General features: G+C 42.5%; 1 protein-coding gene across 1 annotated transcript; it reads left to right on the top strand.

Annotated features, from left to right (window-relative positions):
* Nucleotides 1–28,682: 28,682 nt before the first annotated feature.
* MXRA5 (matrix remodeling associated 5) lies at nt 28,683–64,376 on the top strand. Its single transcript, XM_074966258.1, has 8 exons — nt 28,683–29,139; nt 29,246–29,495; nt 33,943–34,158; nt 47,832–47,961; nt 48,196–48,586; nt 51,756–56,879; nt 57,749–58,649; nt 61,833–64,376. The coding sequence occupies exons 3-8, from the start codon at nt 33,953–33,955 to the stop codon at nt 63,739–63,741; spliced, it is 8,661 nt and encodes a 2,886-aa protein (XP_074822359.1). The 5' UTR covers nt 28,683–29,139; nt 29,246–29,495; nt 33,943–33,952; the 3' UTR covers nt 63,742–64,376.
* The last annotated feature ends 7,713 nt before the right edge of the window (nt 64,377–72,089 follow it).

The raw sequence follows: 72,089 nt of genomic DNA, 5'->3' as shown, positions 1-72,089 counted from the left end.
GGGGCAGATGGCGCGGCAGCATGCAGGGGGGCAGCAACCACCTGGGATTACGCTCTAGCGGCTAGGGATGGAGCTCCCCTGGAGCTGGTGGAGGGAACAGCTGGGGAGGAAGGGGCTGCGGCAGGGAGGGCAGCCCCACCAATGGGAGGTTTTATTTTCCGGGAGGAGCCTTTGCCCTTTTTATTCCCCCGGCCCTTTTTGCCAGTGGAAGGGGTGGCCCAGGCTAGTGGTGGCCAAGAGGGCATCCGCTGGGGTGAGCGGGGGCGGTGGCAAGGGAGGAACCATGGGGTCAGCAGGGGCAGGAACAGGGTCCTCCTCCATGATGGTGAGAGGCAGGAGGAGGCCCTAATATGGGGCTGGGGGCGCGATGGGCAGCCACTTCTCCCCACTAAGCAATGTGCAGGGGAGGAGGGTCCAGTAGGAAGGGCAGGGGAATGTGGGGGAAGGGGCTAACCACTCCTCCCTTTTAAGCAGTAGGCAGGGAAGGAGGGCACCCCTGGGGTGGGGGAGGGGGAAAAGCGAACACTCCTCCCCACTAGGCTGCGGGCATGGGAGGAGGGCATTAGCAATGGGGATGGAGGGGCAAGAGGGGAGTCACAGGCTCTGGGTAGGGATACAACTGCTCCGGCTGCACTAGGAAGCGGGGGAGCTACAATATCATTGGGGAGTCTGTGAACAGTGATGGGGGGCAACTGAAAGGGGGGGCACAAGTGCTTATGGAGGGGGCATAGGCACTTAGGTAAGAGGGACTGAGCTTGGGGTGGGCAAAAAAGGACAAGGGGAAAAAGGGACCAGGCAAAGCACAGGAGGGAGCTTCAGATCTAAGGGCGGGGCAGGCAACCAAACCAAATCTCAAAGTTTGGGGCAGGGCAGGTAGCAAACGTGGAAGGGCCGGGGCGGGAAAGGCAAAAGTAACAAAAGGGAAACTCCCAGGGGAACAAAGCAAGTAGCGGGCGGGACAGGCTGTGGGGGGGGGGGGGGCAAACTAGCACAGGAGGGCTGGGGGACACAGCAGGGAGGGGACCCCACCAGCCAAACACAGCTGGGGGGAGGGAAAGTCCAAGGTAGGGAGACACATGCACCTGTGTAGCTCGGTCCAGTGCCGCTCACTGCTGCAAATAGTCCCAGGTGGTGAATGGAGGGAAACAATCAGCCACATCGAGGGGTGAAGAGCAGGTCCAGTTGGTATGTGGGGTGGTGGAGTGGGCAACGATGATGGTGGTGGTAGTGGTGGGGGGGGGGGGGGGGAGCAGATAAACAAGGGGGAGGGCTCCACGCCTCTCCCCCATGCTCCCCACAACAGCAATAAAGGTCACCACCACCCCAGGAGCAGAGAGGTCAAAAGTCACTCAGTTTATAAATAAACCCCCTCCACAATGTCCCTCTGCAGGAGTCCTCCTCAGCAGCAGCGAGCAGCAATCAGCCAGCCAGGCAGGAGGGACCCATAGATGGTGGTGGGGTCCTGACTTCTCCCTCCAGAGGCTGGAGGGGGGGGGGTCAGGCTGACAAGCCCCCCAACTTAGCAAGAGCAGCAGTCATCCAGGAAGGGAGACTCCAGCCAGCAAAAGCAGCAGCCCAAGAAGGGAGAGAGCTCCAGCCAGCAGAGCAGTCCGAGCAGACTGACCCTCCCTCCTGGAGCAGGGTGGTTACCCATTCCAGCCCTGTGGGGCTTAAAAGCCAGCCCTGGTTCTCTCCCAGGGCTGAGGGCAAGAAAAGCTAGGTTGATTGGGGAAATGGCCGCAGCTGGGCCTAGCCCCAATCAGGCCGCAGCTGGGCCTATAAAGGGGCTGCTAGGTTGCATTTAGAGAGAGAAGGGCCTGGCTGCAGAGACCTGAGGGAATATCTAAATTGGAGCAGGCCTAAAGGGGAAAGGCCTTGGGAGCAGGGAAACCCCCAGGCTGCCAAGCCTAGGTTAGGGCCTATTAGGTACTGGAGTTGCAAGGGGGCAACCCATGGGTAGACAGAGGCAGCAGGTCCAAACCCTCTTGCCTGTGATGAGTGGCTGATACACTGCAGTCTGCCCTGGGGAGCAGGGCTAAGCGATGACTGGCAGTAGCCAAGACGGAGCTGAAATGGGGGTAGTGCGTGGAGTTTCCCCAGGGAGGGGAGACCCTCAGGGATTGTTGGGGTTTACTGTCAGGGGGCAGCACCCCAGTGGGGTTCTGGGAGGGACTGGGGCCGGCGGTAAGGCGGATCACCAGACGGCAGAGGGTGCTCCAGAGGCTGACGAGCTAATTCCCAAGGACAACCAGTAGGAGGCGCTGCCGGGTGAGTCCGGCTCCATTACAGAGAGTAACTCCCATTGACGTAAATAGGAGTTGCATCACACAACTGAAGGCTGAATTGGGCCCTTTGACTCAGATTTTCAGAAGTGCTGAGCACCTAGAACTTCAGCTAAAGTCAATGGAAGCTGTGGGTGCTGGGTGACTGAAAATCGGACTCTCTGCCTTTAGCCACCTTCACTATATTCAATACTATTATCCAAGGGTACTGATGCATAATATGGCAGAATGAGTATATTCTTGTTATGTTACATTGTTTTTTTTAAATTTATTTAATCACTAATTAATTTTTTAAAATACAATCTAGGTATCCATTCAGTGCTCTGGGAGCCTATTGCATAATTAAAAATTACAGCACAAACAAAAGGACTGCCCTTAAAAATATCCATCTTGGCCCACACCTTTCTCCTTATTTTTTCTTAAAATATCAGTTTGCACACTTTACAATGTATATCATTCTAATGATGCACCAACATCCAGTAACGTGTCCAAAAATTAATTCTTGCTGTTCTGTTGGATCAATGGGGGCAGAGCATAGAGCGCTGGCTGTAGCAGCATAAGTGTGGAATGATCACGTCATGCTGCTTTTTTTCAGAATTGCCACTGAACTGAAAATCATCCAACTCTGAAGATCTCTCTCACAGATGGATTAATTGTTTTTAAATAAATGTTTGAAGGAGCTTTGGGAGTTGGACTGTCGAATACATTCGCATGGATGGATTAGTGGCCAAATGTCAGGTGATGTGGCTGAAGGAGAGTAAGAAATAAATGCACATTTAGGACCTAAATTGTATGTAGGAGTTGTATGCACATTTAGGACCTAAGTTGTATGTAGGAGAGCAGTATGACTGCTCAGAGCTCCAGTATGAAACTGCAGAAAAACCTGAGAGTCTCTGGATTAAGTTTAGAAGTGTAAGCAACAAGGGTGATGTCGTGGTGGGAGTCTGCTGTAGACCACCATGAGGTGGACGAGGCTTTCTTCTGGCAACTAATGGAAGTTACTAGATCACAGGCCCTGGTTCTTATGGGAGACTTCAATCACCCTGATATCTGCTGAAAGAGCAATACAGCAGTGCACAGACAATTCAGGAAGGTTTTGGAAACTGTAGGGGACAATTTCCTGGTGCAAGTGCTGGAGTAACCAACTAGGGGCAGAGCTCTTCTTGACCTGCTGCTCACAAACTGGGAAGAATTAGTAGGGGAAGCAAAAGTGGATGGGAACCGGGGAGGCAGTGACCATGAGATGGTCGAGTTCAGGATCCTGACACAAAGAAGAAAGGAGAGCAGCAGAGTATGGACCCTGGACTTCAGAAAAGCAGACTTTGACTCCCTCAGGGAACTGATGGGCAGGATCCCCTGGGAGAATAATATGAGGCGGAAAGGAGTCCAGGAGAGCTAGCTGTATTTTAAAGAATCCTTATTGAGGATACAGGGACAAACCATCCCGATGTGTAGAAAGAATAGTAAATATGGCAGGCGACCCGCTTGGCTTAACAGTGAAATCCTTGCTGATCTTAAACACAAAAAAGAAGCTTACAAGAAGTGGAAGATTGGACAAATGACCAAGGAGGAGTATAAAAATATTGCTCAGGCATGGAGGAGTGAAATCAGGAAGGCCAAATAACATTTGGAGTTGCAGCTAGCAAGAGATGTTAAGAGTAACAAGAAGGGTTTCTTCAGGTATATTGGCAACAAGAAGAAAGCCAAGGAAAGTGTGGGCCCCTTACTGAATGAGGGAGGCAACCTAGTGACAGAGGATGTGGAAAAAGCTAAGGTACTCAATGCTTTTTGCCTCTGTCTTCACGAACAAGGTCAGCTCCAAGACTACTGTACTGGGCAGCACAGCATGGGGAGGAGGAGACCAGCCCTCTGTGAAGAAAGAAGTGGTTCGGGACTATTTAGAAAAGCTGGATGAGCACAAGTCCATGGGGCCAGATGCGCTGCATCCAAGAGTGCTAAAGGAGTTGGCGAATGTGATTGCAGAGCCATTGGCCATTATCTTGGAAAACTCATGGTGATCGAGGAGGTCCCGGATGACTGGAAAAAGGCTAATATAGTGTCCATCTTTAAAAAAGGGAAGGAGAAGGATCTGGGGAACTACAGGCCAGTCAGCCTCACCTCAGTCCCAGGAAAAATCATGGAGCAGGTCCTCAAGGAATCAATTCTGAAGCACTTAGAGTAGACGCAAGTGATCAGGAACAGTCAGCATGGATTCACCAAGGGCAAGTCATGCCTGACTAACCTAATTGCCTTCTATTATGAGATAACTGGCTCTGTGGATGAGGGGAAAGCAGTGGACGTGTACCAGTGGAGACATATCTGCAGTTTTTGTATGTATTGGTTCTGGCAGAGTCTGGTGCTGCTTTGAGTTGGTGTATCCTGGTCTGTGGGGAGCTTGTTTCTGATTAACTTGGTGAATGGTGGGCAAAAATAAGGGATGGTACTTGGTCCTTCTGTGAAGGCAAAGGACTGGACTCAATGACCTTTCAAGGTCCCTTCCAGTTCTATGAGATAGGTAGATCTCCATATTAAAAATATGGATTTAAATTTCTAATTTTAGGCACTTAAATTTGAAAAACAAAATGGCTAGTGTATATTTACATGTAATAGTGCAAATGTGTATCTCCTAACCATTCCTTTGTCTGAAAGTCAGTCTTGAAAATGCCATTGTTCCAAGGCAAAATCTTAGAAACTGGTATGTATATTGCTCATCAGAGGTTATATATTTGTCACAATCAATTGATTTTAAATTAGAAGTCATGTGTGTTGTATCTACATTAACAAATACCACTTTAAGTTGATTTTTATGGTAACATCAGTCTATTCATATAGTTGCCAATGTCCTTCTTGATAAGTTTAACTCTTCCTCCAGACCTCTTTTAATATTGCCCTTCTTGGTGGTGTTTTTTTATTTTTCTGTGTGTGTGCTTGTGCCCTCTACTGAACAGATAGTTGCTGTAGTGTTCACACAGCTTGTACTCCTTAGTTGATGAGCTGAAGAAAACTGATCATTAGAGATGATTTATAGAGATTATTCTTTAATTCAAGTGCTGTAGACCTATATTTTTGGAGCAGGAAGTCATGATTGCTATTTCTGTTTCATTTATGCTATTAGCTGGTAATGTTAGATGGTATTTACTTGGCCTATGGATCATTAAATACAATGTGTTTTAGCAAGAGCAGCAAAAATAACATTAACAAGAGAGGTAAAAATACTGAACTGATTGCTATAGAACAGATAATCTAAGCATATATAAAACCTTTCAACCACTTTTTTGTTACTGTACTGCAATTTGTCCTCAAGAATAACAGATGTGGATTATTTGCAACATCCTTTGCTAAAGAGGTAAACTAAGTTACTAATAGTTGTTTTCTTAAAATTTTGTGGCAATGCTAATGGTATCTTAATTATAACAAACATGAGACAAGGTGGGTGAGGTATCAAACTACAGCCCATATTTGATGGGGACCCTATCCTGAAATAAATCTTTCCTGACTCCCTCTTCTGGCCTTCAAACAACTTTTTCCCCACACCCACACCCAACCCTTCACCAAGTTAATCGGAAGCAAGCTCCCCACATACCAGGATGCACCAACTCAAAGCAGCACCAGACTCTGCCAGAACCAATATATACAAAACCTGCAGATATCTCCATTGGTACAATGATCAACACACCCCACAACATACCTTTCAAGATCCATAGATTCTACACATGCCTATCACAATATGTGGTGTGACTCATCCAGTGCACTAAATGCCCCAATAACTATGCAGGTGAAACAAGACAGCAATCACTACACTCTCAAATTAACTCACACAGGAAGATGATAAAAGACAAAAACACCCTATCAACTGTGGGTGAACACTTTTCACAGAGCGATCACTCAGTCCTCATCCTCAAAGGAAACCTGTACAACACTTTCAAAAAAGATGAGCCTGGAAGCTTAAACTCATAACTTTGCTAGACCATGCTAAAAGCATGGTCTTAATAAAGACACTGGATTTATGGCTTATTACAACAATCTGCAACCCCCTTTTTGTCCAATGATTATAGGGTGTTGATGGGCCACTTAACCTTGAATGGTCCCTTATAATATGTGCTAACTACTTATGCTAAACTACCTGTTCAACTTTGAATTTAACTGTGACACTCTGAGTACCTTCTCTAGACCTGAAGGAAAGCTCTATGTAAGCCTGAAAGCTTGTCTCACTCACCAACAGAAATTTGGTCCAATAAAAGATATTACCTCACCCATTTGGTCTTTCTAATATCCTTGACTGACATGACTACAACGCTGCATACATCATAACAAAGGTGGCATTTTTCAATTGAAGAGGAAAAGTAATTGCAATAAACAAACACATGAAAGAAATCAAATGGATGAAGGGAGAGAGAAGGAGGATATGGATGCACTGTACTTCAGAACAAACAATACTGACACTTGGCATGTAAGGAGCCTTATTTGCTTTCTCTTGGAATTGATTTGCAATGTGGCACAAAGCCATCAAACAATTGGATGCCACAAAGAATTTGTGCACTTCACAATACCTAGAACACTGATTTGATTTTAAGATACTTTTAGCAATGTATTCCCAAATAGAAATATTAGCTAACAAAGCCTCCTTTAAGCTATCCACACTGGATTTTCCAAAAGCAAATGCAGTGGATTCATTTTCATTTGATAGACTTTGGCTGTTAGGCACCAACACACTTTTCTTAGTAGAGAGACTGTTTGCTACCAACAATGGCCCATTAAGAGTCAATGTAAGGGATTCCCTTTTTTCCCTCATCCAGCACAATTATTGACTTCTCACAGTCTTTAAAGACTTCACTAAAATTCCTTCCTTTCTGCAGTACCATGAACTGCAACAGATTCTTTCTGATGTTTAGAACCAACTTTGGTATAAAAGACAAATTAACAAACTCCTTCTGATTTTCACTCAAATTCAGAACAACCTCCGGCCCATCAGGAAGATTTTCACACAACTTCCTTTTAGGCAAGCTTCTAGACTCCACAGTCAAAAGTTTAGAGGCATTCCCTTCCCCTTTGCAGCTCTTCTTGCAGACAACATGCAGGTTACCAGGCTCAACACACACAAGTTTCCACTCTTTCAGTGGGTAACACAGTCAAATCACCTTTATGCTTTCCTTGTGCCCTGGTCATGCTAGAAACCTAACCAGACACGGTTGTCATATCTTTACCCAGCAACACACTAGCAACAGGCAAAATAGAAGCACCAGAATCTCCTGGTCCCTGGGACCTATTTATGATATCACCTGGATGCAAGCTAGTTACAATGTCATTCTCCCTAGCAAATACAAATTTAGGGACACTTCCTTCCTGGGCTTCAGTTGTGTCCAGAATCAACTCTGAGACATCTGATAAATTTTTAACCATCATAGGTTGACAGGCTTCTTCTGTCTGCTCCACAAAGAACTAGAGAAACATTCTTCTTTAGCAAACACATTGCAATTCTCAACAGACAAACAATTTGAGATATCCTTTCTTTTGTCCCAGCACCCATGGCTGTCTACAGACAAATACTTGGAAAGTGGGACAGCTTCCTTAACAGGCAAGTTGCCAGTGCCACTCCCAACAGACAAACTGTTGCTTTCCACAGGCAGTGGCGGCTCATACTGAACTACCTTAAGCAAATCACTTTTATATTGTCTAGGCTCACTTTCATAAGCTTCGCTTGCCAACAATTCAGTATCCACACAAAATGTACCCTCTTCTTCCACAGTTAGGGTATTAACCTGACCATCAACTTTAATTTGCTCCAGAGAAACATTTTCCTGAGCAATGAGTTCTTTCTCTGCCTTATCTAACTCCAGATTCACTTCTGAGATATTAGACATTCAGAAATTTCTTCCACATATAAACTGCTTTTCTGGTCAGTCAAATACCTTCTTTCCTCAGACAAACATTTGGAGAAACCCTCCATAGGCAAGTCATTGCCTGTAATAGACACAGGCTTAGGATCATTTCTTTCCTGTGACTGGTTCATGATATTAACTTGACTGCACAAAACTTTAAGATAATTCCCTATAAAAAGATCTGAAGGAATTGTATTTTTCGCTCCCACAATCATGGTGCCATCAAATCCCTTCCACTAAGGGGGATTTTAGGCAAAGGCATTCTTACAAAATATTCAGATAATGCTACAACAGTTACACTTTCACTGGCAAATAATCTTTCTCCCTGACAAGTCTTGCTTCAACCAAAGTAATATCTGCTGCAGTGTCCCTCCATGCCATACACCTTATTCCATTAACTTCTGCATTGCTAATAAACTCTGTATTATTGTTCCCATATTTATGATGTAGATAACCTTCTTAAAGAATGTGTAGTATATACTGTACATATAATATGTGCACATATATGTGTGTATATATAGAATGTATGCAGTATTAATAATCAATCTCAACTTCTACAATGTTTTCTGTTTGTAGGAAAATATTTTACAGTGAACTCTGAATAGACATCTTCTTTCAGATGTTAATAAATGAGGCCCTGATCTAATTAGCTGTTCTGTATGCCAAGGCAGAGCCCTAATAACTTCAATAGGTCATCAAATATTAAAATATTTCATAAAAATAAGTGAGATAGAAGAACACATTGGATGGTTGTCTCCTGTGCCATTCTTTGGAAGTGTAAGTATTTTGCAAACATCCACACTACAGTCAAGTTTATTTTGTATTCTGCATAATTTTTATCTACTGCTCATGCCTTAACTTTTTTTTCTCTGAGCAAGAGGTCACTTCTGGTTCAAGTCTATACTCCATTATTGGGGCTACGCTTACAGTAATTGAGATTTATATATTTGTATATATGTATTGTTCATAAACCATAAAATATGTTGTTAATTTCTTTCTTTTGAAGCATATTTGTATTTGAGTATCTTAGAAAAGTATTCAACTAAAAAATATAATATAATTGACTCTCCTTGTGGCCCTGAACCTGACCCTCCGAAAACAGGCATTTCAATTTCAATAAGTACATGATCGGAACCATATTTAATTTACTTATGTTTTATCACACAATCTATATGCTTAAAGTAGACTAGACTCTAGTTACTGTCCATAAATTTGTTTAAGGAAGCATTTTAGGATGATGTGTTGCTCTCTTTTTAAATTTGTGCTAAAAGTTCTGATGTAAAATTGATCTTAATCACTTAAATGTAATGGAATAATAGTAATTTATATCTAACAAAATCCAGATTGCATACTGCACTGCTTTTCTTAAGAGTAGTCTTTCCTCACTACCAACCGAAAAAACCAAAGTGACCTAAAAGCCATGCAGAAGTGATAACATATGGGGTAAATATATCTTGGAAAAGCTGTATGTAATCTCACATTCCTCTGTATCCAGCTTAGATATTTTAACTCTCCAGCTAATGTTCAAAGAATGACTTCATAAACCTCTCAGATGATTCTTTTCTTTGAAAGTAATGGAGTTCTGTTCTTTTCCCTCTTGACATTTCTGCAAAGAAATTCTCCTTCTGAAACAAGTATTCTTTCTGTTCTGTCAAATTTCCCTATTCCTCTCACTGATATTTAAATCTGCTACAGAAAGTTTTACTTAATTATCACCTAACACCAGGAAATGCAGAGTCAGCTTATTTGCTTAAATGCTTCTGAGATGGAGCATTCTGTTTTGATATTATTACCTTTAGCTCTGATCTTGCATATAGATGCACCAGTGTGGACTCTTACAGCACGTGGTATCTCACTGCAGTCAATAGTATTCCAAGTGGTGTCAAAGTCTGCCGTGTCACATTTGTTTGCAGGACTGGGAGCTATGGGAGGAAGAATGCAAGATTTCAACTTCACATTGACTAAGGCAGGTGGAGGGCTCTTCATCAGCCACCTGAAAGCAGTCATGAAGCAGCTGGCTGGTATGTGTCAAAAACTGATTAAATCCCTTTACTGACCTGAACAAGAACAGGTTGGTAAATACTGACACTCTCAAATGCCACATGGATTCATGCTATGGTTTTCATAAAATTAATGAGTATGGATTATTTATCCCTTTTGAAATGTGACTGCATTGACAAAAAGAACAAATTATTTATAACACAGCTGTACCATTAGTCATTTTTTTCTTTTCAAATAAAATGTGCTATAAAGTAGTTTCTATGAAAAAAAACACCCAGAAAGCTTTCCTCCTGCCCCCTCTTGAGATTTCATGTAATTTCTAGAGGCACTAATTCTGTCAAAGTACAAAAATTAGTTAAGGTGAAACTGGCTGGCTGGCCTGAATCCATCCAACCAAGACTATTAGAAGACTGTCATAAACTGCTGAGTTTAATCGGTTGAGTACATTACTCATATATGTAAGTACTGTAGTCTTAAATAACTGTAATCATAGTGGAATAAATCCACAGTTAGAGTGTCAGCAGACAGATACATCACAAAACATGGATCTGTTGATACACTAGAATTTATCTAGCATATCTGATCTGTGCTCCTTCTTGACAGAACAAGGTGACACAAAGCAGAATCCCAAAGCTATTTTGACTGCTAATCAAATTGTACTGGAAGTACAGAGACCATGGGTGAAATCATAGACTTACTGAAGTCTATGGCAAAACTCTTTGATTTCGGTGGGGCCCGGATTCTATCCCAAAAATATTTAGAGCTCTGAACATTTGCAACAAAATTGAAAACGCTCAAGCCCCATATCCTCTAAACAATAACAGCAAGCAGTGATATTGGGTATGTGTGTACCTTTAAAATGTTGTGCTTCTAGGGATTATCTGGTAAAGATTGTTTGGCCTTCAGTAGCCATATGAAGCACAACATCACAATGAAATTTGGTGTTCCCCAGAAACATCTCTACCAGTGAGGGCTCAGATAGCAACAGCAGTGGGCCCAAGTGCCACTATTAAATGACGAAAGGTTGGAGGTGGGGAAAATTTCAGTGAACTTTTCCAAATCACAAAAGGGTTCTGGTTTCATAGAAGGACAGAGGAAGGTTTAGGTTGTTTTTTGGTTTAATTCACTTAACTTGGTTGAACCACAGCCCATAAATAGGAAGTTTTAGTCTTAAGTCATAACTAAGGCCCAGTAGTAGGGGACACAACTTCACATTGTTAGCCAGTGAGTTAAAGAAATTCTACATAAAGTTACTAGCAGTTGCAAACAGCAGTTGAGAATGGTGGTGCCTGCCATCTGTGTAAAGTAAAACATTCCTATCCTAATGTTATGATACAAAGGCTACATTGGCATGCATACTACTGGGCTCTGTATATGCTTGTGCATGTACCCCAAACCCATGCCAAGTGTCAAAATATGCTGTGCTGGACACAAATGTACCCAAGTATACCCGCGTTCACACTGCCTTGTTCTTGTATGCAAGGTTAGCGCTAATATTTCAGGGGCGGTAACGTGGGAGACACTCTAGGATCTGCCTTGCTGTATGTTGATGGGACTGTAAACACTTCACACATCTGTCAGTGGTGGAAGACATGGAGCAAGTGACTGACAGTGTGGTTCTGCTCTTGCTCATTCATGGAGGACAAATATATGTGTGTTGCAGTACTCAGCTGGTGAGAATCTTAGGTGAATGGGCTCAGACCTTTCTGAGCCAAGGAAGGGTGACTGGGGTGGTGACTGATTCACTGTTGCCCATGACACAGACACGCAGGAGACTGCCAGTGTTGTGACTGTGTGTCCACTGCTTCTGGGTCAGAAGAACCAGCACAGTGTGATGGGATCACAGCATCTTGGAAACCTGGGATGATAAGTGGTTACCAAACTTCAGAATGAGGAAGCAGATGTTCCTGGAGCTCTAGAGGAGCTGGCCCCAACCCTGCAATGGAAAAATCCTCAATTCCAGACGCTCCTACAGGTGCAGAGGTGGTGGCTATTGACCTCTGGAAGCTGGCAGTGCCAGACTGCTATGGGTCAGGAGCAAATCACTCTGGGGTGGGGAAGCCCACTGTCGGGGTCATGGTGGTGCAGGTTTGTGAAGCTATCAACACTCTTATCTACTCACAGGTGGTCGCCATTACGAAAATTCCAGAAATGGTGGCTGGGTTCCATAGAATGGGTTTTCTAAACTGTGCAGGGACCACTGCTGGCATACTCATTTCCATACTTTTCCCACAGAAAGAAGTGAGTGAGTACATTGAACAAAAAGCTTACTATTCACTCATCCTTCAATGCCTAGTGGACTACAAAGGCAGGTTCATGAACACTAACATTGGACACAGAGGAAGGGTTCATGTTGCCAGGGTGCTGAAGAGATTAGAACTGTACTTGAAGAGGGAGGAAGGGACATTATTCCCCAGAAATGATATCATTCTGTACAGTGTCTCCATGCCGACAGTTTTCTGGGGAACCCCACCTACCTGATGCTACCCTGACTAATGAAAACCTCCTCCAACCTCAATGACTCAGCAAAATGGGAATATATCTTCAAACTAAGCAGCTGCAGGATGGATTTGAAAATTTTGGCCCAATTATTTAACTGTGAGTAGATATTTCACCATATATGATTTATCATCTGTTTGATGAAACTGGCAATATTTGAGAAGAGGGGTGTGTGTGTGTGTGTGAGAGAGAGAGAGCGAACCTTCACTGTATACCACCTGGATTTTGTGGAGTTAGTCAGATTATGTTATTTCAACATAGTTTGGAGGGGGGTGGGTGTGTTTCAATCTCTATTTTCCCCCCTATAAGAATGAAAAATCAGTGTGGGTATGTGATGGGGCAGACGGGGCCCACACTGACAATAAGAGGGTAATATGAGCCTCTGGACCCAACTGGCCTTGCCCCGCTACACCTGCTGCCAATGTCAGGCATAGAGAGGGGAGTTAAAAGGAGGAGACTGAGCTCAGTTCAGGGCTTCCCAGGAATGAGAGTAGAGCTCTACTGCTTCTTATGTGAGAGAAGCCTGGTTGTGGTCCAGAGATTGAGCTGGCTTACTGGCTGGACGAGCCTCGTGTTAGAAGGGATGACCAAATCCTGGGGGATCAACTGAAGTGTGGATTGTGTGAAGAAAAGCCCTGAATAGAAGGGTGAATCCCAATGAAGGTTCATCATATGACCCTGTTTTGAATTTTTTTGGGGGGGGGTGGGTGGAGGTTGCTCCTGATTTCTTTTGGATCATAGCACCCTGAAAAGGGTAGGATTGAAGATTCCATCCAGGACACTGCTACCTTGGACCTCACAGAGACAATGACCTACCAGCTGGGTGAGTCGTGGCCTGATGGGCCAGAGGGGGGTGGCACCGAGAGAATCCAGTCACAATGTGGGATAGAAGAACTAGTGCTCTAAAATATTTTTGAATCCTTAGAGGATAGTGATGGGAAATTGCAACTCTGCAACCAGACGACCCAACTGTGGAACACCACAAGTTTCTCATCTCTCCCTGGTCCTATTCAATATTCTTATGGAAGCATTAGAAAAAATGATAAGAGTCAACAATATGCAAATGACACAGAACTTTATCATTCTTTCAATACTTCCTCTTATCCCAATGCCTGGCTGAGATCAGCACATGAGTGAGAAAAAGCTGGCTGAAGTTAAACCCTAACACATTGGGAAGCAGAAGGAAACATTTTGAAGAATTTACCACTACAGTGTTCACAAGTCATCAAAACTGGCAGCTGCTTAGGTGTTCTTCTGTACTCTTGGTTGCTGCTGCTGGGTTCTCACACATCACTTTTTACAAATGCCATATTACCATAGCTGCATGGCATGCTGCTGCTGACCTAGCTATAATATTCCTTTGTCACCTGCCATACAGATTATGGCCACTGGAGTTTTGCTGGCTTTGAAAACATCAGACCTTAGAAAATTGCAGCTGGTACAAAGTGCAATGGCACGCCTCCTCAGCAAAATTACTGCAAGGAAGCACATCAGACCTGTCCTCCACTTGCTATACTGGTTTCCTATAGCTCTTCTCCATAAGGCTAGATCTTCACTGGAAATGGTTTGGTGGTAGAGCTAAATGGTATAGATATATAGTTTTGTCAATATACCTATCTACATTAGGGCTTTTGCTGATACAGAAATGTCACTCCCCGGCTCAACACTGCTGTACAAGGAAAAGTTTCTAGTGTAGGCGTGGCCTGGGTTTAAGGTCACAATCCTTATTTTTAAGGTGCTGAATGGTCTAGGCTCAGAATATATAAAAAATTGCCACAGGATCCTTGAGCTCAATCGATTTCAACCGCTCCACTTCTCAGGAAGAATGTGAGTGTCTGTTGCAAGAGTGAAGCTCGTATGACAGAGCTTTCTTGAGGGCTGGCCTAAGACTCTAGAACTAATTCCTGCAAGAACTGAGAAGCAGGGATCCTAGAAATCCATTTGCCACAGAAAAATACAGAATTTGCATTATTACAGAGAATCTTTAGTTTTAACATTTTGTGAAAATATAAAAATATACACCGTAGAACCCCGTTTATCCAAGCCTCCATTATCCAGTTCTCCATATCAACTGAATTGGGGCTGTCAGCCTGAGCCCTACCGCCTGGGGCTGACACTCTCCAGATTATCCAAAGAGCCCTGGTCCCAATTAGATCAGATAAACAGGGTTCCACTGTACAGCAATAAAACATGGTATTCAACTGATCCCTGTATATATTGGTAATAGTGGAAAATTGTGGATTTTTATGTTTTTTCTTTATCAGATAACTTTGTTTTATTTTATCATGGAAAACTAGGATCCCTGCTGAGAAGTACTTCAAACCCGAACACTTTCCAATCCAAATGTGAAGTGTATTTCTTTGATTGAGCCTTCCCTAATGACTACTTCCTAACACATTCGCTTACTCATACAAGAGAGACAAACATCCTCAAGTGCAGTTTGTGTCACTACAGAAAGACACACAGAGTAAGCCACTCTTGAGAGACCCTGGTCTTCTTGGGTTTTATTTATTTATTTATTGTAATTTTGAAAGATGTTCAGATACCATGATGAGGAGTGAAGCACAAGAACCTAACTAGAACAGAGAGAAGGACTGGATCTCTTGTGGCCTTTGGTGGGTGTAGACAAAAGAGTTAATACCAGCACTTTTATTTGTCCCGTTTGAGCCCTGTGCAAATACCCCCAGTACTGTAAGGAATGCAGCTCTCTGCCATGCTTTTAGTGTTGGCATTACCTCTTGCCAGAGAGACATGAGCCAGAACTCAGGTACTGACAGGTAAAATACCTTTCAGATTACTTTAAAAATGCACAACTGGCTCTAATCAGGATTTATATAGGACTGTCTGCTGTTTGGGAGACAGTAGCTCCTTCCTGATGTGTCTCACAGCTATGAAGGTAGAACAATGTCACTAACGGTCATTGTCCAAGGCAAGACTCTAACCTTCAGTGGTTCCCTGTCGTGCCAAAAATCTTGCCCTTTCAGATGATGCTAGGTAAGGAGGAGCAGGCCTTCATAACCAACAGCTTGTATTAGAAGTCACTTTATAAACAGGTTCCTACCTTCCCTTTGTAATTGACTTTCTCACCAGAGAGCCATGACAAATGGAGGCAAGGTGGCAGTCTCATTTTGCAACACTCACCAGGCCCAGTCTTGACAAGTGATGAAATGTATTAATAATGCCAGAAAACACAATCTTTGCTCCATGTGCCACTTAACACATACCGGGAAGAAGCAACTGACAAGCCAACTGACCCTCACCTTTCCACTGATCCACTCTTGCTTAACTACATGAATAAAAAAGGCTGACTACAATTAAACATATGGACCTTCTCAGACACTTAGGGTTAATTTAAACCTACTGGCAGGGGGCCAATGCAAAGCCTTCTGTATTATGCAAGCTCCATACTACATGGAGGAGCATGGACAGAGAAGCTGTCCAGTGGAACTTCCACCCTTTCTGAATGCCAGGGAAGAGGTGATTCCATGCAGGCTTCAAACAAGCAGACATTGGAAGGGAATGTTGGGGCTGGGTCACTATACCTGCAAGGAGCTTAAAAGGCAGAAACCAATATTCCACCCCATAGTTTGGAATCAGGAGCCATGGATGGGCTGCATCATAACCCTGTAGTTCGGTCACATGTTTAGGGTGGATTGTGTTACCCCTAAAATCCCTGTGTAGTTCTCTAAAGAAAACAAGTTTACTTTGTCTTCATGCATGGAAGGCTGGATTTCACCCTCAGAGCAAAGCAGATTTGGAGTAGCTATGCTCCTACTACTCAGAGAGGAGTGAAGCAATAGCTTAGATGTTTTAGGGCTTTTGGGTTAAACACTAAAGCTGTTAATCCACATTACATCTTATTTTCCCCCAAATTTTCCTTTGCTAGATGAAGACATTGTTAAGTTTTACATGCTAAAACCAGCAATAAAACTCCTTGGGTACATGTATAACTTACAAGAGAAAAAATTATTTTCACTGAAAATTCTAATGAAATAATAAGAAATATTCCTAGACTGTGACCGTATATGCCAAGTTATATCCTGTGAAGAAAGATCTCCTGTACTGCGTAATGCAAATGCAGGAGCAAGAGATACAACAACTTCTGGTGCCACGAAAACATCAAAAAGCCATATTGAGTCCTGCCCACAGTCACCTGTTTGGAGGACACCTAGGGGTAGAGAAAACCCAGGCACGGATCCTGCGGAGGTTCTTCTGGCCAGGAGTACATGAATATGTCCGGCGATACTGCACCTCTTGTCCGGAGTGTCAGTTACATAGCCCTCGCCCACACTTGCGGGCTCCTTTGATACCTCTTCCGATAATAGAGGTTCCTTTCGAATGGATAGCCATGGATCTGGTAGGGCCCCGAGAGAAGACAGCTCTGGGCCAACAACATGTGCTTGTTATACTGTACTATGCAACCCGGTACCCAGAAGCTGTTCCCCTATGCAACACCGCTTCCAAGACAATAGCTAAGGAACTAGTACAGATCTTTGCCCTGGCTGGGCTACCCAAGGAGATATTGACTGATCAAGGACACCTTTAGTGTCCAAGTTGATGAAAGATCTCTGTTCATTGCTCCAGGTACAAGCCCTACGGACCTGTGTATACCACCCACAAACAGATGGCCTTGTGGAAAGATTCAATAGGACCCTCAAGGCCATGATCAGGCAAGTGGTGAGCCGGGATGGGAAAGATTGGGATACCCTATTGCCTTACCTCATGTTTGCCATCCGGGAGGTTCCGCAAGCCTCCACGGGTTTCTCTCCATTCGAACTACTATATGGGCGCCACCCTCGGGGCATATTGGATATAGCCAGAGAAGTCTGGGAAGAGGAGCCAAAGCCCGGAAGGAATATAGTTGAGCATGTACTGCAGATGAGAGATTGGATAGCCCGAGTTACGCCCATTGTATGGGAACACTTGGAGAGAGCACAGGATACCCAACGAACCCATTATAACCACCAAGCGAAGCTTCGACATTTCCAACCAGGGGATTGGGTGACGGTACTGGTGCCCACAGCAGAAAGCAAACTGTTGGCTGAGTGGCAGGGACCCTACGAAGTAATCGAAGCCATGGGAGAGGTGAACTATAAGGTGCGGCAGCCAGGCCGCTGGAAATCGGAGCAAATTTACCACATCTATCTTCTAAAACCTTGGCAGGAGACCCTTCCCCAGGAGGATAACTTACACAAGCAAGTGAGGATATCATCCGACTTGACACCGATCCAAAAGATCGAGGCAGCCGACATGATTAATCGCAACCGAGATGTGTTCTCTACAAAACCAGGGCGGATGACTGAGACCTATCACCATATCCGCACGATCCCTGGAGCCAAGGTAACATTGAGACCCTACTGAATCCCAGCAGCCAAAAGAGAAGAAATCAAGGCTGAAGTAAAGAAAATGTTAGAATTAGGGGTTATTGAAGAATCTTACAGTCAGTGGTCCAGTCCAATTGTTATAGTGCCTAAACCTGACGGTACCATGAGATTCTGTAATGAATTTCGCCAACTGAATGAAATATCCCAGTTTGATGCATACCCCATACCACGCATCAACAAACTCGTTGACCGACTGGGTAATACCCAATTCTTGACTACACTGGATCTGACAAAAGGGTACTGGCAGATTCCTCTGACCAAAGAAGCTAAAGAAAAGACAGTATTCTCCACCCCAGATGGGCTATTCCAGTACACCGTCTTCCCTTTTGGGCTACATGGGGCCCCAGCCACATTCCAGCACCTCATGGATAAGCTGCTGCGTCTCCATACAAGTTATGCAGCTGCATACCTAGATGATGTCGTCATCATCATCCACACGCCAGACTGGGGAACCCACTTGGAGAAAGTTGAGGCAGTACTGCGCACCTTAGGGCGGGCTTGCCTCACTGCTAATCCTGCTAAATGCACCATAGGGCTAGCAGAGGCTAGGTACCTGGGATATATTGTGGGAAGGGGCATAGTGAAGCCCCAAATGAATAAGCTAGAGGCAATTCAAAACTGGCCCTGGCTGACCCGAAAGAAGCAGGTCCATGCATTCCTAGGTGTGGTAGGCTACTACCGACATTTTATTCCCCACTTCGCCACTAGCGCAAGTCCCCTAACGGACCTGGTGAAGGCCCGAGGTCCAGACATGGTAAAGTGGACCAACGCAGCAGTGGGGACATTTACAGACCTTCGGACGGCCCTCTGTAATAACCCTGTACTCATAGCCCCGGACTTTAACAGGGAATTTATTTTACAAACGGACGCTTCCGAGGTGGTGGTGGGGACAGTTCTGTCGCAAATGGTGGGAGAAGAGGAACACCCGATCCTCTACCTAAGCAGAAAGCTTCTCCCAAGAGAACAGAAATACGCAGTAGTCGAGAGAGAATGCCTTGCTGTCAAATGGGCTATGGAGGCACTGCGTTATTACCTGTTAGGCCGACGATTTACTCTTGTGACGGACCAGGCACCCCTCCAGTGGATGCAGCGGAATAAGGAAAAGAATGCAAGGGTCACCAGGTGGTTCTTATCCCTCCAACCATTCCAGTTCCGCATACGGCACAGGGCTGGCTGCCACCATGGCAACATTGATGGTCTGTCACGAGCATACTGCCTGGCATCCCAAGTTGCCCAACTCTATGGTGTTGAGCAGGGGAGGGATATGTGACAGGGCAAGGCCAGATGGCTGTAGAAAAGTAGTGGGAGATAGATATCTTAGCTCCAGGCTAAACAAATCCCTGGTACCAGGATAAGTGAAATGGCAGCTGCTCCAGGTCAATTAGACACCTGGGGCCAATTCCAGAAGGCAGGGAGAATGCTAGGTTGATTGGGACACCTGAAGCCAATCAGGGGCTGGCTGAAACTAATTAAAAGCCTCCCAGTTAGTCAGGTGGGGGTGCATGTCGAGAGCTGTGGGAGGAAGTTGTGCTGTTGCAGAGACAGAGCAGTACACACCATATCAGGCACAAGGAAGGAGGCCCTGAAGTAAGGGTGAAGTGGAGCTTGAGGAAGTGAGGGCTGCTGTGGGGGGAAGTAGCCCAGGGAATTGTACATGTCATGTTTCTAAAAGGTCAGCTACCATAGCTGATACTAATAGGGTCCCTGGGCTGGAGCCCAGAGTAGAGGGTGGGCCCGGGCTCCCCCCTCCCCCACCTTTGCCCCCTGATTAATCACCAAGACTGGGAGACAACAGAGACTGTGCAAGGAAGGATACCTTCTCCTCACCTCCCTCACTGGCTTATGATGAAAATGGCTCAGTAGACTGTGACCCTTGTCTCTAGAGAGAGAAGGGTTATGTGGAGGGTCACAGTGAGCCTCTGAGGCTAGCGAAATGCGCCAGGAAACGCGGGACCCACAGAGGCAAGGACAGAGCTTTGTCACAGTAGATACATTATGTAAAAGGAAAATCTATTGCATTCTATTGTTTTGGGGGGGAAAATAGCTGGTAGGAAAAAACATTCTCCCAGAACTGTAAATATAATGAACATATTTTATTAAAATCAAAACACACTGCGTGTTCAAGATATGTGATGGATGTGTGCTATACATATGTATACTCAGTAAACAGAATTAGAGTTTTGATTTCTAATATGCTGGCTCACTGCATTTTTTTATTCAGTTATCCAAGTTTTGCATTTTTGTATAAAATTGCATTATCTCAATTATCTCAAATTTAACAAGATGCAACAGGACATAATCTAAAGTAACCTATCTGCCCTAACATGTTGAAAATATGGAACATATCCACCCTTCTTTTGGTCCAATTTCTGCTTGTGTTTTGTACAGCAAATATACAAAATAATTGCAGGTGTTCTTCCTAAAAAAATATACACATAAGCTAATATAAAGTTGTTTAACAGTCCTGTAACCTCTGAAAATAAAAATAGTTTTTGCTTTCTACTCCTTCCTCAACTACTAAGAGGTCAAGTGCCAACAGGAGTCTCTGTACAGGCAGTACAATGTATTTCATACCCACCAAAGAGCTGTTAATCATGGGGCTTGCTTTCACTACAAGAATTGCATTAATTGTTTTGCACTAAATTTCAAACACACAATTCAGTGTCGCCCCACATGCCATGCAGATTCGTGTTTAGTGCACCTCAGTTTTGCCTCACTTCCACACTGGAACTGCACTCATTTGATTCAGTGGGAATGTCTTTTGAGTATCAATCTCAGAGTTTTCAGCATTGCTCCAAACAGCAGTGAATTCCAGATAGAGCTGAGTGGATTTTGAGGTTTTGAAAAATTTTAGCATCCCAAAGCAGGATGAAAGGTAAAAATCTCAGAAAATTTTGCAAACTAACAAACAGAAAAGAAATTCAGTTGAAGTCAATTGAAACATTTAGTTTTGATAATTTCAATCATAGATCCTCCAGCCTGGCCTCCAACACCACCCAGCATCCACACACTAAATCTAACAACTAAAATCAGACCAAAGTATTACAGCTCACAGGAGACTAAACTATTATGCACCACAGGCAGAGAACAGGAGGGACCAAGGTGCACCGGTGTCCGAGGCCCCTGCAATGACAGGGAAATGTTTGAGTGAGATATAACCAGCTAATACTGGCAAGTGACCAACACGCACATGCTGTCGAGGAAGGTGAAAATCCCCCAAGGTCACTGCCAATCTAACTTGGGGAAAGACTCCTTCCTGACCCCACATATTGTGATCAGTTAAACTGTGAGCATGTGAGTAAGAACCAGCCAGCCAAGCACCTGAGAAAGAGAGAGAGTGCTCTTCTCCTCTGTAGCTTCCAATTAACGAGACTTCAACTTTCAGCAGAATTCTTATTATTAGACCCTAAGTCCATGATCTTGCACTTGGTACTATTCAAATTCATCCCATTTATATCACTCCAGTTTTCCAGGTCATTCAGATTTTCCTGTGTAATATTCCAATCCTCCTCCATATTGATGATGCCTCCCAATTTGTATGATCAACAAATGATCATCAGCATTCTCCTACTTTTTTGTGCAAAGGTCTCTAATAAAAATATTGAATAATATTTGTCCCAAGACTGATTCTGAAGGAACTCCACTATTAACCTCCCTCCAGTCCTACGGGGTTACAGTGGACGAGAAGCTGGATATGAGTCAACAGTGTGCCCTTGTTGCCAAAAAGGCTAATGGCATTTTGGGCTGTATAAGTAGGAGCATTGCCAGCAGATCGAGGGACATGATCATTGCCCTCTATTCGACACTGGTGAGGCCTCATCTGGAGTACTGTGTTCAATTTTCCACATCCTTCTTGTAGTGCCCCACACTACAAGAAGGATGTGGAAAAATTGGAAGGAGTCCAGCGGAGGGCAACAAAAATGATTAGGGGACTACAGCACATGATTTATGAGGAGAGGCTGAGGGAACTGGGATTATTTAGCCTGCAGAAGAGAAGAATGAGGTGGGATTTGATAGCTGCTTTCAACTACCTGAAAGGGGGTTCCAAAGAGGATGGATCTAGACTGGGGGCGAGCAAACTTTTTGGCCTGAGGGCCACATAGGGTTTCTGAAATTGTATGGAGGGCCGGTTAAGGGAGGCTGTGCCTCCCAAACAGCCAGGCGTGGCCTGGCTCCCGCCCCCTATCCAACCCTCCCCTGCTTCTCATAAGAACATAAGAATGGCCATGCTGGGTCACACCAAAGGTTCATCCAGCCCAGTATCCTGTCTGCCACCAGTGGCCAATGCCAGGTTCCCCAGAGGGAGTGAACCTAACAGGTAATGATCAAGTGATCTCTCTCCTGCCATCCATCTCCATCCTCTGACAAACAGTGGCTAGGGACACCATTCCTTACCCATCCTGGCTAACAGCCATTAATTTACTTAGCCTCCATGAATTTATCCAGTTCTCTTTTAAACCCTGTTATAGTCCTAACCTTCACAACCTCCTCAGGCAAGGAGTTCCACAGGTTGACTGTTTGCTGAGTGAAGAACTTCCTTTTATTTGTTTTAAACCTGCTGCCCATTAATTTCATTTGGTGGCCCCTAGTTCTTATCTTATGGGAACAAGTAAATAACTTTTCCTTATTCACTTTCTCCACACCACTCATGATTTTATATACCTCTATCATATCCCCCCTTAGTCTCCTCTTTTCCAAGCTGAAAAGTCCTAGCCTCTTTAATCTCTCCTCATATGGGACCCGTTCCAAACCCCTAATCATTTTAATTGCCCATTTCTGAACCTTTTCTAATGCCAGTATATCCTTTTTGAGATGAGGGGACCACATCTGTATGCAGTATTCAAGATGTGGGCGTACCATGGATTTATATAAGGGCAATAAGATATTCTCCATCTTATTCTCTATCCCTTTTTTAATGATTCCTAACATTCTGTTTGCTTTTTTGACTGCCGCTGCACACTGCGTGGACATCTTTAGAGAGCTACCCACGATGACTCCAAGATCTTTCTCCTGATTAGTTGTAGCTAAATTAGTCCCCATCATATTGTATGTATAGTTGGGGTTATTTTTTCCAATGTGCATTAGTTTACATTTAGCCACATTAAATTTCATTTGCCATTTTGTTGCCCAATCACTTAGTTTTGTAACATCCACTTTCTGATTTTTTTTTTAAAAAAAACAAGACTATTTTCCTTTAGGGTTTATTCTTTAGTTTTGCAACATAAAGAAGAAAAGATGGCACTGCTATAATTCAGTTTTTAGGTTAAGGGATAGCACATGAAATGCTAGCCTGTCATTTCCCTGTTACTGTCACAGGAGAACTAATGAATTATTCCCAGTGAATTGATAGACTGAGGGAGTCAGTGTTCATCTATTCAGGAGTAGGCTATTATTTTTTGTCAAGGTCCAAATTTCTTGATCAAGGTATAGGCAAGGTCCAGAATCCAGAGAAAATAATTTAAAAAAAAAAGATAGGTAAATAAAAAGATTTCAGGCTTGATTTAAAAGCGTCCAGATGGTGATCCAGATTTGGCTCACGGTCCGCCTATTGGCTACCCCTCACATAGATGCACCATACCTCACTGGGAAAAGAAACAGTGTAAAAGGAGGGGGATGGGGATTTGTGTATGAAATCTGAGGGATTAAGATCTTTTGCTTTCTCAACCAGGCTTTCAATCAGACCTACCATTCCCCACTGATTCACTTCACACTGTGATAGATCACTCACTCAGTCATTGTCCCCACAGCAAATCCCTTAGATTTGCTCATTCACATCCTCATCTTTCACATCATTTACTGACTTTCACTCAGTCTCTAACTTTCTTCCTTCCACTATCCACATTTTTCACATCCCCCTCAGTGAGCCCCAGTCTATCATTGTTTTCCTTACTACATCCTTTGCCTTCATTTTGCATTGCTCCCTATCAATGCATCACTTGCTTGCAATTTACCTGGTCAGAAACTACAATACAAACATGTGTAAAGTCAAAAGGAAATAAAGGAAACACTGCCAATGGCACCAGAGTCAGCATAACACCAATACACTGAGATGGAGGAGAATGGAGAACGGGTATGTGGGCATTATTTCAAGAGTGTAACCTGTTTTTCTGCTGCATATAGTCCACCATTATCTGTCACATTTTCTAAACTCCCGCATTCTTCTACTGGAAGCTAAGCTAGATTTGATTCACAAGCAGAAATTTGCTTCTTAGATTCCACCAACTGGTCAAAGCAGGTGTTAGATGTCTTAGCAACTCCAGGAGAATACATTTTTGAACCAGGGTCCGCTTAACAGCAGATGTTGGGTATCGGTGTTGCATACATCACTCACTGGATTTCAATCTGTCGCTAATGATCCAAATTCAGCAATTGGTTTCTAGTGTTAACCTTAAGTATAATTTCTAGGGGCCTTAGGGGGGACATTTTCCAATAACCTACAAGCAGTGGAACAACAATAAACTTTCCTCTGAACTTTGAGCCTGTAGCAGAAAGGAAGGAAGAGGAGGCCAGTCCTGGCTTCATAAGCTCTGATGTTTGCAGTGGGGCAGGGTCAACTCTCTCCCCTCTGCAGGGCTGCTTAACAGCTGATGAGAGGAGAGGGGAGCCCTGCATAGCAGCTGAAAAGCAGAGAGAAACCAGACTCAATCAGCATGGGGAGCAAGAGAGAACAGTCCAGTTTCTATGCTGCTGTCCGCACCTGCACTCTCCACAAGGTGAAGGGAGAAGAGGAAGGGAATCTTCCTCCCTACAGGCCTGGAACAGGTGGGAGGAGACAGAGCAGTGCTTCATTTGTGCCAGGGCTTGCCAGAGCTGAGCCCCAGCACGTCTAGGCTTGGCAGTTCATAGGCCCAGCACCTCTGGGCTTGCTGCATCAGTTATGAAAGGGCGAAAAAATTGCTTGAGCCCCCAGCACCTCTTTTATTACAAAGTAAACACTGAGGCAGAGGACACACACTAGCCACCCTTTGCATGTACTGGAGGAAGGAACTGCTAGGAGAAGGACATACAAACCCAGCTGGGGAAGACTGGGCCCAAATTGAGAGGGGAGATTATTTAGAGAGGTATTATAGAAGAACAGAGTGCGCTGAAGGTGGGAGGCATACTAATGCTGGGGCATCATGTAGGACACAGAGTGCTTGAGAAGGAACAGAGAACACTAGAGCAGGAACACCTGGATGTGGGAGACCCCTGGTTCAAATCCCCCCGCTCTCTGATGAGAAGGGATTGGCCACCTCTCAGGTGAGTGCTCTAACCACTGGATTATAGAATATTCTGATTCAGAGGTTCCCTCAATTGTTCCTATTGAAGTTATTCCACTTTAATTACATACTAATGGGGCCAGTGAAAGAGTTAGAACGACTCTGTAGCCCAGTGCTCAGAGTACTCACCTGAGAGGTGACAGATCCCTGTTTAAATTCCTTATCAGGCAGTGGGGAGACTTGACCCAGGGATCTTCCACAGCCTGAATGCATACCCTAACCACGAGGTTATAAGTGAGCTGCTGCAGCTGCTTAGGTAGGGGGCATCTGAGCACACCTACCAGAGCAGGCCCCACACATGACTTACACAGTCAAACATCTAGGTTCATGGATTGCTCTGGGACTTAGGTGCGAGATAGACACCTGGATGACTAGAGGGAGGCCACAATGCACATGCTCAAATGCACAAACATAAGCACCTAGGGAACTTTTACTGTAAAAACTTAGGCACCAAATGAGGTTAGGCGACAGCAGAGCAGGAGTGCTGTAGATCACAGTGGTGCCTAATAATGGGACTTAAGCATCTTTGTGGGTCCCACCCTCCATAACTAGTCTTATGCAGTGTCATAAGACTACTACCAAAACCCTATCCAGCACCTAGCTTTTGCTCTATGCTGCCAATTTTTTACTCTGAACTCCCTGATCATGCTGTCTAAATAGCTATCAAGTATAGATGTAGAAAAGTCTGGACCTAATGATTTGTGTTTCCTTAAATCCAGTTATGGTATCATGATCTATCTGGATTCAACCAAATCTTGCAAATTTGCAGTAAGTGAAATGGGTGTAGTATAGTTGGATGGGCTGTTCATTGTCAAATTGGGTGTGGTTTAGCTCATGAATTGTTAATATATTTAATATGAATGTGCATGTTATTGGTAGTGAAAATTATTCTACTGAAATGTTGTTTATGACATACAAGATAGCAATAGTTGTTTCAGTGGCTTAAATATGGTGGTTTTAAACTGCTTTTATTAATTGTATCCCCTTCTGCTTCTGATAATCTAGTCCAATGATTTGTGCCAGGACTACAGCATATCTTTGAGAGAAATCTAATCCCAGATTAGAAACCCCCAAATGATGGAGGATTTACCACATCCCTTAGTAATTTGTTCCAATGGCTAATTAACTTCTCTGTTGAAATTCTGCATCTTATTTCCAGTTTGAATTTTGCTGACATCAACTTCCAGCCACTGTATCTTGTTATGGAATGTATTTTGTATTTAATGGTTTCCAAAGTAAATGTGTCATTCTGCTTGCTTTAAGTCGGTATAAAAGGTGAAGTTAAACTTAACTTTTCTGCCTATCATTGGGATATTTAGACAGCTTCTTTCATTTGTAGGACAACTGTTGCAACGTGATGACAAAAAGAAAAGGAGTACTTGTGGCACCTTAGAGATTAACAAATTTATTTGAGCATAAGCTTTTGTGAGTTACAGCTCACTTCATTGAATGCATTCCAAGTATCTTAAAGCCTATGAGATACGGACAGGAGATGCTAATAGTGCAAATAGTGATTTTTGCACTTGCACTAGTGCCATCAAAAGCAGGGGAAAGTGTTAAGAGGATTGTTATTTGGGTACAAGCAACAGGAACTAAGATTTTAGATACCATTTCATTTTAAATGGATTCTTCTGATGAATAATAACACCATTCTCAGTGTTAGTTTAAGGATCAGTAGTATAACCACTTGTAGGATGGTGCAAGTAAATGTAAAATTAAATGGCTAGGCAATGTCACCTTTGAATGGACCAACATGTAACTTTCTTTTTCAAAAGCGTTCAGGTTCACAAAACCCTCAACAAATGATTACCCGCTCCCCCAAAAAGTCCTACATTCAATGTAAAAGTCACTTTTTCAAAACATTAAATGCTGATCGGTCAAAATTGACTCACCTTATTTTCTTTGGGGACTGTAAAATAGCCAAAGTTTATCCCCAAATGTTGGTATCTTCTGTTTTCTGTGGCTTTATGGATTCACGGTTCTTTGGATTCAGATTTTTCTGACATATTGACATTAACTTCAAACAGTAAAATTACTGGGGAGAAGAGTCTAGTGATAACTTAGCAAGCTCCTGTGGGGATAAAATACTCTAAATAGGTTTTTCTAGTGCTTTTGGGAAAGGATGCTGGGGGACAACATCGTTTTCTGGTGTAGAAGCAGTGACTATACTTTTTGAGCTAGATTTTCAATTTAGATAGGTGACTCATGGATGACCCCCCATGTGACTCCTCCCTGCCCAGCCAGGGCCCACACACTCCACCAGTCCCCACGTTACCTGGGGGCGGGGCTCTGTCCTCCCGCTGCGCCAGAAACCAATTTCAGGCGAAGGAAGGAAAACGTTGGGCTGCCGGGCGGCCCCAGGCCAGCAGCTCCTCCAGCACGGGTGTACAGACCCCAGCCAGCTGCGTGGAAGGGCTGGGGGCAGGAAAGCCCTGGCGGCCCCACGTTCTGCTCCTTCTCAACACTGCGGTTCCCTGCTGAATGTGCCCCCCAGGTGTCTGGGGAGGAGCACGTGAACCTGCTTGCCCCTCCCAAGCGTCGCCTTTTGCTGCTTATTGACCATTTTAAAATGGGAGGGGATGACAGGATCCAAATGTCTGCGATGGGTTTCTGGGTGTTGTTCCCGCTGTAAGTCAGAGTCTGGATTTTTCTGGTGAAATAGCAGTGACCCCATTTTTCTATTTCTGTAGTAGAATTTAGGGCTACAAGGCCAAACACTGGCTGGCTCTACCATAGATGGAGCCAAGTGCCAGATCTGATTTTTTTCTGAGCTCTTGCCCCAAAGGAGTAAGTTTCCAAAGTTTTCTAGCTATACTTGTGTATTTCTGTGGTTCTCCAGTAGAATTCAAGGGTTCAAATCCCTAGACTGGTAGCAGGAGACAGGTTCCTGCAGCAATCTCATGCCAGGTACTTAGCTGGGGTCTGTTGGGTTGTTTGTTTGTTTTTTCCTGGTATGGTGACGGGGATCCACTTGTGTATATGGCAGAATTCAGGCCAAATATTGACTAGGTCCAGTAGGATCTACGTTTCAATGTACACCTTTGACAGTTTGCTTGTTTTAGGATGAATTAGTCACTGGATTTTAGTTTATATTTTAATGCGTGTGTCTGCGTGTGTAATGGCAGTAGCAACATTGTTTGCCTATTTTGAGGGTGTGATTTGGTGTCCCCAAAAGTTGGCTGGATCAAGCAATCCCCAAGTGCTAGATACAGAGTTTTGCATTATTATTGCATAGCTGTAAATTAGATTTATTTTTTTTTTGATGCAATGGCCCGGGCTACCCTTGTTGAGTATAGACAGCATAATTCAAGGATTCAGAGGAAAAAGCTGTCTGAAACCCAGGTGCCAGATACCCTGGGTGGTGGCGGGGGGTGGGGGTGGGGGGTTCACAATGCTCTCCCTCCTCTACTGTGAGCTGTGGTCCTGGTTTTTCTGTCGGATTGCCAGTGGCTACCCAGCAAGAGTCAGCTTTCAATTTACGTAAAATCTACCTCAGTTAAGCTCTGTCTCCAGCACCTTCGCGTAGCTCCCTCCCCATCAGCTCCCCCGTAAAGAGCCGCCCACCACGAAGGAGCAGCGGAGCAGCTACTCCGTCCTAGCTCCAAACGCAGCGCCCGAGGAGCCAGGAGCAGGAGAAGCGCGTGCCGTGCCCCAAGTGCTGTGCCCGCCTCCTTCCCTGCTTGTCCCGGGGCTGGACCTGAGCCGGAGGCTGCGGCATTGGGGGCTGAGCCATCTGCTGCAGGAGACAAAAGCTGGCGAATTGCTTTGCACTCTCCTTGAAGTGCCTGGGAGGAAAGAGCTGCGGTGCCGGGAAATGCTGCAAGCTGCCTGCATGGTCCGTTTGCTTTGAAAGCAGTGATCTCGGGATTTGTTGTCTTTAACAATAACAAAAGGTGGATGGATTTCGAGGGCTAATTCTTCTTCTTCTTTTTTCTTTGGAGCCATGACTCCCCAACCTGGATGGCGGGCAATGCGAAGGCATAAGGAATTATAGCCCGGGGCTGAGCCACGTTTGTTTGGGCTGGGATGAACTTTTGGCGCCCGGGGTGCCACCCAATGACAGACACACAGCCGGAGCACGCAGTGTCGGAAACAGCCACGTTCCTGGGCATACCTTAGACGAGCTTCTGGCCCCTGGCAGCGATGGGCGCTGCGGCCGCCGCAGTTTTGTGAGACCAAAGTGCAGTGCAGGTAATGGCTGTTGCACCAAATGCCTTTTCGCTGTCTGTCCCTGGTCGCGTTGCTGCGTGCTGTTCGTTGCATTTTAACGGGCAATGTGTGCCCTTGCAGAGGAGCCCCTGGGGGTGGGTGGGGGGAAGAGTTGGAAAAGTGCCTGATTAACTCAAACAAACGCACGCCACTTCAGCCACTTTGGATGTGGTGCTTTCCTTCCCTGGGCTGCTTGAAAGCCTCAGGCTGTAAAGGTGAAACGCTGCCTGAATGCAGCTGGGGTGGGTGGGTGGGTGTCACCTCCATGCAATAGGGCCTTGTTTTATTTCTCTCTGTTTGTTCGGTGTTCACTGTCTGGCTGTGTAGGGAATGGACTCCCTTCCAGTCGGCCTCGGTGAATTAGGGGAATTCTTCCCTAATGGGAAGCATCTGCCCTGAAATAGGCTAAGAAGGGAAGCCTCCCACCCCCAGGCTTTCTGAGATTCCTGGTGCAGCAGCTCCAGCAAATCGTGCTGCTGAAATAATCCCTCGGTGACGGAAACCTGAGGCCACCGTGAGAGGCCAGATACTGGCTTTGGGCTTGCAGTCCTTCCCCCGGCGGAGCTCCCGGTGACATCGCAGCGGTGTCCGCGGAGAGCCACGCCAGGAGGCTGTGTCGCTCTCAGCTCACTTTGTTACAGGGGGGGTCCCCACTTCCCCTGCACCAGTGGTGGTCTCCCAGGTGCGCCCTCCCCTAGTCAGCCACTCAGCTCCCCAGTGATGCTGTCACTCATACCTGGGCATTGTCAGTGCCCCCCCCCCAGTGCAGTTTCGGGAGAGGGGCCACCTCATGCCACTGTTGGGGAGACTGAGGCCCGTTGGTTCTCACTCCGCTGTGAACAGTTGAAAACATCCCTCTGGTCTGTGCCAATCAGAGGAGCGAGGGACCTGCTACCTCAGACCTGAGCCAAACTACGACTGCACGGAGCCATGCTTGTGGGGAGTAGAACCAGCCCTGGCAGGAGGTGGGGCCTTAAACTCTGCTAGTGTAGGCCGTTCTGGAAAGAATTCCAAGTAGAGCTGGCCAGGGGCTTTCCGCATCTCTTCCCCTTGCATCCCAAATTGCACCCTTTGCTCTCCAAGCTGCTCTTCCCTTGCTCTGCTGATTGTGTGTGCGCTCTGGGGAGGCGGCGGTGTCTTAAATGCTTTGTACCATGGGCCCCTTCCCCTCACCCTGCCACTCATGATCGTGCAATATTCCTGTGGCAACTGCATATTTAATTGTATTGATTGTGACAATGTCTTGTCCTCTTTTGGGGGGGTGGGAATCACACTTTTTTGTTGTTGTTCATTTCCACTCCCCTCCCACATGTTCTGTCTCTCTGTTTTCCTGGCATATGCTTCTCTATAGGTGAACTCTATAGGTGTTTGATTCTTCTCTCCCTCTGTATGTGCAGTCTCAATCCTTCTTCCATCTGCAACACTCCCATGCAGCCCCCTCCTGTGAATATGTGTGTTGCCCCCTGATTCTCTTCTCCTGTGCCCATGCTGTCCAGTTCCCTTCTGTCCTGCATACACTGCTCACTCAGCTGCCTGGTTCCCAGCTCCCCTAAATATACTGCCCAGTAGCCTGTTCCCCTGCACACAATTCCTAGCTATTTGGTTGCCTCCTTCCCTACACATAATGGCCACCTGCCTCATTCCTTGGTCCACTTGACATGCTGGCAGACCTACCTGGTTCTATTCTTTCTGCTCCCATTCTCAGATTCCCATTTCAGGGAAATTCTCAATTTCCCTGAAAGGGGTTTCCAAAGAGGATGGATCTAGACTGTTCTCAGTGAAACCAGATGACAGAACAAGAAGTAATGGTCTCAAGTTGCAGTGCGGGAGGTTTAGGTTGGATATTAGGAACAACTTTTTCACTAGGCGGGAGGTGAAGCACTGGTATGGGCTAGCTAGGGAGGTGGTAGAATCTCCTTCCTTAGATGTTTTTAAGGTCAGGCTTGACAAAGCCCTGGCTGGGATGATTTAGTTGGGGATTGGTCCTGCTTTGAGCAGGGGGTTGGACTAGATGACCTCCTGAGATCCCTTCAAACCCTGATATTCTATGATTAATGACTCCTAGTGGTGGCTGGCAACACCACACTCACTTGTGTTTCCAGTCCTTCTGTTTTCTCTCATGGTATGTGGCAGCAGCTCCTTCTGGAGAGAAAAAGGTAATTGCTCCTTGTTTACACCTGCCTCTACAGGGGTTTGGGCTCTTCCACAGTCTGAGAAACACTGGTCTAGTGATTACAGCTGGGGACTAGAAGTCAGAACTCCTTGGGTTCCATTATTTACTCTCCCACTGACATATTCTGTGATGTTGGAGAAGTCAGCTAATCATCTGCAAAATGAGAAGAATGTTTCTCTAGTTAACAGGAGTGTTGTAAGACTCAATGAATGTTTGGGGAATAACTGAAAAGTTAAATATCATTATTAGTTACAGAAATTGTGGTTAATGATGAAAACATCAGAAATGAATCATGAAACTGAGGTTACAGTAAATGTAACTCCTCTTAAAGAAATGAATCCTATATCAGTTTAAACTTTTTGCTTTTGGTAACTTAAAGTTATTTAGACTCTTAATGGGACTTAGGTGTCTAAATACCCCATGGAGATCTGGGCCTTAGGTTCTCCTTTTTGTTGGTGGTGGTGGTTTTGTCCTTTCTGTCCCAAATCTACATCTTGACGTATATATCAAGGCCTCCAAAGAGATCTTGCCAAAAGAGCAGTGCCTCTTGTAGGACATTTCTTTGAGTTCCCTAAATTTAACAAACTGATCCCTTTCTATTGATAAAATATATTATGAAGACTCTGATTTATCTCTTTCCAAAAATGTCAAATGTTTTTTGTGTTATTGGGCTAAATAATATTTAGAATGCTTAAAAAGAGAGGGATTTTTGTACTGCACTGAAAGGGGAATAAATTTTCCTGCAAGTTAGTAAATATTAGGTGGATATTTTTCAAAATTTAACAATATCAATTTGTGAGAATTTTGCATGATTGTTATTCATTTTATTTTCTTAAATGGAGAAAAAAATGCAATCTATAATTTCCCACTTAGAAGTTTAATTCTTGATCTTGCTTAGCAAGTCCTCATGTTGTTGTAACTTCTGTTTGACTCCTGCAAGAATTATATGAAAGAAAATGGAGGTTTAGTACTCTTCAAAAGAAAATGAAATGTGTAAGGTATTTTAACATGACAACTTTCACTTAAGAGAATACCTGAATAAGTGCATAGTTCTTACACATGTTATGAAGTGTTTTTGTTGAGAATAATAACTGTCTTATTAACTTGACCACAGACATTTGAGAAACCTCTTCACATTGATGGGTCTCTTCTTTGAATTATAATGGTTTGCATATGATGTTGGTAGGAAAATGGCAGTCGTATTGTTTGCAGATTTAAGAAATTTGACTTTTATACTAAGGGTAATATCTTGATGAAGGCAATACTGGATGAGTTTTTAATATAGCTGAAATCCACAAGCCACCATAGACTTGGATGAGTGTCCTTCATTGTTACACTGGGTTGTACAACAATAACAACAAAATTAATAATAAGTTGCCTTTATGTGGCACTTTTCATCTGAAGAACTCAAAGCTCTTCATAAAGGTCTAACAATTAGAACTAAATTTTTCAACTTGTTTGCTTGAAGCTAGTCTCTTCAAGCCATAATTAGTCACCCAAGTAAATTATCTGATTTTCTAAAGTGCTCAGTCCTCAAAGTCAATGACAGCTGCAGGTTCTGAACAGCTTTGTAAAATGTGGATCGTTACTGAGGTGCCTTAATATGAATTTAACAGCTTAACTTCTGGAGTCCAAGTTTTTAAAATGTTGGCTTAAATTTTATAGATGTTAAGGCCAAACTTTTCACACTTGGGAGCTTAAACTTCCTCCTACATCCATGTTTAGGCCTCTAAATAAGTGGCTTGGTTTTAGAAGTCCTGATTATCCATAGCTCCCATTGAAAGTTTTGGCTTAAATGACGTTGCATACCAACATCAGACAACAAGTGAGAGGTAAAGTGACAGTCCAGATGTAATGATTCCTAGTTCTCTGCCCTAAGCTACTAGAGAATGCCTTCTCCCATAAAAGTTATATGTGTAAACCAAAAGTATACAATATTTTACCACAGAGAAACAGAAAATTAGTATAATTATGGTAAAATAGAAATGAGGGGAAAAGTTGACTTTGAAATAGCAAAGAATAGCTTGAAAGAAAAGCTCTTTTTGCACCATATTTCACAGACTTTTGCCTAAATTGCCTATCAGATTGCATAGAAATAGATTTGTACAAAGTTTTCTTTATTTACATTTTCTCTATTCTATAGCTTAGTCAGGAAGCCTTAAGAAAAGTAGCTCCTACAGAAGCCATCATTTAAGTGATCATGCTCTACAAGTGTGTTTACAAAGATAAAAACATTTTCTTTTACAAATAAAACAGATACAGCGAAATGAAGACAACTGACAAGATGCGAAAGAGGGCAAATTTTGGGGCACTATCCGTGGTGCTGATTGTGTCTCTGGGGCTTCCACAAATCGCTTTTGCATGTCCACGCCCATGTGCCTGTTACGTTCCCACTGAAGTTCACTGCACATTTCGATCCTTGGCAGCAGTGCCAGCAAGAATCTCTAAACATGTGGAAAGAATCAATTTGGGGTTTGTATTGCAATTTTACTGAAGTGTTTTACATTTTCTGTGTATAATCCTATATAGCTCAGCACACATGCTGCAAGATGAAAGTGTTATGTATCTTTGCTGAGAAGAATTGCAATTGTGGATGATTATTGATAACTGCTTGAGTTCAAAATGACATCAGAGTCACTGGTAACAAGGAAGTTTTGGTCAAGCCTAATTTTCCAAGTTCGGTTCCCATTTTTTTCAAACAAAACTTATTGTGATGGGAATTATTATTAAATGCTATACACATATTTTAATAGCATTTTATGAACATTGGTAAGACAAATTCAATGTTTTAAAGTCTATACAAATGAGTATTTTACCTGAGATTATATTTTATTAGGAATGTCTGGAATAAGACGCATTTTAGAGAAATATTGCACCCAATAGGAAATTGATAACTGCACTGGTAGTAAACTGTTTTGCACAATAACTTTAGAACAATACTAGAAACCAGAAAAAGTCTATAATTTATGAGTGATAGTTTGGATGTTGATATAATTGCTCTACTGAAGTTGGAAAAAAAGGATCTCTTCCCATCTTAGACTAATTCTGTACATCAAATAATATTCATTTTAGAAGAGGACCTATTTTTATACTGCATCCTATTATAGTTTCATAGGTTTTTTAGTCTTTCCACTGCCCATTCTGAAATCAATGGGACTGCTCACAGAATAATGTATAACTCCCACAATACAGAGGGGATGCCTAGTTAGGACAGCATTATTGCTCCTTTTCATTGCTCCAGTGGTGCAAAAGGCTATAGAGTTGGCCCAGATCGGGTCTGTGATTATGTCAGACCATCTGCTATTACTATAATTTTTAATGGGCCCCATTTAGAAAATAAATTTTATGCACAAATAAATGGGAAATAAATCTTAAATTACATTAAACAGATATGGTACCCCAGGGAGTCATTTGAGTTGTTGTGTCAAAGCTGTAGCCAAACAAGCTGAAATGAAGAGAGGTTGAATTCTGTCCTGCCATGTGTGCACTGCTCCAGTTGGCCCTAAAACTTTTGGTGAATCTTTGGTTGGAAAATGCAAAAATTATTGAACGTTCACAGGAGTCATTATTAAATAAAATTATATCCAAAAATCTATGCTAAAAGAATAATATGGTTGCAAAGTCAAGCACTTAAAATTTAGGAAGTGCCAGAGTTAAGGTTGCCTGTGAAAGGTTAATTTCCCCCCTTGTGCATATGCATTATTAGACAATCTTTAATTACATGATTTCACTGATTATTTTTTGCACTGAAAATTTACAAAATAATTCAGTCTGAGGCAAACACCTGACATGGAAAATTTCAGCCCAAACAGTTAAAGTCTGGCAAGCATGTGAACAGCATTTTAGATGGAAATTTTTAAGCAACCTTACCTATAGACATCATTACTAGATCTACCTATAACAACTGTGTGGAGGTCTTGCCCTAAAGATCTGCTCATGGAGGGCACCATCAATATGGGGGGTTTGCCTCCTTATATGGAAAAGGAATAGAGAATTGGACATCTCCATGGCAGCACTCCCAGCTTTCTTTCCCCAGACAAATGGCCCATTCTGCACTAGGTGGGGGAAAATCTTACCTCCCAGTCAGAATGGTTTGGTAGGAGTTCAGGTTTAGGCCCCTCTTGCAGGTTTTATCACAGGGAGGAGAGAGATTCTCTATTATTTGGTTGGTTTACCCTTTATTTTGTGAATGAACTTAGTTCTCATGAGCCAGACATAGTAAAGACAAGCATTATTCAAGCTTTTATAAACAGTTCTGTCTTAGTCCTTATTTACAGTAATCTTGTTCTACTAATCTTTGGACTGTCTTAGTCATATATTTGAAATCATGATGCTAAGTGTATTGCTGTTGTTTTTAGAATTAGGTGAAAGTTTTTGGCTAAAACATTTTCAGCAAAAAATGAAGATTCAGCTACACCAATTCATTTTGTGAATTTCCGTCACTTTTGCCAATTTATTTCAGTCGGGAAAAAAACGATAAAACAATCAAAACATTTAGTTTTGATATTTTCAGAACAAAATGATTCAATTTTTTCAGCTTGAAATTACCGGTAATTTTCATTGAAAAAGTCCTTTAAGTTTATTTTTTAAAAATCCAATAAAAACATGTTAAAATGGTCAAAATTAAAATGACATGTTTTGATTTTGTTGAAACAAAACCTTAAATTAAACTTGAAACTATTTTTTTTTCAATTGTAAGAATTGCCAGTGAACTGCAAAATCTGTTATTAGCACAGCTCTCGTTATTAATTATGATTTTTGGGCCAAATCCTCAGCTGACCTTCAGAAATTAACATAGCTGTGCTGATTCAGACCAGCTGATTATCTGGACTACTGTTTTTCAGTGACAATGGTGTGGAGGCTTTTTGTTGTGCATAGATGGGAACTAGGATGAAAACACTAATGTTGTGTCTACACAGGGGTTTAATCTGAAGCTTTTTGATGCGGGTCAGGTAACTCACAGTACACAAGTTTCACCAATAGCATGCACCCAAAATGCTTGCTCCATTTTCATTTCACATCAATGAACACACAGCTGCAGTTTGCTGCCAGCTGAGGGTGTAGTGTTCTCCAAGGATGTCCCATGGTCCTTCACTTCACTGCTGAGCAGCTTGCATTCTGGGATTATATTTGCTGTGAATTCGGAGATGTCAGATAGGTTCAGTTCTTTTTTTTAAAAAAAAGTCACGTTTCCAGTGTCTCTACCCCGTGCTTTCTTTCTGGGCTGATTTGTGCCATTTTCAAATTCCTGTTAGCCATATGGCCCCAACAATGCTCTGTGCTGCTATGGTGACGTGAATATGCGCAGGCTGCTTGGGCTGTATTACAGCTCTCAGAGCTGGACAAATTCGGCATTAGACTTTGCCTGTCACATCAATGAGCTGCGGGACCAGGACAATATTTGATAGCAGTAGCAGCAGCTTCTCTGGCATCAGGAGGGAGGAGGAAGAACAGGAAGACACCAAGCTGTTGGAACAAGAGGCCTGGTTCTGGATCTGGATGACCAGCAATAGCCAGAGAACTTCAAAATGGGGAGAGCTACCTTTTTGGAGATCTGTAGAGACCTGACTCCAGAGATTCAGCAACAGTATATCAACATGTGAAGCCTCATACCTGTGGAAAAATGGGTCACTATTGCCATCTGGAAGCTGACCACCCCAGAAGGTTCTTGCTCTGTAGCCATCCAATTGGGCATAGGAAGATCAGCTGTTGGGACCATTCTCCTAAAGGTCTCATATGGCTTTGATAAGGTGCTGTCTAATTAGGTCATGAAACTGAGTAACACTCAGGAAATTATTGATGGCTTTGCATGCATGAGGTTCCCAAAGTGTATTGGGGCAACTGATGGAACTAATATGCCTATCATTCCCCACCCTCCAGGGCAGAGAATGTACAAACAGAAAGGGGTATTTCTTCATAGTGCTCCAAGGACTGGTGGACCACTGCGGCAGGCTTCAGACAAAATTGCAGAGAGGGTCCATGATGCTAAGGTCTTTCAGAACTCAGTACTGTTTAAACTATGGAGAAAGGACTGTTTGTCCCAGGAGCTTGGTGGCCATTAACGGTGTGGAGGTTTGTCGGGTTATTCACTGCAGAATGGTAGTTGAGTGTGCATCTGGCTGTTTGAAAGACGGATAGGACTGTTTATGGAATAGGTTGGAAACAGCAGAAAAAAAAATGTTCCAGCCATTCTAACAGCATGTTGTGTTTTGCACAATATTTATGAGAGCAAGAGAGGAAGCTTTACTGAAGGGTGGGAGGCTGAGGCGTGGAAACTTGCTTTGTGGTTTGAGCAGACCTCAAGGAGTTCCATAGAGTTCCACAAACGTGCTGGGGGCATGCTGTCAGGGGTGCCTATTGTTCATATATTGAGCCTCCTGCCTGAACATGTTAGCCCATGGAGGGTGTGGGGATGCAGATTGTGGGTGGGTGGTTGAAGTGCCACATTCCTATGTGCTCTTGTAAAATCCTATGAATTATTTCAGCTTTATTTAAAGGATTTTTTGTGTTAAATGCAATCAAGAGTCTTGGATTTATTGTAAGCAGTTTTATTATGAAGTAACAATAAACAACAATAGTTAAGTTTTAATGAAAACAATGGAATAATAATATCTTTGTATTTGGAAAAACATTTAACTAACCAAACTTCATAAATAACCAGCTATACACAAACCTTTAATTACTGCAGCAGTATAAACAAAACTCAAAGTGCTACAGTTTTGTGAAGGGCATAAAGTTAGGCACATGTATACGCTTTGTTTCTGGCTCTTCTTGTCCTCATCAGTTGTGGGTTGAGTGCTCGGGGCTCAAAAGAGCTGGAGTTCAGGTGAAGTGGGCTTGGTGCCCAAAGGCTGAATCTAAGGGGTTTATGGGAGCCGCTTGGAGTACTGCTGCTGGGATTCAGAGGTTAGGAGTTGCAGCTGGTCCCCATAGCCAGCATTGTCCAGGGGCAGAAGGACATGGCTGAGTTACAAATTATGGGACTGAGGCCTAGCATGACCATGTTTTGCAGAAGGGCATTCTGGCTCAGGACAGCGTCCATGAGTTGCCTCTGCATCTCTGTCTTTTTCCATGCTCTTCTTCACCATGGTGATGCTGTCTTTGGCCACAGCCACTCTTTCCCTGGCAACTGTGACACTGTCCTTGGCTACTGCCAGGCTCTCCTAGGAAAGCTGCATGTATTTCTCCCGTTGGGTCCTTGCGTACAGCCTCCACTTCTCAGCCAGCCTAGTTTTCCTTTCACTCTGCCATGTGTTCTGCAAATGTCTCATTCAGGGTCTTCCTTCCCTCCCTTCTCCTCCCCCCAGGCTGGCCAGTCTGTCAGCAGTACAGACCCTGTCATTGGTGGTCTGGCTGTTGCAGGTGCAGTGGCTACGGGAGCAAGAAGGAAAAAAACAGTTGTTTGTATCCCAGACAAGTTATGATCTTCTTCTTTTTTTTTAAAGTATGTATATGTGACTTTACCTCCACTCTTTGGGGAACCTCAGAGAACATAGAGTGCATTTGGATTTCAGTCTACTGTAGCTGCATTCATCTGCTGGTAGGGGTCAGGCTGGGTGTTTGAGCTATGTTACAGGTTTGTTTCTGCAGTTTTGTTGGTGCGTTGGAATGCTTCTGTGGCATCAGAGACATAGTAAAAAGAGGCATGCAGGGGAGTGGTGCTGGATAGTAATCCCCTCTACATCCCCTTGAGGCTGTCCCTCCTGTCGCTGACTATGCTGAGGCAGGTGACTAGGCGGTTGAGAATGGTCTTACTCAGAAAAGCAGATGTTGCTGGTGTGTAATTTGCCATGAAGTTATTCACCAGGATTGTTCCCCCAGAAGCTCTGCAGGAGTGGAAGGGGCTTGCAAGCTATACCCACGGTCATGGGTGTGTGGCTATTTCTGATAATGTGCTAAACAAAATGGAGCGATTTCTCAGTCTTAAGTTCTGCTACATCTGCCCTGAAGACAAGGGGAAAGTGCAAAGAAAATTAAATAGGGTCCTGCAATGATTGCCAGCTAGAAAGCAGGGTAAAAGGCATTTGTACCTCATCAGGGAGCACTATTGTTTGTGCCTTGACTGGGTATGCAATGTGCCCTCATACCTCATGGAAACTATGAAAACTAACCACATTTCTTTTCCTGTAAACCCTGTCTCAATAAACAGTTGAATTTTTGCACAATGAATGCTTTTGGTAGTCAAATCTGTTGAGGGGTAGAGGCAGGTGGGGGATGGGGAACATTTTGTGACTGTGCCATGCTGACAGGCACCATTTTGAATCAGCAAAAGAAGGGGATAGGAGGAAGGCGGGGGGCTCCTAGCTCACATTCACCACCAATAATCAATAATAAATTGTAAAGATAGGTACTTACATGCTGAAATTCCCTCTGGGGGATCTGACTCTTTGGTCCCAGCCTGGGTTTCTGGTGGGGACTCAGGATCAGTTGATACAGGGCAGGAATCAGGGTCCACTGTAGCAGGGCAGGACTTAGGCTGGCTTTCCATCTGACCATCCTCAGGTTCCTGAATCCCCCAAAGATCCTGCCACATAGAGGGCAGCTCCTCTGCTGCTCATCCCCTGATGGGCTGAGCCAGCCATCCTAGACTGAGAGGGTAGGGAGTGCAGGAAGCAAGCTCAAATAGTTCTGGGATGTGTTGTGCTGTCACTGTGTTGAATCCTCTCCAGTTCATCAAAAAAATGCACAGGTTACATGTCTCCTGCCAGATGTCTCCTTTTATCCCTCCTTTCAGTGTAGTTTCTCCTAAGCTGCTTGTTCTTTATCTGGCACTGGTCATGATCCCTCACAGAGATCTGCTTTGCAATGTCCACAAAAAGGTCCTTATTCCTGTGGCCACAAGAGCTTCCCAAGCTGATGCTTCTCCCCAGAAGGCGATGAGATCCAGGGGCTCAGCATGGCTCCAGGCAGCTGTGCAATGCATGTTGTGGGGTTTCTGACATGCTATTGTCGTTGTATCTCATAGGATCCACAATCAAATGGGCAAAATCTGCCTCTGCACCACCCTTTAAAGGAGGGAAGGGAAGGGTCGTCCTGGAAACTTGACACCAGGGCTGGGAGAGCACACAAGTAAATGGAAAGAACAGTAACAGTAGACCTACAAAGCACTGTGGAATAGCTGTTGGCAATATGCAAAAAGTGGTGCACAGCAACTGTGTGAACACAAACAAAAGACAGAACTAATTACATTCAAAGTCAACCACTTTGTAGGAGGACTCCAGTGTTCCTGATAAATACAGAGTTAGTGTGCACTGATGGGTTGCATCTTATGTAGGCAAATGCTTTCAAAACAGATTAATTTGATTAGATCTTGTTTAAAATGCCTATGTAGACAAGCCCTACATATGTGGTCTAATCCCAAAGCTCCAGGCCTATGCCCTCACCTCATTTAAAACCCTCTTCATTTTTAGATGAGAAAAGTGAGAGGTAGGATGCCTGGGTAAAATCCTGGCCCTATTTAAATTAATGGCAAAACTCCCTTTGACTTCAATGGGGTCAGGATTTCACGCCATGTATTTTAAAGACATACAAGCCAGCACTATTTCTTGGTTTCCCAGTTTTTGTCTTATCTCTGTTTCTGTCTTTTAGATGTAATACATCTCTCCTCTCCCTCCCTTCCGCCCAAGCTTTTACTTGTATAGCCATGAGCACATCATTGGCCCTTAACAAATAGTAATTAAAACAAGACCCTATAGCCTGTTTTGTGATTTATAGCTGTGACTAAGGTGGGACTGAATGGAGTGTAAATCAGTTCTCCAGAACTGAGAACTGTGATTGGTCTACCTATTCTCTTTCTTTTAGAGCCCCATCCCCTTCTCTCAGTGAAGTTAGCAGGAGTAAGATCAGTTCCTTCATTTCTTGCATCCATATCCTGCAGCCTTTGTACAGGCACAATTCTCCTTTGTTTCATTAGAAGTTTTACCTATAGGATCAAGTATTTTGCTGCTACATTTCCTCCCCTCTCCCCTTCATTCCCTCAGACACCTAAAGTAACAAATAGAAATCACTGTAGTGCAATGAAGAATTTTATCTTAAAAATAGCTGATTACTTTAAGTCATGGTACAGACAGTATTTGAAATTACAGCTGTATTCTTTCAACTTGCATGCTTTTCTCTTGCATTGCTCTAATGCAGTAAAAATAGGAGGATTTCAGAATTTGTGTATATTTTATGACTCGTAGAATGAAACTGTCTCTGATATGTTTCTTCTGCAGCAAATATTTGTTGCTAAAGGTAAAGTAACTATAAGGTTTAACATAACTGTAAATATACCTAGGGTTCCAAGCATCAGTGCTTGGCTGTCTTTTACTTCGCATTTCTATTAATCTGACCTGGAAGGAGGGCTAAACTATGAGTTAATTATATTTTCAGATACTATAAAATTGGGATTTGCTGCAAATGCTAGTGAGGACAGAAAATTGAGGCAGAGGTCTTGAACTTGATCCAGATTAACTGAAGTCAGTGGAAAGATTTTTTTCAGCCTCAGCTGAGCAGGTCAGAAAACAGAATTTCCATGCTGCCAGAAATTCTGACATTTCAAAATTTGTTTTCATCCTAAATTGGGATTAAAGGTCAAAATCTTGAAATATTTCAGGGAACAGAAATTCCAAAATATTTTGATTCAGAAACATGGCTTAGAAATTTTTCATTCAAAAATTTCATTGTGTTTCCACAAAACCTTTAGAGTTCGACAAAGTGGCATTTTCCAATGGAAAACTGTTCCATCAATTTTTTTTTTGACCAGTTCTAATCTTAATGGGAGTTGGATTTCCCCAATGTAGGTTAGAAACAGGGGAACAAATAGTCATAGTGAGGTTAATAACTGGAATACGGTAGTGTAAATAAGACCTAAGAATCAAAGAGGGCAGCACATTGGATATGAAGATACTGTACAACATGATGGCAAAAAACAGCCAATGGGCTTTTTGGCTATATGCACAAAAGTGTCATAGCATGGATCAGTGAGGCCCTCACCTTTTTCTACATGGCACAAGTGAGACCATGCCTGAAGTACTGTGTACATTTCTGAGTACATCAGAAAACGAAAACTTATTCAGAGAAGAGCAACAAAAATGATTACGAGGCTAGAGAGACTGATTTAAATGAATGACGTAAAGTGCTAAACATTATAAACCAGATGCTCAGCTAATATAATTTTGTATAACTCTATTGTAGATGATAGAGTTATACCAATATTCACCAGCATCTTGACCAAGTGACAATCAAGGGGGCAGATATTTGATAATGGTTGTAGATATACCAAAGCTCTGGTAGCCATATCCAGTCAGTGGATAATAACTTCTTATTTCCTACCCTTTGAGGGGAGTCGGTACAGCTGCCTTTTACCACCCGAGGGTTCCTATGCACAAAGACAATCCTCTGGGAGACATTTAAGTCAGAGTTATGACTGTTTGTGCTACTGAAGCAGCAGAAATTGATCACAGAGTACTAGAGAATCATGTTCATTGTTTCCTAAACTGCTTACTCAATTGTGAAAGAGGTACATGAATCAGCTACAGGGTTCTAATCTTTCTGATGGCTGAATTATTCCCTGCAAAGAGAATTCTTTAAGTATGTCTTTCCACCATGTATAGGAGCTCCTAAAATGGGCCACATTGACCTACAGGGTTTGATTGTTTTGTGCTGCTCTGGTGAAGCAAAGTAGTCATAAACCCAACTGAACCTGATGATTTAGAGGGGTTTACTATGGTTTGGCATTGTAAGTTTGACACCAGTGAATCTGACTACATATTTTTTTAAAAAAATGAATTATGATCCTGATTCTGCACCTGTTATGTTGGGTTTATGACATTTAACTTTGAAATACAATGGTGTAAAAATTACATAAGGGATTGGAGAATGAGGCCCAGTAACTCCATTTATTCTAGTGTGCCTGTCTCCCTCCAAATAGAATATTTATTTTAGTTTCTGCTTGCTGTTCTTTCCATCTGATGGTATGTATTCATTTAGAATAGAAAAAGGTCAGCCACATATATTTCACCTCTCAGTTACAGTATTTTCCACCTCCCTTTAATTTCTTTGATTTAGACTCCTAGATATTCATTCCAAGTTGAGAATGACTATGTGCATATTTAAGGTAAATATGAACTTCCTCTCTTTCCATGTCTGTCTTTCTCCTCTTCTATCTGAGTCTAATCCTGCCATTCTCTCTGTCTCTCCTCTCCTTTTCCCATCTAATTTCACTCCTTTTTTTATTCTTTCTTGTCTTTCTTATTATTACTATTATTTTGTACTTTAGAAGCAGTGGAAATGTAGAGCCGTATTCCTATGTAGATGTTCTTTACCTCTACGGAGCGAAAATTATCTCATAATCTTACTCAGTTTTACTGCACTCAACAAGATAATATAAATCAAATCTAGTTGTGCAGACATAAAATATTTCTTTTCTTCGAGTTCTCAATGTCACTAATGGCAAGTTTCCTTGTTCCCAATAAAGGCAAGGAGGATTTGGTAGAATTTCTACAGTTACAGTCATAGCGACACTGAAGGTTGGACTGTTGCTGGGGACCTGTCAGGGTTCCCTCCCCACTCTGAACTCTAGGGTACAGATGTGGGGACCCGCATGAAAGACCCCCTAAGCTTATTTCTACTAGCTTAGGTTAAAAATTCGCCAAGGCACAAATCCTTCCTTGTCCTTGGATGGGTACTGCTGCCACCGCCAAGTGAGTTAGGCAAAGATTCAGGAAAAGGACCACTTGGAGTTCCTGTTTCCCTAAAATATCCTCCCAAGCCCCTTCACCCCCTTTCCTGGGAAGGCTTGAGAATAATCTACCAACCAAATAGGTAAACCAGATGAAAACAGACCAGACCCTTGTGTTCTTAGGACACTAAAAACCCCAATCAGATTCTTAAAAACAGAACTTTATTATAAAGAAAAAAGTAAAAGAAGCACCTCTGTAAAATCAGGATGGAAGGTGACTTTACAGGGTAAACAGATTCAAAACACAGAGGATTCCCCTCTAGGCAAAACTTTAAAGTTACAAAAACAGGGATAAACCTCCCTCTTAGCACAGGGAAAATTCACAAGCTAAAACAAAAGATAAACTAATGCGTTCTCTTGCTATACTTACAATTTTTGTAATCCTAGACCTTATTTCAGGCAGGGTTTTAAGAGATGGTTTTTCCTGCCCCAGTCCCTTTCTGGCTCTGTGAGAACACAAAGAACGCCCCCCCACCCCCCAGATTTGACAGTATCTTCTCCCCTTATTCGTCCTTTTGGTCAGGTGCCAACCAGGTTATCTGAGCTTCTTAACCCTTTACAGGTAAAGGAGGGATTTTATGCTACCCTTAGCTGTATGTTTATGACAGAACTCCTTAATGAACTTCCTAAACCCCTTAGATCTTCCATAATCTGTAATAACTTCCTTCTTTCCAGCCTTCCTGATTATTTCTCCCTCTTCAACCTGTCCAATATCCTGCAAATAAACATTTTTTCCACTACTCTGACTACATCGCTCCTGTTTCTACTGCTTCCCTCCACGGCCTCTCTCACTCACTCACACACTTTTGCATCAACTCTGAACACCTAATTCTTATTTTCAAGGTGCCACACGAGTCTGACTCAACCTATATCTCACCTTTGTCTCTACCTATTCCTCACAATGTGATCTGTGCTCTGTCAACTCTTCTCACCTTGATACTTTTCCTTTTTTCACTCATGACTTTCTACCTTTTTCTTATGCCCAGAATGACCTTCCAATTTAACTGTCAGTGTGGGGCATTGTGGGATGGCTTCTGAAAGGCAGCAGCAGTCAATGTAAGCAACACAGTGTCTACACTGACACTGTGTCAACCTAACTATATCAACCCAATTCAATTGGTAGAGTAGGTGAGTTACATCAGTGGGAGGTACGTTTTAGTTTAGAATAATCTGTATTGTAGACCAGGCCTTATTCTCAAATGCAATTGTGTGGACTTTCAAGATGCATGCACAACATATAGTCCCAATCTCTGTATTTGTTCAATTCTCATCCCTTTCCTTCTCCTTCCTTCTCAGTATTTCCTGTGTTTGTCCAATTTAGATTTTGAGTTCTCCAGAGCAGGGATCATGTCTTTTTATTTCTATAAACTTCCATGTAAAACCCTGTTGCTAGATAAATGTTTATTAATAATAATCATAATAATCATAATATAATATCTATCTGCTTATTGTAATGGCATTTTCTATTAAAACTGTTAAAGGCACACTGAGCTAAATTTTTCACCATTGGCCACGAAATTGAGCTTGCAGACAGTGCACCCATTAAAACAGTGAATTGCACATGCAGAGTACATATGTACAAGCACAAAATAGTTAAGCAAAAGGGTACTTGGGTATACAAATATACATTTGTGTAAGCAGTTATTTGTTTTATGCTCACAGAATGTGTTTCTCTTGCATTATTAGCTATTTGTGAACACACTTTTTGTGAGCAACACTCAGGCACTCCTGGTTGAAAATTTGGCCCTGTAGATCAAGAATACATTTTTTCAAAACCACTTATGTGATTTATGAGGCCAAAGATCCATTTTGAAAAGCATTTTAGGTACTTGAGTCATATTTTTAATCTGGACATTGATTTCAGTGACTGTTAGGCACCTCAGTTTCTTTAGGTGCTTTTGAAAATCCCACATAGGCACCTATCTGCATCTTTAGGCACCTAAACACCTTTAAAAGTCAAGCCCTAAGTCACTGCTGAAAATGGGACGTAGGTTTATAATCCATTTAGTCACTTTTGAAAACATTAAGCCAGCAGATGAGTTTTTCGTATAAAAGTGACTTATTTAATGATGGTAGCATTACAATGGTCTTTGCTGTGCTTTAAAGTTAGCTTTTCATTAGTGCAAATAGTGTTTGTGCTCGGGAGTAAAGTATTATTATGCATGTTTGCTGTTGCATTTGTTTTCAGACTGGAAAGTTTTCTTCATAAGTATCATGAAAACAATAGATTTAGGAAGAAAACATTATTTTCCAAATGGAAATGGATGATTTTGAAATCAAGAAATAGAAGGTACAAAACAGATCTTTTGCCACCTATAAAAGGACTAAAAATGTCTTTTTAAAAAAGCCTGAAATCTTTAGAAAAAAGTATGAGGAGTACTTGTGGCACCTTAGAGACTAACAGATTTATTTGGGCAAATAAATGTGTTAGTCTCTAGGGTGCCACAAGTACTCCTCGTTCTTTTTGTTGATACAAACTAAAATGGCTACCACTTTGAAACCTGAAATCTTTAGCAAATTTATCAAGACCATACATCTCAGTATCTAAATGTATCTCCTCCATGCTCCTGATATTCTGCTTTTCCTGAAAAATAATGCATTACAGCATTAGAAAGCATGAAAAATCCAATTTTAAAACTTGGGTGTCTAATTTAGAGTTCCCGGTGCTCAGGTCAGTACTGGATATTCCTGCATTTGGGTGCCCAAATGCAGAATTGGGCATCCTAATTTAAGGACCCAAGTTGGCAAATGGAACCTGACATGTCAGTTCAAAAAGCTGAAATGAGTTGTTTTCAAATAGCAAATTCTGTCTCCCTTACTCCTCAAAATAAAGCTCAAATAATACTCATCTTCCAGTTGCAGAATCTGGATTTTATGTCAGTAGTAAAATATCCAGTAACACCTGGTAACAGCAGGGCAAGCAGTTGAGCTAGTAACTGTGGTTTTCCGATTCAGGAACTGCCTGGCAAATGTCTATTTTCAAATAGTCCTCTTCACAAAGCTTCATTCATTTATTGTTAGTTGCTTTGTTGGCAACCCTGCTATTGGCAACACTGCAGTAGTTTGCCAATCTCCATACTATCATAGACTGGCAGCATGCCATTAACTAATACCATTCCCATAATGAGAACTCCATGGAAAAATATACTAACTGACATCTCTTAGAATTTAAACTCCCATTTCCTTTTACTTTAAATTATGGCTAAACTCGCACAAATTGAGTTAAAAAAACATAATGTAAATATGGGCTAAGTACACGTGGCCTTATAAAAATGTTTACTGAAACATTTGGTCCTTTAACTGCACATTTTAGGATGCATCCAATGTTTCCTAGAAAGTCAAGTTCTATTAATTTAGCCTTAGCAATCCATGAGAGACTGTCATGCATGAAGTATAACTGAATATGTTGTGGTTTTTCCCCCAGGTTTAATAGCATACAGTCCATATCTGAAAACTCATTTGCAGGACTTACAAAACTGGAATTGCTCATGATCCATGGAAATGACATCCAAACTATACCCAATGGGGCATTAAAAGATCTCACGGCTCTACAGGTAATACTAAGGTGTTTCTAAATATAATAAATTACAAATTACACAATGATAAAAGACTGAAATAAGTAGGTTTCTTTAATGCTTTGTTTATTGTCCAACAGGTTATCCATTTTTGTTCCAAATATATTGAAAGATTTTGAATTACAATAATATCATGAGTAATAATGTCCATTAATGGCTGATGTTATTCTGTTACTCTGCTCTCTGTTTCACTATTAGGTATTTCTTTTTTAGGTATTCAAAATTAGCTACAACAAGCTGAAAGTTCTAACAGGCCAAACTCTCCAAGGACTTTCAAGCTTAATGAGACTGCACATGGACCACAACAGAATTGAATTCATCCACCCGAATGCTTTTAATGGGTTAACTTCCCTGAGATTGCTCCATTTGGAAGGAAACTTACTCCAGCAGCTTCATCCCAACACATTTTCAACATTTTCATTCCTTGATTATTTCAGACTGTCAACAGTAAAACACCTCTATCTGTCTGAAAATATTATTAGGACACTGCCTGCAGGGATGTTTCAAGGAATGCCACTCCTGGAGAATCTTTACCTTCATGGGAATCCCTGGTCCTGTGACTGCAGCTTGAAATGGCTCCTGGAATGGGATAAGAAGTCTGGAGGTGAGAAAAGATAAATGATTATTCTATTCATTATAGTGACAACATTCCAGTAATATGCCCTTCTTCTGCTAGGTACATGAAACCATTGCTTTTGCTCTTGGCTGTTCTGCTTATATATTGTGACTTCCCTAAGGACTCCTCTATTTTTTCCACTATCTCACAAACAAGAAACATTTCAAAAAGTAACATGATGGAGAAGTAATTATAAATATCAGGCAAAAATTCTGTGTTTATACAGGAGGGAAGCATGGTCACAACTGATTTAAAAAGCATGATTTCTAAAAATTGTAATTGGAATAAAAAGGTGGTAGAGCACACTATATTAATGGAGAAATAAGCAATATCCATCGTGCAAGAGCCAAGAAGCTGGCTTTGTTGCAATGAATTCAGCTGCAGTTAACACAGAGAAAATTAAAGGCCATTTCCAAGAATGGATTGGGAGGACAGCCACACCCAGGCAAACCTCATCTCAGGGAAGAAGAAAAGAAGACCAGAAGTTGGAAGTCTTTTGAGGAAGATCAAGAAGGGTGCAGCACTGGGAAGGGTCAGCCAGGTCAGGGACTCTCATAAGTCTGGGACTGGAGTTATACTAGCCTGAAAAAGAACAGGTAGAGGACTCATAAGAGACTGCAAGAGTTGCTGTAGCTGATAGGGCATCAAGAAGGGACTGTTTTCCTCAGGAAGGTTGATGAAACTGAAGAGATTTGGGCAGGTTTAGTGACAAGGTATGAGGGCTGCTATCATGGAGGTGAATCAAAAGATTTATAGCACTTGGGAGCAGGTTGAGCAGATGTAATCAATCATAACAGATTCTGGTGGCGTAGATTTCCTCATACCGTGTATGTAGCTTATAGCACTTTGTTGGGAGTCACATTCTTACAGATCTTTGTGTTGTAGAACTTTATTTTGGACTTGCGAGGGAGGGATACCTAACAGGACTAAAATGATTTTAAGCATTTACCTTTAGCTTTGTATTTAGATACTTTGCCTTCTAATGGTCTGATAAATTGTCCTTAACACACATCAGTAGATGTGTCAAATTATTTTAAATTGTCCCATTTCGCCTTATAGATATTAACTTTCCTCTACACATGCACTAATTTAGGCTCAACCACTGTGTTAAGCACTGTTTTCTTGCACAGTAATAGGTTGCCACAGTTTTTATTGGATTAGTTTTGTTGTCTAAACCAGCATGCTAGTGCTGGGAATTACTTTTGGATGTAGTAAGAAAATCATTGTTGTGACTGTCAAATAGATGTACCTTTTATGTTCAGTTATTTTTATACAAATCCTTCACTGACTTCATTAGAAGTTGTGTACATGCCAATGTATAGGCATAAATATTGTTAAAATGGTCATTTGGAATTTGAGGGTGCTTCCTTTTTGTGGGGCAACAACTAATTCTGAGCTGAATAAACTCTGAGGCTGAAGGTGCTTTATTTGTTTTTACAATATCATAATTAATAGTCTAGTTTAATTAAATACTCCACATTTGAATGGGGAGTGGGGGAGAGCCTTACATAAAAGGGCTGTCAAACTGACAAACAATAAATTGTTTAAATAAAAAAAGTTTTAAAACTCTTGCCCCTTCCCTCCCTAATCCTATTGTCATCCTTTCTTTCCCTTCCTCATTTCACCCCTGTTTCATTCACCCACCCCTGCTCCCTCACTGGAAGTCAGCATGACTCTTCTACCCAGAATAATTGCAATATATTTTGTTTACATTGAGTTTCCAAATGGAATTTGGAGGAGGCAGCTGGGATTCTACTAACCAAAATAATGTGAATACAAGTATATGGCAGAGGACAAGGGTCTTGCTAGCCTGTATGGAGGGAAGGATTCTGGCAGGCAATAGGATTTCCCTTTCATAACTTCAACAGCCCCATTTTCTTTTCTGTTTGGTATTTTTTTTTCCTTTTTCTTCATGTAAATTGTGAAGATTGTTAGCTTCTGCTGAAGGAAGGGAAAAGCTGATAAAGCCATTTTTGCTGCTGGCAAATAGCTTGAAAGTACACGAATCAGTCAGAGCAAAGGGATTATGGCAAACAGAATAAAAAGGTTTGCATAAATCCAGTATTATTATTGAGGAATAAGCATAAAATGTTTATGTAGAACACAAACCCCAAACCCTCACAGTGTGGGGAAGTGCATAAATTGAAAAAGTGTTGTTTCCCCTCAATAATTATGTATACCATTTTACTCTGCATCCCTGACAATTCCATTTCAGCCTAATTATAAATAATCTACTGGAACATTTGATAAATGAAGAATGTGTGCTACATTTCTCAAGTAAACTCTACAAATATTTTTTTTTAAGTTTGTGACTGAAGACCTTTGCATGACTTGCAAAAAGCATTTTGAACTTGTTTTAAGTATGCCACTTGTAAACCTAATAAAGTTGCTGTAAACATGTAATAACCAAGTAACCATTCAACTATGTTGGATATTTTCCACAATTTGGCCTTGACTGTTTGTAACAGTCACATAAATCACAATGATAATGTTGAAAGCTTTGTGTAAGCTTGCTACAGATGTTCACCATGTCCATTTGTATGCTCCCATTTTTGTCATCAAGTTACAAGATAAAAGAATCTAATTTCATAGTTACCATGCTGTAATGAATGTTTACATAATACTGGAGACATGAAACTCCAAACTTTACAAAATCTTCTTTTTCGAATTGTTGTTGTTCCATAGACTTAAGTAAATAAGTACTTAGGCACAGCTTATCTGCACTGCTTAAGCAAATGTCCATTTGCTTGTGTGAAAAGGTGTGCATGCTCATGTTGTGGGCACAGCACAAACACAGACGTGAAAAATTGACTTGTACTATATAGGTAACATTTAAAAAAGTGGCCTTAAATTCCTCGATAACTGGGTGCCCAACTTGAGAGAGAGGGTTCTGATTTTTCAGAGGCTTGGAGCATTCAAACTTCCCATTAAAGTCACTGAGAGCCATGGTTGCACAGCAACTTTGAAAATCAGGCCCTTTGTTGCATCAAGTCAAAAATCTAGAAACTAAGGCACCCAAAATCAGTGGCCAGTTTTGAAAATTTGGCTGAAGATATGTGTGTTCTTACAACATTCATTTAGCTCTCTAAAAATGCTAGAATTCTATGTCAGAATTCTGTGTTGGTCTCTAGAATGTATCTTTTTTTTTTCCTTCCAGGTGTATTAAAGTGCAAGAAGGATAAAGCTTATGAAGGAGGTCAGCTCTGCCCTAAGTGCACCAGCCCCAAACAACTGCAGAAACAAGATATTCAAAATTTGAAAGATCTTTCCTGTAAGAAACCTATTATACAATCCCAATTGAAACAGAACAGCAGCGTTGATGAGGTGGAAGATAGGGCCAGTTATGAACTTCCTGAAGAGGCATTTCAGCTATCTCCATGGAACATTACTCTCAATATGACAGATGAACATGGGAACGTAGTGAACCTAAACTGTGAAATCAAGATGCCAACAGACTCTGCCAAAATTCAGTGGAACCAAATCGATCCTCAGGAAATTGATATCAATGCTACAGTTTCACTCGATTTTGAATGTCCAATGAAACGAGAAAACTATGAAAAATTATGGAAACTTATAGCTTATTACAGTGAAGTGCCTGTTAAATTACAAAGGGAACTCATGCTCAGCAAAGAGTCTAAAATAAGTTATGAGTACCGGCAAGATTCAGATGATGATGCCCTTTATTACACGGGTGTGAAAGCTCAAATAATTGCAGAACCTGCCTGGGTTATGCAACCGCTGATAAACATCCAATTAAATAGACACCAGAGCACAGGGAAAAAAGTGGTGCTGTCTTTTTTTACCAAGTTTTCTCAAACAATTCAGATGAAAGACATAAGACAGCACAGACGAAGCTGGGTGATGATAGAGCAACCTCAGAATTCAAAGACAGCCCAGAGTGTTGTTGAAGGCTCAGACTGTCAGCTGAGATGCAATGTGAGAGCATCGGAGAGTCCTGTCATCCAGTGGGTGTTGCCAGATGGGAGTAAGTTGACAGCTCCATTTAATCAGAAAGACAGTAGGTTTTCCATCCTCAGCAGTGGCCAATTAATGATCAAAAAAGTGGATTACACGGATTCTGGTTTGTACCACTGTGTTGCCCAGGTGAGAGATGATGCAGACAGAATGACCTACAGAGTTTTAGTGCAGCCTCCAGTCATTCAGCCCACTGACTCTGATGTAATGAGGGTTGAAAAAAATGTAGGGGACCCAATAGTTTTGCCCTGCAGTGCAATTGCCATACCAGATGCACAGTTGAGTTGGATCCTTCCAAGCAGCCATGTGCTTAATGATTTGTCAAACTCATCCAAAGCGTACGTGTCACACAATGGCACGTTGTTAATTCCAAAGAGTCGTGTCAGTGACAGCGGGTATTACAGGTGTGTGGCTGTCAATCAGCAGGGATCAGATCAGTTTGCTGTTAGGATATCAGTAAATAAGATGCTATCTGACAGATCATCTAAAAGGATAAAAATGAGGAAGCGTCCAGGTTTGAAAACCTCTGGAAAAAGAAGAGGGGGGGTGATAGAAGATGAAGGGGGATCAGGAGTGGAAGTTACAGCTGAGTCCCAGCACAAAAAGAACCATCTGAAGGACCGTGAAGCATCCATTAAACAAAAAAGTGACCTCATGCCTGAGGTTCAGGTTAAAAAAAACAAGAAAGGCAGGAGAAAAATGAAATTATGGAAAGGTACAGATAGAACCCAAGACAGCAATGTTGCAGAAGGCCGTAGGGTATTTGAATCTCGAAGAAGAATAAATATGTCAAACAAACAGATTAATCCACAACACTGGGCTGACATTTTGGCAAAGGTCCGTGGGAAAAATATTCTTAAAACAACAGCAGCAGCCGGCCCTTCTTTAATGACTACATTGCCGTCATTTGTTCAGAAAGCCACTACAGCTCCTTCTCCTATGGCCAGTCCTCCCCAGAAGCCTTCTCTAGAGACTGCAGCCAATGGGGAAGAGTCTTCTGCAGATGTATCACACTTGGGTGAGGACAAGATCTTCTCAGTCACTATTTCCCCCACCGTTCTAGCACAAGATTATAGCCCAGATCAAACAACTTCTGCTCAATCGACATTAATGAGCACAGAAACTGAGCCCTCCATAGAACTCCAGTCTTTAGGAACACCTGAAAGTATATACACTGTAGAACCATCTTTTGTGTGGTCTACATACTTTACTCCAATCTCTCCAACTATATACTCACATCACTCATATGATCAGCAGCATGTTGATGTAAAGACTGATTATTCACCAGTAGCAAAAGAAAGCATTAACGCTGTCACTGAAGAGCCCCTAGATGAACAAACAACTACCTTGCCCAATATTCAAAGCAGTTGGCACACAGTGGAAAATGCAGCTACAACAACGCTGTATATCACAGAGGAATCTTCCACTTCTGCTGAGCTATCAGTGGATGCCACTGTCCTTGCAGAACCTCAGACTGCTGTAAATCTCCCTACCACCTTGGAGACAGATTCACAGCACAATGAAGTGGATGCAGGGTCCATAAATTCCACAGCTTCTCAGGGTGATAAGATCAGCTATTTAGATTTAATAGCCACTACTACTATTTCATCTTCTGCTTCTCCATTTAAGGATTTTGTTACTAGAGAGAGCAATGTCGTAAAGCATCAGCACAGGGAGATACCTACAGATAAGACTAAAATTACGGACATTGACTTAAGCACAATTTTTCAAGTTTTCACATTAGTTAATGAGGAACCAAGGACAAACAAGGATATAGAGACTCAGGTAAGAGTGTCTAGTAGCAGTTATGCGAGCTCTGAAGGAGCTGCACATGAAGACATGCCTGTTCCAAAATCAGACTCCACATTCACTCTGGCAAGTACCATTGCTCCTCTTAAAAAAACAGAGTCAGTAACAACTGCTGTTTTATTTGGCAACCTGACCACTATGGCCGAGATTACAACTCCCTCTAGAAAGACTACTATCTCTAACACACTGCTTACCCAGCATCCCAGAAGACGACCCTATGGGAGAAGGAGATTAAGACCAAACAGATTTCGACAAAGACCAAAACCTGTTCCTCCTCCTGCTTTTACCACAGAGCAGGTGCCTGTTACTCAAAAATCACCTAAAATAGAAGATGCTACTAGAAGTTCTCCTGGAACTGTTGTTAAGGGTGATCATAAAACCGATGCTAAAATACAAATTAAGAAACATAATAATTTAGAGATGATTGCTTCATTGATTACAGAGGCAAATGTGTTAGAGAGGTTGACCAAAGTCAGAGACACAGAGGGTGCGTTTTCACATATGCCTACTGCTTCTCTACCTGAAACAAAACATTCAACACTTTCTACTGCTGGTGAAACCCAGGTACTTCCTGTGACTACAGCTATCACAACTGCATCATCATATGGTGGACTTAACACAGCCTCTGTTACAGAGTTACATTTGTCCCAAGAACCAGATCAGAAGACAACCGCAACATACCATGCACTAGTTAATGTGTCTGAAGAAAATGTCATTAAAACAAGTTATGAAGTTACAGGTGGTGAGGCACAAAAAACAAGCGATTCGGTCTCCACTGAGTACATTAATAGCCTGCTTAGCCCTGGTTATTCAGTGACTCCAGAATTTCGAGAAGATTCCATTCCTCTTGGATCAAAAGTTGGAGAGAATGGAACCAGCCCAAGAGTATCTCAGCCAATACCTCCCACTGTGCTGCACTCGAGTGCTCCTGTTGGCACAGTGGAAAGTTTTAAGGACCTGTCAATTTCAGATGAACTTCAGAAGCCTTCAAAATCTTTAAAAACAGCTACAGTAACCACACCACCTCAGCAAAGAGAAATTATGACTGTATCCTTTCCCTTCAGCACAACAAGATCTCAACCTTTCACACCTACAGAAAACAAGAAACCAATTATTGTTCCTGTACAAAGTTGGACAAAAACAGTATCCTCTTCCTGGGACAAGAAGGAAACCAAACCTCATGCATTTGATCATGATCAAATTGCTATATACACAACTGAAAACCCTGAATCTCCAGTTGCAACCGTTGACTTTGTTCCATTTACAAAACCTGGCACTCCTCCCCCATCAGTTTCAAGCACTTTACATTTGTCTATTCATTCTTCTACCAAGCAAAATACCACATTCAATCAAGTAATATTTCCAGAGACCAAAGGATTTGAAATTGATGGTACAACAATCACATACAGCACAAGACAAAACAAAGATGTATTTTCCACATCTTATTCAAACCAAAACAGGATTAAAGCACAACACAGACAAGAGCAATTTAAAGAGACATTTGGTCTCATTAGGTCTAACAATAGTTTATTGTTAAATCCAAACTTTCCCCATCAGTCAGCGGGAATGGTACCAATCTTTAACCAGCAACCAGCTGTAGCACCTCCAAAGCATATTCCAGTGAGGGGGACAAAGAGGCCACCATATCTTATGATACAAGGCTCATTTCATCATTTTATAACTCACCAGCCCCTCCATTATACCAACAAACCAGAGATAACAGCATATGCCGCACACACAACACAGGACAGAAAAACCTATGCTCCTCAAACAGAGCCAACCACTGCGACGACAGCCACTCCATTATACAGACCTATCCCACTTGCTCCAGGTAGATTTGGCAATCAGGGACAAAACAGATACAATGTTCACTCCAGAGTTTTTGGCAGTAACTATATTCCTGATAACAGAGGCACAGCTGGGAGACTACCGAGTCAAGGAATCCCATATTACCCCAACCCTGGAATCTCCTTTGTCTTTAATAGAACCAGAACATTTTCACACTTAGGAGTGAATCCTAAACCAGTGGTGCCTAGTCCACTTGCCCCAGTAAACACAAATGAGAAGAAAGCCACCCAAGTCTCATCTGCTGGGATTACAATACGAGGCACTGTTCTAAAGGCCACAGCTGTTCCAGGAGCTCCATTGTTCCACACCTCAAGTACCACACCACCAGCCACAACTGCTTTGAAGAGCACTCTTCCATCATTCATCTCGCAAAGCATTAGACCTCAAATATCCTCTAACATTCAGTCCTTCAGAAGTGTCCTTTATAATAATCAAAAAGTCCCATCTGAGCGTAAACTGGGAGGAATTATGCCAAATAATTCTAGTGTAATTCAACCTTCAACTAACTTCAGGGCACATGGTGAAAGACCTAAAATTACCACAAAAGGTCCTCAGAGCTTATCCATCCTTGCTGAAACAGATGTTGTTATCCCATGTGATGCAGGAGGAGAACCCAAGCCCTTTGTTACTTGGACAAAAGTCTCTACAGGTAAGTTAGTTAAACATTTGATCTCCCATATAGCTGTAAAAGGGGACACATACTTCCATATTTAAAAAAATACAATAGTTCTGTACAGTAATGATTCAAAACACAATATAACACTTTTATCCATGTTAATAGTTTGGACCACTAGAATATTTTAGTCTTTTTTAAGGCTACCCATTTCTGCATGTGGATATGAGAAAAACCTCCACTGTCTGTTACTCTCAAATAAAAATGACCTTTAGGTCTTTTGCTAAAAGGTACTCTAAGGACCTGATCCAAAATCAGCGCTTCATTGCCCTTTGGATCAGGCTGTCAATGCACTATATTTTTTAACATCCAGAGTTACCCCCACTAAAAAATGTAAAATGCAGGGGGAGGAGGGAAATGTCTTTAAGAGATCCTGGCGTCCAAGTGTGCATGTTCTCCTAGGCTGGAATTTATGCTAGAGGAGCCTAGGGGCACTGATTAGTTAGGAGAGTGTTTCAGAGTCCTTTGTTATATGTCTAGGTATATCAGTAAAATGTTCCTGGAAATCATGTGAGAGGTTAATTGACACCCCAAAGCATTAAGAGTGTATTGTACTCTGAGAACCTTTTCCCACTGTTTTTAAGTCTTGGACTTTTTGGATGATTAGTTTTGACAACAAAAACTCCAGCCACAGGAGTATATCAGAAGGCATATATCAGATCTTGCCCATGTAGATCATTCTTAACTGAGGAGTCTGTTCTCCCCATTCATCTTCACTCCTAGATTCTACTTCATTATTGTTAATATGCAATAAGTAGAGAAGTTTCCATAAATGTCTTTCAGTGCAATGTTGTCTGTCTTAAGAACAAACTCTCCAATTTTCTTTCTTTCGTCTATCCTCCCAGGATCCCTGATGACAGCAAACACAAGGATACAACGGTTTGAAGTCTTGAAAAATGGCACATTCATTATCCGAAATGTTCAACTCCAGGATCGTGGGCAGTACTTGTGCACTGCTCAGAACCTGTATGGTGTCGATAAAATGATTGTCCTGTTGACAGTGACAGCCCAGCAGCCCAAAATGTTAGTTTCCCGCTACCGAGATGCCACTGTTTATTTTGGAGACACGGTGGCAATGGAATGCCAGGCCAAAGGGATCCCAAGCCCACATATTTCATGGATTTTACCTGACAGGAAGATACTGCAGACAGTAACCAGCTCTGAGAGCAGGATAATGTTCCATGAAAATAGAACTTTGTCTATCAAGGAGGTGACATTTTCAGACCGAGGAGTGTACAAGTGCATAGCTAGCAACACTGCAGGAGCGGACAGCATAGCCGTGAGGCTTCACATTGCGGCATTACCCCCAATCATCCAGCAGGAAAAACAGGAGAATATTTCCTTGTCCTTTGGTCACAACATTCACATTCACTGCACTGCCAAAGCAGCACCCCTCCCTAGCATCCGCTGGGTGCTCTTTGATGGCACCCAGATCCGACCCTCCCAGTTTGTCAATGGGAATTTATTTGTCTTCCCCAATGGAACCCTTTACATACGCAACGTCTCCCCCAAGGACAGTGGGAGCTATGAGTGCATCGCTGCTAACATGGTGGGGGCAGCCAGGAGAACGGTTCAGCTGTATGTGAAGAAGCAGTCATCAAATGCCAAGATCACTTGGAGCTCTCCGCAGAGAACAGATGTAACCTACGGCAGCACCCTGCATCTGGACTGCACTGCTTCTGGGGATCCCTGGCCCTGGATATTATGGAGGCTGCCTTCTAAAAGGATGATTGATTCTCTGCACAGGTAGATTGCTATTCGTTGTGGCCTGCATACATTATTTTTCTAATGAGGCTGATGCAAAGCCCATTGAAATAAAGAGAAGTGTTGTTATTGACTTGATTTGATAGAAGAGTCCAAAGCAAAAGCTATTTTAAAATAATGACACTAATAAAATGGGAAAAAATCCAATTTAAATCAATTACAGTCACACTGCCAGGGTAGTAAAGAGCCAGGCAGTAAAAGATTTATGATTAGGGCCCTATCAAATTCGTGGCCATGCAAAACACATCATAGACCATGAAATCTGGTCTCCCAGCTGTGAAATTTGGTCTTTTGTGTGCTTTTACCTTATACTACACGTATTTCACTGGGAAGACCAGCGTTCCTCAAATTGGGGGTCCTGACCCAAAAGGGAGTTGCAGGGGGTCGCAAGGTTATTTCAGGGGAGTTACAGTATTGCCACCCTTACTTATGCGCTGTCTTCAGAGCTGGGTGGCCGGAGAGCGGTGGCTGTTGGCCAGGTGCCCAGCTCTGAAGGCAGCGCCCTGCCAGCAGCAGTGCAGAAGTAAGAGTGGCAATACCACACCATGCCACCCTTACTTCTGCGCTGCTGCCTTCAGAGCTGGGCAGCTGGAGAGTGGTGGCTGCTATCCAAGGGCCCAACTATGAAGGCAGCAGCACTGAAGTAAGGGTGGCAACTCCTGGCAATGGCTCTGCCTTCAGAGCTGGGCTCCTCGCTCTCTGGCTACCCAGCTCTGACGACAGTGCCACTGCCAGCAGCAGTGCAGAAGTAAGGGTAATAGTACTGGAACCCCCCTACAATAACCTTGCGACCCCCACACAGCTCCCATTTGGGTCAGGACCCCTACAATTACAACACCATGAAATTTCAGATTTAAATAGCTAATATCATGAAATTTACGATTTTTAAAATCCTATGACTGTGAAATTGAGCAAAATGGACTGTGAATTTGTGATATAGGTTTCTTTGGGGTCATACAGCATTTCAGTGCCGTCTAATTGCATACCTGGAATTTGCCTAGTACTGAATAGACACCTGTCTTTCAAAGAAAAGTCCTTCCTCTTGGGAAATGAGAGACTGATTGTTTCAGGGGGGACTGTTATGAAATGGTTCTTTGTGGGGGAATCCATTGTGTCACTATTGTACAAGATTACGACTGACTAAATGGAGCATTGTTAACTCCCTTATGAAAAATATAGATCTTTCCCAAATATTATAATGTAATATTATTTAAAATATATTCCAGGTTCAGGAAAAAATAAATAGGAGTTTAAAACTAGGTACATCTTTACAAAACTAGTAATTTTTCCTGGTGTTGAAAATATATGGTGTAATGATAGGGTTAAAAATCACTGAAATGTCTAGTTTGGTACACATGAAAATGTATGGGCTAGCTGAGCACCCATAACTTCGGTCAAGCTCAAAAGGAGCTGTGGATGCTCAGAACTTCTGTAAATCAGTTCATATATATCCATTACACTAATTCTTATGCTTGCACAAATACCTAGGTCTAGCTGGAAACCAAGTATGTCATTTAAAATTTTGGGGTTTTGGAAGTTATTTTCATTTTGCTATGGAACAAAAATGCGACCTTTTGAATTTTTTTGCAAAAAAAATAGGAGAGAAACCCACCCCAGGTTAGCCAGTACCCAGTGTTTGGAGCACTCACTGGGAGGGGGGAAGATTCCGGTTTGAGTCCCTTCTCCAAATCAGGCAGTGCAGGAACATCCCAGGCAAGTGTCCTAACCACCAGCCAATAGAGTCAGTCTCTTACTCGCCTTTCCACTTTGTATGAATAAATAACTATTCATTGAACCAGAGAGAGAGAGAATGACTCTATGCAGGACACTCACATGGCAGACCCATCTTCAAGCCCCTGATGTGAATCAGGGAGAACAGAGATTTCATCCTGGGTCCTTTACATCCCAAATGAGTATCCCAACCAATTGGCTACTCTGGATCTCTGAACATTACATGGTGGGAGGTGTATACACTGACTTCATTTACTTCATTTTCCTGTTCTGCTCTGCTCCTTCCCCCTCCCCACCCCCCAATCAGATGAGCTCCATTCTACTGTGAGCCATTAAATTTTGTGTATTTGACCCATTGGCCAGAAATGACCTTAGCATAATTTCAGTGCTGAAGAAATGAAACCCCCTACAATTATTTATTTAAATAAGTACAGTCATTCCAGCATTAATAATGGCTTGTAAATAGATCTGTGCAAATACAACTCTACTTAGGTTCTTATGAGAGAAATCGCTCTCTAATGCTCTTGAAATCAAATCACACTACCACTATAATAATCAGTCTCACAATTTGCAATCAATACCACTGATATGTTTTCCCCAAAACATAAATTTTCCACACATATATGTAAAATGCCACTCAATCATTCACTGAGGTCCATAGACAGAGTGACAAGAGATATTTTGCAATTAACAACATGCTTGCTGCCTGATAATGCCAGATTATTTGCCAACAGCATTCCTGATTAATGAACAAGTTCATCATGGTTTATTTCATGTTGACATATTTAATATTTGGGCAGGCTGTGAGTATTATCCACAGTACATTTTTATACCTTTTAGCTATAGCAACAAAATGGCATTTTGTATAATTTGTGTAACAATAATTCCCTCCTCCCTTTAGCCATCATGAGATCCATTATAAGGTGAATTAATTTTGTGTACAAATATATAACTCTGTTAAAAATTTACTCAAAATTATTCTGAAAGTTTAAAAAGGTTGTATGGGAATCTGTAGGAAGTAACACATTTTGGTTCATAATTGACTTGAGTATAGCATTCCATTCTCCCCATAGTTATGGTATGTAGATGCATGTGTATATAAATTAATGTTCAGTGTTACCATGTCTGAATATAACAGAGTACGGTAGATGCACTCCACATTAAAAGAGTAATAGAATGAATCAAAAATCCTTAACTCAGCAGATGGGTCAATTTAAGTTCAGAGAACAATTGTTTAGTTGCAACTGAACAGAATTATTTTTGTATTTTCTTTCTGGTGAAAAAAACTGTTAAAATTTCTAGTACATTCTAATTACCTAGCTGTAGCAACACTGCTATTTTTAATGGGTTTTTCCGTGAGTTACAGTAAATAATAAAATAATGAAAACTGATTTTGCAGCTCATATCACATTCTCTTTTCTTTCCCCAAATTAGCTTGGAGACTAGAATCAAGGTGTTTGGCAACGGGACTTTGGTTGTCCATGCAGTCACAGATAAGGATGCAGGAGACTATCTGTGTATGGCCCGCAATAAGATCGGAGATGACTATGTAGTTCTCAAAGTGAACGTGATGATGAGACCTGCCAAAATAGAACACAAGAATGAGAATAACCACAAGGTTATGTATGGCGGGGACTTGAAAGTTGACTGTGTAGCCACCGGTCTGCCAAACCCCGAGATCTCCTGGGGCCTCCCAGATGGCAGCATGATAAACACCTTCATGCAGTCAGACGACAGTGGAAACCGAGCAAAGAGATACGTGGTCTTTAACAATGGGACACTGTACTTCAATGATGTGGGGCTGAGAGAGGAAGGGGACTACACCTGTTATGCTGAGAACCAAATTGGGAAGGATGAGATGAGAATACGAGTCAAAGTGGTGGCTGAGCCTGCAACCATCAGAAACAAAACCTACTCTGTTATTAATGTACCCTATGGAGACGTGGTCACTGTGGCTTGCGAAGCCAAAGGTGAGCCCACCCCTAGGGTGATATGGCTCTCTCCAACCAACAGGCCCATTCCTCTCCTGTCTGACAAATATCAAGTGTATGGGGATGGCACCCTCCTCATCCAAAAGGCCCAGAGATCTGACAGCGGCAATTATACTTGTTTGGTGCGGAACAGTGCTGGGGAAGACAGGAAAATAGTCTGGATTCAAGTCAATGTTCAGTCTCCCAGAATCAATGGGCACCCCAACCCGATCACATCGGTGAGAGAGACAGCCATGAGGGAGAGCCGGAAACTTATTGACTGTAAAGCTGAAGGGATACCTACTCCACGGATCCTATGGGCTTTCCCAGAAGGAGTGATCCTGCCTTCTCCCTACTATGGGAACAGAATTACTGTGCACCGCAATGGCACCCTGGACATCAGGGGGGTGAGGCAAACAGACTCAGTGCAGCTAGTGTGCATCGGGAGGAACGAAGGGGGAGAGGCTAGGCTGATTGTGCAGCTCCTGGTCACAGATCATTTGGAGAAACCCACCTTCAGGGACCCAGTCAGTGAAAGAATCACTGCCACAGCTGGTCACAGTATCAATCTGAACTGCTCAGTGCACGGGAACCCTGAGCCCAGCACATCTTGGATCCTTCCCAATGGCACTGAGCTGCAGAGCAGCAGCCACTTGCAGAGATTCTACCACAAGAGGGATGGGAAATTGCACATCAGTGGCCTCTCCGCAGTGGATGCTGGAACTTATCGCTGCACGGCCAGGAACCCAGGTGGCTATGCAGAGAGGGTGATCTTCCTGAAGGTGGGTCTCAAGCCAGAAATCAGCAACCAGTACAAGAACCTGGTGAGCATTATCAATGGAGAGACTTTGCAGCTCCACTGCGTCACCCAGCCGAACCCCCGGGCACACATTTCCTGGACACTGCCCAATGGGATGGTACTAGATGGCCCTCAAGCCATAGGTCGCTTCTCCCTCCTAGAGAACGGCTCGCTCACTGTGCGCGATGCCTCTGTATTTGACAGGGGCACCTACCTGTGCAAGGCAGTGACAGAGTATGGCACTTCTATTATGAATGTCCCAGTCATAGTGATAGCCTATCCGCCCCGGATCACCAGTGAGCCAGCACCAGTCATCTACACCAGGCCTGGCAATGCAGTTAAGCTGAACTGCATGGCCATTGGGATTCCTAAAGCAGAAATAACATGGGAGCTCCCAGACAAATCGCATCTGACAACAGGAGCTCAGTCCCGTCTGTATGGAAACAAATTCCTTCACCCTCAGGGGTCATTAATCATCCAGCAATCTACACAAAGGGATGCAGGCTTTTACAAATGCACTGCTAAAAATATACTGGGCAGCGATTCAAAAACAACTTATATTCACATATTCTAACGTTCAAACAAACTCCTTTGACTAGACACAAATGCCCAGTCACTGCCAAGCAAGTGCAGCAGAAAAGTACTGTTTGTAAGCAAAGCCAGGGATACTGAGGGCACAAAAGTGGGATTTTAATTCTCATTTTCATGAGCAGTACATCACTGCTTTCATAATGACCATGATCCTGCAGGAGAAAGAGGCAACAAAAATACTTAAATGCCGGGGCTAACACAATTGTTTACATGATGTAACGTAATTTCTCACGGCATTCCACAGCACCTGAAACCTAATGTACTGTACGCATACCTGTTGATATTCCAGAGCTATGCCTTGGCTTAACAAGCACTTTAAAAATACCAAAGAAGTATTAACTGTAATAAATGAGCTACAGTGATAAAAGTGCTTTATTATTTTTTAAGAAAGACATCCGTTTTTTTTATCCCCTGCAGTGCATTTCATAACCTAGCCTTATAGAATATGATTACTAACCTTTCTATTAATTCTTCTATTCGCTCTTCCAGATCAAAGATTAATTTAGCAAATAAGAGTGATCTATTTTTAATCAAGGACATTCAGACATTAGTTACTGTAATGAATGAACCTTTTCCAGCCAGTAAGGATGCTCCAGTTGAATTCAATAATTATATATTTTATATATATTTTTAAACCAGACTATGAGACTAGAAAGAACAACAATGATTTGTCTCATTTTATAAATTATTGGTCTTTACAAGACTCTGATACGTTACTGTATTTTATAATGTTAAGGTCAGTATACTGTACATTTTATAATAAAAAATATTTTCCAACCAACTTTTTTTCATGTTTTTTCATGGTAATTCAGACAAATGCTAGCTGAAGACAACATAATTAATATGAAGTAAAATGAGAAAATATAACAGATTATTAGACATAATCTTCATCCTACTGAATATCATTTCTGAAACCTGCTGGCAGCCTCCCATGCACACCGTAAGCTATAGGCAGCCTGCCTCACTTTCCCTTCCTGGACTGTTCAAATAAAACTTCCCTTTAGGCTTTTTCTTGGTCAAAACTACCTCTTCCTGGGGACTAGGTTTATTAATGTAAAATAAAACTGCAGATAAAACTCAAAATATCTAAAGTCCATTTCTAAAACCACACAGCACAAGGTTTCTCTTCCTCCATCCAGGCCTTCCTGCCTGAGGCCTTTGCATTCTCTCCTCTGCTTGGACAGGATCTCTCTCAGGCCCCCCTGCCTTCGGCAACTCCCCTGGTCTTAGGGTCTTCCCTGCTTTCATCGCTCTCTGCAGGCTCTGCCACAGCTTCCTGAGCCACCCCCTTCACTGGAGCCACCTGCTGCCCTTTATAGGGAATTAACTGATTTAACCCAGGTGTCCTTCATTCTGTAATCAGGACTGGCTAGCATCAGACCTACACCCTTTAAGGGGCAAGCCGTCCTGCTACAGTTTCCTAACAGCTAACATGGAATCCCTGCTCCATATCTTTTAGATATGTTTTCATGTTCATAGTCTTTTGCTCAGAATCAAATATGGGATTATTTAATAAGGTGATGTCCCCATTTGATTTGCCCAGTTTTTGAATACCACAACCACGATTAGAGCAGCAAGTAAAAAGTTGACTCTGAGTTAGGAATGGAAGGATAACCCATACCAGGTTATCAGCTACAATTTTTGATTTCCTAAGGGCAGATTTTGTGAAATTCAGTGAATTTAGTTACTGAAGTCAACTGAATTGAAGAGCTCAAGAGCTTAAATATGGAGGAGGCTTGGAATTTCTTCAAATCAACTATACAAAAACAATCTGAAATTTGCATCCCAAGCAAGGAAATAAAATAAATAAGGAAAGGTCCCAGACCCAACTGGATGAATAACTACCTCCAAAAGGTTATTAGGAGTTAACAGAGCCCTTTAGGGAATGGAAAAAGGGATTGATTAACAAAGAAAGTAACATCGTGGAAGTTAGACAACGTAGGAATAAAGTGAGAATTGCTAAAAGTCAAGATGAATTAGATCTTGCCAAGCAAATTAAATAAATAATGATGGGTTTTAGTTATATAAATAAAAAAAGAAAGAGGAAGGATGAAGTTGGGTCGCTATGCAGTGAGGAGCAGAAGGAGATTAAAGATAAGATAGGTATGGACCAGAAACGGAATGAATCCTTTTAATCAGTTTTCAGTAAGGAAGATAATATGGAATGCGGGTGTGAAGGCAGTATGGTTGTTTGTTAGAAATGAGTATTGGATATGGACATTGCCACATTTGAGGTGGAAGACAAATGTAAAGAGCTAAATGTACCCAAATTGGGGAAGTGGAGGGAGATTTCCATCCCAGATTACTGAAAGAACTGGCAGATGAGATTGCTAGTCCAGTAGCAAGGAATTCTAATAACTCTGTCTGTTCAAGAATAATTACATATGACTGGAGAATAGTTAACGTTGTACCTATCTTTAAGAAAGTGTGTGTGGGGGGGGGGGAAGTGATCAGAGTAATTATAGACCTGTTAGTCTCACTTCAGTGGTATTAGAACAAATTGTGAAGGAAAGAATAATTAATTTCATGAGGTAACTGGTAAAGGGAGTGTAATGCAATAGGGTTTACCAAAGGTTAGGCTGTGCCAAAGTAACCTGATTTTTTTTCTTTGAGAAAATAACTGATATTTTTAGATAAGGGAAGTGCAGTTATTTAATCTACTTGGACTTCAGCAAAGCATTTGACACAGTACCGCATGGAAACTTATTAGTTAAATTAGAATCATAGAATATCAGGGTTGGAAGGGACCTCAGGAGGTCATCTAGTCCAACCCCCTGCTCAAAGCAGGACCAACCCCCAACTAAATCATCCCAGCCAGGGCTTTGTCAAGCCTGACCTTAAAAACCTCAAAGGAAGGAGATTCCACCACTTCCCTAGGTAACCCATTCCAATGCTTCACCACCCTCTTAGTGAAAAAGTTTTTCCTAATATCCAACCTAAACCTCCCCCACTGCAACTTGAGACCATTACTCCTTGTTCTGTCATCTGCTACCACTGAGAACAGTCTAGATCCATCTTCTTTGGAACCCCCTTTCAGGCAGTTGAAAGCAGATATCAATCCCCCTCATTCTTCTCTTCTGCAGACTAAGTAATCCCAGTTTCCTCAGCCTTTCCTCATAAGTCATGTGCTCCAGCCCCCTAATCATTTTTGTTGCCCTCCGCTGGACTCTTTCCAGTTTTTCCACATCCTTCTTGTAGTGTGGGGCCCAAAACTGGACACAGTACTCCAGATGAGGCCTCACCATGTCAAATAGAGGGGAATGATCACGTCGCTCGATCTGCTGGCTTAATACAGCCCAAAATACCGTTAGCCTTCTTGGCAGCAAGGGCACACTGTTGACTCATATCCAGCCTCTCGTCCCCTGTAACCCCTATGTCCTTTTCTGCAGAACTTCTGCCTAGCCATTCAGTCCCTAGTCTGTAGCAGTGCATGGGATTCTTAGGGAAGATGGGGATCAGTACAAGAAATGTAAGGCAGATAAAGAACTGACTAAAAGGGAAAAGGCAACAGGTTCTGTTGAAAGTTGAATTATTGGACTGGAGGAAGGTTATTAGTGGATCAGTCTTGGGAACAGTCTTAGTCAATATTTTTATTAATGACCTTGGCACAAAAAGTAGGAGTGTGCCAATGACATTTGCTAATGATACAAAGTTGAAATGCATCATCCACATGGAGGGGGATTGGAATATTATGCAGGAAGATCTGGATGAACTTGAAGTCTGGAGGAATAGAAATGGGATGAAATTGAATAGTACAAAGTGCAAGGTCATGCATTTAGGGTCTAATAATAACAATTTCTCCAACAAGTTGGGAGCTTATCAGTTGGAAGCAACAGAAGAGAGGAGAGACCTGGGTGTGTGGATTGTTCACATGATGACTAGGAGCCCCCAATATTATGCAGTTGTGAAAAAGACAAATATGATCCTAGAATGTATCAGGTAAGGCATTTCCAGTAGAGGTGGTGAAGTATGAATGCCATTGTACTAGGCATTGGTAAGATTCCATGTTGAAGAAAGATGAATTAAAACTGGAAAAGGTGCAGAGAAGCACTACTATGATGATCAGGGGAATGGAGGTCCTATTTTATGAAAGGAGATTGGAAGAGATTGGCTTGTTTAATTTAGCAAAAAGATGGCTGAGAGGGGATATACATAAATACATTAGGGGGGTAAATACCAGGGATGGTGAAGAGCTATTTAAGCTAAAGGACAGAGTTTACACAAGAACAAATGGATAAAAACTGGCTCTGAACAAATTCAGTCTGGAAATTAGAAGGTTTCAAGCCATCAGAGAAGTGAGGTTCTGGCACAGCCTCCAAATAGTTGGTGTGGGAGAAAATAAATTAACTTTGAGAGAGATGGACATTTTTATGAGTGTGAATGTATGATGGGATCGTTTGTGATGGTGGGGGGCAATGGTCAACAACCCTAGAGCTCACTTCCGATTTATGTCTTATGTTCTTAAAGGTCACAGTTTCAGCCGGCCATCAGGGATTTCCTTCCTCACAACCCAAATGAACTCTGGGTTTGGTTTGGTCTGTGTTATCTCCTTACACTGAATTATCAGGAATGGCCACAGCTGGAGATAGGACATTGGGTGGGATGGGTCAGAGCTCTGAAGTAGCACTAAGCATTCTCTCTCTTTTAGGTGCTTGGCTGGCAGGTTCTTGCTCACATGCTCAGGGTCTAACGGATTGCCATATATGGGGTTGGGAAGGAATTTTTCCCCATGTCCAATTGACAGTGACCTTGGGGGTTGGGGTTCCTTCCTATGCAGCATGTGGGTGGAGGTCACTTTCCAGAATTAGCTGGGTTTATCTCACTTAATCATTTCCCTCTCATTGTGAGAGCCTCAGGGATTGCTGCATCTCAGTCCCTCCTATTCTCTTCCTGCGGCACATAATAGTCTAGTCTCTTGTGGGCTGTAATGCTTTGGTGTAATTTTGGTTGTTGGGTACATTGTGTGGGTGCTGGATGGAGTTCGTGGCCAGTGATATATAGGAGTTTAGATTAGATGATCTGATGGTCCCTTCTGGCCTTAAACTCTCTGATTCTAATATATGTGATTATATTTCTAAATCAATACCATTTCATGAGTTGGTGAATGATTCCAAATTTCACACACATAACCTGTGGCTCATGATTTAAATGTTTAGGAGAATTTTATAGTTTTGATCTTTTAAAGTTAATGGTCAAAACTTTGCAGGGGGGGATAATGCAAATATTTAAACATCCCTTTTTTGTCAAATTTTTAAATGTAGATTAAAAAAAGTAACAAAATAAAAATTTGGAAAATTTTGACCAGCTCCAATATATGCATGTGTCTTGGTAGTTTGAGCTGGTCTTATGTTATTTGGTGAATGAGATTTAAGGTTCAGAAACTGGCTTGTAAAAGTCTGGATCTTTATCTCAAATTAGTCAAACCTCTTGAGTTTTCCGAAGGAAATCCTTTGGGAATGAGCTTTCTGCTAAAATTGTTCGTATGGCCTGCTGCTGTTTGACCCTGCATGACTGTAACAATAGAATCATAGACTCATAGGCCTGGAAGGGACCTAGAGAAGTTATCTAGTCCAGTGCCCTGCACTCATGGCAGGACTAAGTATTATCTAGACCAGGGGTCGGCAACCTTCAGCTAGCGGCCCATCAGGGTAATCCACTGGCGGGCTGCGAGACATTTTGTTTACATTGACCAACATTGACCAACATTGTAAACATTGACCATTGTTTACATTCCCCCCCCCACCGCCTCCCCCCGCAGCTCCCAGTGGCTGCGGTTTGCCGTTCCCGGCCAATGGGAGCTGCGGGAAGCAGGGATGTGCTGGCCGCCACTTGCTGCAGCTCACATTGGCCAGGAACGGTGAACCATCGCCACAGGAAGCTGCGGGGGGGCCGTGCCTGTGGATGATCAATGTAAACAAAATGTCTCACAGCCCGCCAGCGGATTACCCTGATGGGCCACATGCCGAAGGTTGCTGATCCCTGATCTAGACCATCCCTGACTGGTATTTGTCTAACATGCTCTTTAACATCTCCAATAATGGAGATTCCACAGCCTCCCTAGGCAATTTATTCTAGTGCTTAACTGCCATGACAGAAAGTTTTTCCCAATGTCCAACATAAACCACCCTTTCTGTAATTTAAGCCCCTTGCTCCTCATCCTATCCACAGAGGTTAAGGAGAACAATTTTTTCCCTCCTCCTTGTAACAATCTTTTATGTACTTGAAAATTGTTACCATGTCCCCTCTCAGTCTTCTTTTCTCCAGACTAAACAAACCCAATGTTTTCAGTCTTCCCACATAGATCATGTTTTCTAGACCTTTAATCATTTTTGTTGCTCTTCTCTGGACTTTTTCCAATTTGTCCACATCTGAAATGCGGCACCCAGAAGTGGACACAATACTCTAGCTGAGGCCTAATCAGCGCAGAGTAGAGTGGAAGAATTACTCCTCATGTCTTGCTTATAACACTCCTGCTAATACATCCCAGAATGATGTTTGCTTTTTTTACAACAGTGTTACACCGTTGACTCATATTTAGCTGTAATCCGCTATGACCCCCCAGATCCCTTTCTGCAGTACTCCTTCGGAGGCAGTCATTTCCCATTGTGTATGTGTGCAACTTATTGTTCCTTCTTAAGTGGAGTACTTTGCATTTGTCCTTAATGAATTTCATCCTATTTTTACTTCAGACCATTTCTCCAGTTTGTCCAGATCACTGAATTTTAATCCTATCCTCCAAAGCAGTTGCAACCCCTTGCAGCTTGGTATCATCCACAAACTTTATTAGTGTACTCTCTGTGCCATTTTCTAAATCAGGGGTCTCAAACACGGGTTATTTCCTGCAGCCCGCCAAGCTCCACTGCCCCCCTTTCCCTCCTGGAGTTATTTCCTGTGGCTCCCCGCCGGGGAAATGGCCATATAAATTTTAATAAAAATACAACTTTAAAAAGGATTAGAAGTTAATATTCTAGCTTTGAAATATGAATTTGGCACTTTTATCCACTTGTCTGTCCAGTCTTCACTTACCATTTATAGAAATTTACAGATATTATTTCTGGACACTAAATAATTGCTGTATTTTTTCATTAGGCAGTAAAAATATATGTAGAATAAAGAAAAAATATGCAATCAAATATGTAAGGTGTAATGATCAAACCACTCATCTGATTATATATTACTTACCCGCCCACCCAAAATTTCCAATGATACCAGTGGAAGTTTTGGTTGGCTGAGGAATGGAAGATTGCACTCCAACCATTTTCCTAGCTGATAGCAAGATCTGCATGCTTGCAGAATTCCCTGAAAAGCAAACTTAAATGAATTTCTACTATGATTCCCCAATCCTCCTCCTTTACCTCGAAAGGTATAGAAAATCTAGTTTTCTTCTGAAAGAAAAAATACAGATGAAAATAAACTCTGGATAAAATCACGTAATTAATAAGATGCATCCTGATTTCTCTGTTCAACACTACTTGCTGTTGCATCTTATCTTTCCCTACCTTCATCTGTTTTCTGCTGAGGCCCCAAATAGTCAGTGGTATTCACTGCATCGCCCTTTCGTCCCTCTTGGAGTCCTACTAAGTTCAATGAACCTTTTGCAAGTACCAGGAACTACGAGGGACACATGAACTGCCAGTTGGGAGAGGCTAGCCCCTGACCCCACCCCTTGTGCCCAAGGCCCCTCCCTACCCCCCTGGAGCCCAGAGTACTCACACCATGACTGCTGGCCCTCCAGCCCCAGGCTGCCCAAGTGCCCTCAGCCCCAGAATACCAGGCAGGTGGCATGGCCCCAATGCCCCTGGCCCCAGCACCCCCAGCCCCAGAGTGCTGGGCAGGTGGCATGGCCCCAGTGCCCCCAGCCCTGACGCACCAGGCGGTATGAACACCAGCCCTGGACACCCCAAGTCGCAGCCGCAGGCCACCCTAGACCCAAGCATGGGAAAGAACATGAAGATGGAAGATGTCTGGGGGTGGAGAGTGGGCGCGGCCACACTGGGCTGTTTGGGGGGGTCTTAGCCTCCCCCAGCCGGTGATATCTGCCACTCATGCCAGGGACCTGTGTCTTTTCCAGGGTTAAGGTCTTAGCCCCTAGTCCTACATGTGCTGAATCCCTCCACACCACCGGCAGTTACAGGACTGGGGCCTTAGATCTCTATTTATTTTCATAATTTTCTGCAGGTTGTCCAGTGAATTTTGGATACAGGATACACAATATATAATAATAATGTGTCTTCAAGAAAAATGTGTGATGAAAACAATGAAAAAGAACTCAATGACCCCTACTTTTTGGCTATTAACTTCTCCATGAATAAAACACCTTCTGAATGTCCA

This window comes from Natator depressus, chromosome 1 (assembly GCF_965152275.1).
Source record: "Natator depressus isolate rNatDep1 chromosome 1, rNatDep2.hap1, whole genome shotgun sequence".
In the NCBI taxonomy this organism is placed as follows: Eukaryota; Metazoa; Chordata; order Testudines; family Cheloniidae; genus Natator; species Natator depressus.
Note: the sequence above shows the minus strand (reverse complement) of the source record. Positions and strands in the feature narration are given on the sequence as shown.

Bases quoted from the DNA above. Each gene is read 5' to 3' on its own strand.
- MXRA5 (XM_074966258.1), top strand. From the start codon at position 33,953: ATGAAGACAACTGACAAGATGCGAAAGAGGGCAAATTTTGGGGCACTA. The intron at 34,159-47,831 runs GTTTGTATTGCA...TTTTTCCCCCAG, and splicing joins GTGGAAAGAATCAATTTGGG to GTTTAATAGCATACAGTCCA. The intron at 58,650-61,832 runs GTAGATTGCTAT...TCCCCAAATTAG, and splicing joins ATGATTGATTCTCTGCACAG to CTTGGAGACTAGAATCAAGG.